This window comes from Quercus lobata, chromosome 5 (assembly GCF_001633185.2).
Source record: "Quercus lobata isolate SW786 chromosome 5, ValleyOak3.0 Primary Assembly, whole genome shotgun sequence".
Classification (NCBI taxonomy): domain Eukaryota; kingdom Viridiplantae; phylum Streptophyta; class Magnoliopsida; order Fagales; family Fagaceae; genus Quercus; species Quercus lobata.
The window spans coordinates 54346249-54407196 of record NC_044908.1 but is presented as its reverse complement, the minus strand read 5'-3'; the positions used below and the strand labels follow the sequence as shown (position 1 = coordinate 54407196).

The following is a 60948-nucleotide window of genomic DNA, read 5'->3' as shown; positions in this document are numbered from 1 at the left end:
AAATTAATACTTATAAAAAAAATGTAAATTGAATTTCACAAATGATGTGTGCCATTAGTCTAGTGGTTGGACACGCGTGCGACTATACTTGCCCAGGTTCGAACTCTGCTAAAAACATTTTAATATTTTATTTTTTTCTCTCCTACAAAACTACCTCGTTTTATCAACTTAGAACATAAAAATAAAATAAAAAAATAAAAAACCTACTCTCTTTTTCTTTTTCTTCCTTTCTAACCTTTTCCTCCACAACATCGACCTCCTCCTCGGCCTTGAAAACCGCGTCAAATACACCGTCGTCGAGGTCCTCAACGGCGATTGCCGCCACGACCAAGCTCTAGTCCGCGACAAGCGCTGGTCCAACTTCGAACTCCTCTGCATTTCGAAACCCAGATCCAAATTGCCAATTGGGTTCGACGGAAAAGCCTTGGTTTGGAAGAGAGAGGAGAGAAGGCGGCGGAGGAAAAGGAAAAGCAAGGTCTGGAAACGACGTCGGGCGCGGCAGATGAGGCGGACGGCGGAGCTGTCGCTGTCCAGAATGCCCAAGTTAAAGCCCAAGCACAAGCCCAAGCCCATGCCCATGCCCATGCCCAAGTCCAATCTCAATCCCGATTGAAATTCCATCGTGCCCATTTCTTCCTCATCGGTTTGCCTTTCTTTCCTTGTGTTTTTGTTTTGATTGTTTATGTTATTTTTATTTTTTAATTTTTTTTTTTTGTGTGATGGTTTTGGTGCATTGTTTTTGTTTTGTGGACAGCCCAAGCCAATATAGAAAAAATTCAAAAACAAGAAGGAGAATGCGGTTTCCAAATTTAATAACAGTGTAAGAAAAATAAACCAAATATTAATTTGCGTTATTTTGGTTTCTGCATTTCATACTACTTTTCTTGCATTGCATGGTAAAGATTTTTTTTATTTTTTTTTTTCAATGTGCCTGTGGTTTGAAACAGCTTTAAAATCTGTGTCTTATCGAATTATGCCTGCATGAGTGTCATCTTGGTTGAGTTGTAACTGTGAAATGACTTTACAAGATCAAGTTTTAAGAATCTACTCAAGAGAAGAGAAGGAAGTCTCTGGATTTTCAACTCCTTTCAATCGAGTCTCGATTGATTGAAACTTGAAAGTTTCTTTCAAAACAGGCCTCTCGATTGAGGGCTTTTGCTTGATCAAGATGCAGAAAGTCTGATTAAATTTTTTAGTTTAGGTTGTTTAAGTAGGCTAGTGTCTAGTAAACGTGCTCGATTCAGCTCTAATTCTACTTGTCAACACTGTGGCGTCCGCGTCACTGGTCACACTAGGTCCAATAAGTACCTCTTCCAAGGTATATCTCTCTACTCAATTTTAGTTTATTGTTTTATTGTTCGGTTTTTGTGAATTGGGTCACTTAGGAAACTGAGGAAAATGAAAGATTAATGAATAATTTAGAAAATTTTGACTTCTGTGCTTATCGTTGTTTTTGTTTATTGAAATGCTAAATAGGAAATCAAAAACCTCAATTCAATTTTTTAAGCAAAAAACTGTGGTGGGTTATTGTTCCAATTTTGATGTAGATATTTAGTTTTGATTTTTTATGTGAAAAATAGAGAGCCATTGAATTCAGTGATTATAAATTTTCATTTTTGTCATCATTTTTTTAAGGAAGCATCAGAGAGAATAAGAATTAATAATGTTACATATTTGGATTTGGTTTGTTGGGGGGGTTTGTTTAAGTTCTTTGCTTTATTGGTATCAAATTACAAAAAAATTGTATTTCTAGTGGGCTTGCTGGTTTTGATTTTTTTTTCCCTATTGATTGAGTTGTATTTCTATTTGCTTTCCTGGATTATGTTATGAAGCTCTTTTTGCTTTTGTTTGTAAGTTGATATGTTCATACATATAGCTGTTGTGTTTAATATTTTTTAATCGTTTGAATTTCTAGTGGCCCACCTCGCTTTGAAGGAGTTTCAAGGTTTGGAGATCGTGATGGGTACCGTGGAGGTCCTCGTGGTCCTCCAGGTGAATTTGGTGGTGAGAAGGGAGGAGCTCCACCGGATTTCCAGCCCTCTTACAGGGTAATTTTACTCTTACTTTTTTAATGGACTTTAATTTGTTTAAATTGTTATTGTGAATTATACTATGCTTGAATTACATATTTAGATAATAGCTCCCTTTAAAGTTGTAACTGCTCAAGTCAAGAATAAAAAACAGTTTTCACATTGTTTTATATGCTTTGTGATCTTTCTGTATCTGATTTTCCAAATGAACTTAATGTTTTGTGCATGTTAAATTTTTATAAACTTAATTTCAAGGCCTTGAATGGACAGTGTTTACTAAGCAATCTTCTCCACTTCATGGATTGTACTTTTTAGAAATTTGTGCAAATATTTATTCAGTTATTTCTTTTGACACTTCCTTCGAATACTTCCCGTGTACTAGGTTGGCAACCCTTTTTACTCTTTTTTATGAATTACTAATTTTTATCCAAAAAAATATAATAACTTACCAATGTTTTGAGTTAGTTTAACGAAACCACACTCCTTAGAATAAACTGTTTAGCATCAAGAACTTACAGTAAAGGGCATGATATTACACTCTTATTTAAAAATTATTGCTTCTGAATTCCAAAATTTTCAATGTTAGCAATGCGGGTCTTTTACATTTTAGATGATCAGAACTCTTTCCTTGTTAGATGCATCCATGTTATCATTAAAATTATATGCTGTTATGATAATTTATTTTTCAGATTCTTTTAGGTTTCTAGCTAGTTGGGATCTATTGAGTTGAGTTGAGCTGTAGTTGTGATGTGAAATTTTTTATGGATTGCATTTAATTTCATGCAGTCTCTTCTGTATTCTCAAAAATATTGCTAGTTATTGAGTGATATTGATTGTTGTGGATCCATTGTGAGTTTATAAATTTATATTTTTTTGAATTTTGGCTAATTGGGTTTTGTGTGGCACTAGGGGCTAATAATTGAAAGAATCCAAGCTGAGCCTGTGGAGGGTAAGAGAAAGTTTATCTATCTTGGGGATGGTAAACTTTTTCCCCTAGATTTGAGCTTGTGTCGTACAATAATGTGAACATCAATTATCACATTCAGTTTGTGAAATCAGTTATGGATTTAGTGTTTGTAATTGTACCTTCTTTCTTATTAGTTACTTTCCCTTTAATCTTGCTTGTCTCACAGGAGCACAGGTGTGAAAGAGAAGCTCTCAGATAAATACAAAGACAAAATAGTTGATTAGAAAATATTGGCGAATGAGGTAGGTCCTAGGTCTCTAGGGCCATAGGGAACACGTATGACCACTTCTCTTTCTCACACGCACTTATCTTCTACCTTTGAGTCTTTGACATAACCTACACATCTCTTTCTGTCTCTCAAAACTACTGTGCTAGCTGCGGTCTTCAATGACTTTATAATTATTTTCAATCTTGTGCATTTTGATTTTCAAAACAATATGGTTCATGTATCAAAATTTTACTGAAGTGAATGTGTAAATTTTTCTTTAATTTTTATGCTATTTTTAATATGTACAATTCCTTGACTCTTGAGTGAATAAATCAATATCTCAAGTATTTATTACTTGATATGGGATGGGTAATGGTAAATCCTTTATTGTCACGTTTCATGGTCGTTGAAAAGGGATTGTATGAAACTTTGAATGCTGTCTCTTAAAGAACTTCCTTTTGGGAAATTGCATCTTTTTGACATTTGCAAACATAAAGTCGAAAGCCATTGTTGCTTACTTTTTTACTCAATAGTCATAATCTTTTTGAGAGTCGCTTTACAATGATTTCCAAGGAGAGAGAGAGAAAATCTATTCAAGTTTTGTGAATTACTATAAAAGCCCTTACTGCCACTACTTTTAATGAATTATGTGTGAGTGTCTAGTGTCTACTACACTTGACCAAGACTTCAAAAAGTTTTGAAGACTTTGATCGAACAATTGGATTGGATGGGCAGCTAAGGACCTCATATTATTAGCTTCGACATAGGTTATACATATCTGTTGAATTGATTATTCCAATAGTATAAGTACAATTAATGAAGCCTGGTCACTTATAGTGGAATCCATGGTGGCATTGATCTCACTTTTTTCCTAAGCCTTGTGTTTGGCATTTCAAATTTTGAAATCCATTTTGATTGGTAACCTTAACCTGTTGCCCCTTTGTAGTGAAGGGTTCTATTTTTGTTTTGTAACTTTTGAGTGCATGTTAAGAGTCCCACTAATGACATGTTGACAGGTGCGGAAATTTTCTTTTTGGGGCTTGGATGTGCAAGTAGTGAACTTTTAATTTGCGATAAGCTCTCTCCCTTTGTCTCTCTATCACTTCTTTCTCTCTCTCTTACGTCTGCAAAGACGAAGAAGGTATGTTAGATTTCTAGTCATGGTCACACTTTCAAAGAAAAATAAACTTCAGACGTGGTGCCATTATAATGTTTTTCATTAAAAACAGAAGTACAATTATATTTTTATTAGTTAATTCATGGATGGATATATGAATGTTTACATGCATGCATGATGATCAAGCAGCACATTTGTTCTCACATCTTAATAAAGAGAGCATTTTCGCTGATTGTGGCTAACAAGGAAATTTAAAATTACAAAAAAGGAGTAATGCTTGATATTGATGCCAAAAATATTATATTCGTGAAGTAGAAAATAGTTGATTCCTACGAATTTGGAAAATAAAATATATTGGCAATTTGAATTGGAATAGTTAAGTAGATATTCCTGTAGCTATTTTACTTATGCAAGGACCCTTTTTAGTGCAATTGTTGAGATGCTTGTATTGGTTCAGGTATTTCTTATGTTATAGGCGTATGTAATGAAAAATGCTTCTTGCCATTTGACTTTTTGGGATGTACTTTACTCTTTAAGTTGTGTGCCTGAAATTCTTTTACCCCTTATCTTGTATATTTCCTGTGTCATTTGTTGGATGGTTATGCAATGGTTTTATTGATTTACATCAGCATGTGCTAGAGAGGGGAAAGCCTCATGAAAGAAGCTAGATTATAAGCAAGTTGTCAGGACATATTGTACAACTGAGCCAATATAAATTTGCATCAAACGTTATTAAGAAATGTTTGGAGTATGGTGGCCCCACTGAACAAGAACTATTAATTGGGGAGATTTTTGGGCATAATGAAGGAACTGATAATTTATTGGTAAGTTAAAGCATAGGTTTATGTTTGGTTATGATTAATTTGAATACTCATTTCCTCACCCAAAAAAAAAATGGAAGCAGTTCTCCTAGGTTTTTAATAGATGAAAATGTTCTAGAAGTGTTTGGAATAATTCTTAGTTTATTAGATTAAAATATGTACTTGTAGTTGCTATTGATTGTCATTTGAAGGTGCATGATTCTTATGCATTATATATATATTGGATATTGGGGGGTGGGGGTGGGGAGCATGTGCTGTGGCTATATTAGAAAATCTAGACTTGATGGCTGGGTGACATTCTACTCTGAGTTATATCACAATGATTCAAGACTAACTATATGGTAAAATGCCTTTTTTGTTTGTTTGTTTATTTGTTTTTGGTGTTTGTTTCAAAAAGGAAATAGGTATGGTACTATGGTTGTAAGACATACTTAGGGTGCTTCTACAACTATGTTTTGACCCTCAAAAACATCTGTAACTTACCATAGTTATTTATCTAGTTTTCCTTTGAATTTTTTAAGTATTTATAAAAGCCTATATAAATATATAGATTTTTGGTGTTAAATTTTGGGTATGGAGCTTTGGGATTTGTAAGGGTTTATATTGTGTTGTAACGTGTTTAATTTTGTTCGATATAGGCCGAAGGTTTCATCGACACTTTTCTTCAATTATAACACCTCGATGGGACTGCCATATCGGGTTTTGGTAGATACCAACTTCATCAATTTCTCTATCCAGAATAAAGTGAGTGATTAGTAGTTTTATTCCATTTTAATTTAAATGGGTTTGGTTCAAAAAAATGCATAGTTTGAGAGATTTTTATTGTTCATGACTTACTGAATGTGTGTAATTACCAATTGAGAAGGAAAAAAAAATCTAAGAATGAGATAGAAATCCTTATTCAATTCTAGAGCTTGTTCTCTTCCCATTAATGCATTGAAGGATATGTTCTGGAAGCATAAATAAAAATAATAACTTTATGTATTTTGACTTGGTAACTTTGCATTATAATCCTAACTTATGCAATTTCTTTCATTGTTGTGTAGCTAGACTTGGAGAAGGGAATGATGGACTGCCTATATGCAAAATGTGAGTTTAGAATCACTGGTTTCTTCAATTTAATGTGAATATTAATTTGCTGCAAGAATTGTTGAGCTGTGTTGATGAGGTATCCTAAGTTCAACATAGTTGTTAATGTGGTTTTATAACAAGCATTGAGTGCCATGTATCATTGGCAAACACTTAAATATGTGTTGGTTGCTTAATGATATTTATCAAAATATTACTCTTGATTGTGTGGATGTCCATGAAAATGCTTAAGGAATAAAATGAGGATCTTTTTTTAAATTATGATTTTATTGAATCCGCCTACCTTGTGGATTGAAGGCACTCCCTGCATCATGCAATGTGTGATGGCACTCTTTCTGTGTACAAATGACCACATCTTTTCTTTTGTTAATTTTATGATGATGGTTATAAACAATGTTATGTATTTAATAATATATTTTTATGTTAATATAATGTTAGTTTTGAGACAATTGTGGTGTTATTTGGTTAAATTTGTGATATTGTCCCAGTGGAGCTAAAATTATTACAGGATTATTTGTAATAGAAATGTGGTGTGGTTTTAAAACCCCCTATTAAAAAAAAAAAAAAAAAACCTATAGCAGTGGGTAAAAACCACCGCTAAAGGTGTACATGTTTTAAATAATTCCCTATAGCGGTATAGCGGCGTTTCTACCCTGCCGCTAAAAGTACAATTAGCTGCTTTGATTGATTGTCTATAGCGGCGCTGTTTGCCCGCCGCTAAAAGTCAATGCCACGAATTCTGAACACGTATGGCGGCGGTTTTATGCCCGCCGCAATAAACCTTCACCCATCACTAAAAGGTATATCTATAGTGGCACTTTTTGCGACCACCGCAATTGACCTATAATGGCATTGCAACACTGACGGACCGCCCGCCGCAATAGCACCCGCCGTTATAGGTCAAATGTACCTTTAGCGGCGGTTTTGGCCCACCGCAATAGCCCCTTTTTCTTGTAGTGAATTTGCGACAAAATGAGAGGTACAAAGCTTCCCACATAATTTATCCTAATGCTGATCAAGTTCTTTATTGTTGCTGTTTTCCTTTGATAATTTTACAATTGCTTTTCTCATTTTGTGTTATATAACAAATTGAATACCATTTCTAAATTATTAACTATTGGTGTGTCGACTTTTTTTTCTTACATTTTTTTGTTGAAAGAATTTATTTATTTAGTTTAACATATTCGTTACAATTTATTTAAACATCTACCAAATATCTATACTACTAATAATAGGATTCTCTATTTGGATTTCATAATTTAGCATTCTAAAACATCCTCACACAAATTCTTAAACTGTCTAAAATACCCCTATCTTTTACTTAAATAATTTTAAATTTAAAAACACAAAGAGGTTAAAAGAGTAACTTACAATTTTTAAAAAGGTTCCTAAGTTATAGACTTTTTCATTTCCCTTCTCCAATTTGAATTGCCACTTTTTATTTTAAATTCAAAATTTCTAACTTTTATCAACTTTCACGTAGGGAAATATCCTAAAAATTAGGACACTATCTCTATATCACTTTTAAACATTATTCCACGTTACTTTATCTCTTTCTTAAATAAATGAAAAAATAGTTATGGTTATTTTATATATTAATTGTTTTAGACAAGAGACTTCTCCTCTTTGAATTCCAATGCCTCTACACGATAGTTGGAGGGGGGGGGGGGGGGGTTCAAGAGTTTCATTTTCAAATAGTTTCTTCCATTCATATCAACCACTAACTCACGTAAAAATAACTGATTGGGAAAAAAACTCACATAGAGAAAGATCCTGAGAATTAAGACACTGTATCTATCTTACTTTTAAACATTATGACACTGAACCCAAAATAAAAAAAAAAAAAAGGGCCTCATCACACGCGCTTCCAAGGCTTGTGTGTGAGTGTGTGTAAACAAAACATTCTAATCAAATTCAAACACAAATTAATAGGGGACTATGTAAAATAACAACAAAATATAGAAGAAAAAAAATATAATAAGTTGAAGAAAAAAAATCGTGCGAGGGCCAATAACTAGTTTTATATATAAAATGAAGTTTTAAATAGAATTGAGTACACCCTAGTTTTCTAATCAATTTACTAAATTATCTTAATAACAAATTGGTGTATAAAGCACTAGAGGTAGGCATCTATGTTCATGTGATAAAACGTTTATCGGTCTCTAATGCTATTGTTAATTATAGGCCAACAACAATGGCTTTGGGGTGGCTACCAAAACAAACAAAAAAAATGAAATTTTGATCCCATGTAAGTTTGTTAAGTATCTTTTGATTGCTTGCAACCTTAATTTTGGCTGACTTAATTGGTTGTCAGAAGATTCTTGTTTATTCTCTATCAATCATGATTATTGTGTTGATAACAATATTCATGTAGGTTTATTTTTTATCATTTTTACCTTATGTATATTTATTTACAAATGCATTAGGCATTTCTACAATTCTCATCATCCTAAACTCTGAGGTTTATCCTCCAAAGTTTTAGGTGTTGGGTTGGCAGCAGTGAGCAGATCTCTCAATAACATTTACTATAGCAATTTTATTATTACATTAAGCTAATTATATTTCGTTTCTTTCATGCACTATAATTAAGTTAATTCTTTTGGGATTGCATTGTGGTATAACTTATTTATATTTGTTACAATTGATCTATATGTTTACAAAAAACCTACATCTATTTTTATTTTTTTTTAATCTATTAACCTTCATTTTTGTATATGGAAAATTTTGATTCATAAACTCACTTCTTTCTTACATGATAGATAAAAAATATAAGGACCAGAGTTTAGAAAAATAAATTTAGAGTTAATTATATGTTTAAACATATGTTTACACAAAAATACACCAATAAAATGTAAAACATAACTATAACAGCTACAAGGAAAGAAAATGAGTTAACACCTTAATTCCATTTTACTATCATTACATTTTTTTTTAAAAAAAGTCTATTGACATTTATTTATTATGAAGTATTAAATTGAGTAACACAGTATTGAAAAGAAAAAAAAAGTTGAGATTATAGATTTTTGTTCTAATATCTTACCTGCTTATAGAAAAAATGAAGCCTATATAGACCAATGTTGGAACTTAATTTTTGCTAACTTAGTTGGCCGTATGAAGATCCTTGTTTGTTCGCTATCAACCATAATTATTCCATTGATAATTATATTCATGTACGTTTATTTGTCAATTGTAGGTATGTTTCTATCATTTTTCACTTATGTATACATATTTTCATATGCATTAGGCTTTTCTATTGTAACAATCATTCTAAACTCTGAAATTTATCCTTCAAAATTTCAATGTTGAGTACTAGATCGGCAACAATAGTTCTTTATTCTAACTCCAAGTATTTGTTGCTAGAGTAGAAACAATCGCCAATGCTTCTAACTACTTTTACTGTAGCAATGCATAATATTACATTAAGCAAATTATTTTTCCATTATTTTATGCATTTTGATTAAGTTAATTCATGGTATAACTTATTTATATTATTACAAATGATCAAATTTTTTCAAAAATATTACTTCTATTTTTTTTTTTTACCTGTTAACCTTCATTTTTGTATACTATAATTTATCCTTTTTGTGCAATAATATTCTCTAGGAATCTACTTAGCACATTCAAATAATGAAAGTGTTTTTCATGTGAATGAACAATGTGCTAAATTTTGGTTCATAAACTAACATCTTTCTCATATGATAAATCAAAAATTATAAGGATCATAGTTTAGAAAATAAAGTTATTGATTATATGTTTAAACCTATGTTTACACAAAAATACAACAATAAAACGTCAAACATAGCTATAAGCTCTACAAGGAAATGAGTTAACACCTTAATTCTATTCTACTATCGTTACCAAAAAAAAATTATTAACATTTATTTATTATAAAGTATTAAATTGAGAAATGAAGTATTGAATAGAATAAAAAATAAAAAACAAAAATAAGTTGAGATTAAGGATTTTGTTCAAATATCTTACCCTACTTAGAGAAAAATGAAGTCCAATGGACCAACATCGCCACTTAATTTTGGCTAACTTAGTTTGCCATATGACAATACTTGTTTGTTCACTACCAACCATAATTATTGAATTGATAACTATATTCATGTAGGTTTATTTTTCAGTTAAGGGTTTGTTTCTATCATTTTTCGCTTATGTTTGCATTAGGGTTTTCAACTATACCAATCATCAATTACGAAATTTTCCCTTTAAAGTTTTGGTGCTGAATTGGCAACAATTGTCAATGCTCATAACTACATTTACTATAACAGTGTATAATATTACACTAAGATAATTATTTTTCCATTATTTTATGCATTTTGATTAAGTTAATTCGTTTGAGATTGCATTGTGGTATAACTTATACATATGGTTACAAATGATCTATTTTTTTTAGAAACTATTACTTCTATTTGTTTTTTATATTTACCTACTAACCTTCATTTTTGTATAATATTATTTATTCTTTATGTGCAAACATATTCTCTAGGCATTTACTTAGCACATTCACATAATGAAAGTTTTTTTCAAGTGAATAGAGGAAAGATATGGTAAATTTTGGTTCATAAACTTGCATCTTGCATATGATAGATCAAAAATTATAAAGATCATAGTTTAGAAAAATAAAGTTAGAGTTAATTATGTGTTTAAACATAAGTTTACACAAAAATGCAACAATAAAATGTCAAACATAACTATAAGCTATCCAAGGAAATGAGTTAAGAACTTAATTTCATTCTACTATCATTACAAAAAAATTATTAAAATTTATTTATTATAAAGTATTAAATTGGTTTCTCAAAAAAAAAATATATTAAATTGAGTAAGAAAGTATTGAATAGAATAATAATAAAATGAGTTCAACTACATCAGATACTTAAGTGTTTAATTATGACTAGGTCTCATATAGAATTAATTATGAGTAATTATATGTCAAAATCTCATTGCTTCTTAAGGGAATGATTGTACATAAATGTACAAGATAATTCTAATAAATAACTAGGGATTTTGGGAACCTAATTGATTATATTCAAAAATAAATAAATGATTACTAAATGTTTAAAAATATCTAAATAACTCTTAAAATAATCTAATTCTAAAGTGACTTAAAAACAGGTCTAGACTGGTCAGTATCCTAAAATCTTATCTAGAAAAATGAGCAAAATCAGAAAAATAAATAAATAAATAAGGGATGATGAATATTGGAAGTTATGATTAGTGTCGTTAGGGGTGTCAATATTTGATACAACCTGTAAACATGACATAGGCTTTTACGGGTTAGAGTTGGACTTTACTTGGTTTGGGTCATAAACATGTTGACTCGAAAGCGACACAATAAGAAACGTGTCATAAGCGAGTAAATCCACATAACCCATTATAGACACGTTTGACACATCAATTTATTTGGGTTAACCCGAAATGACTCATTTAACACAACCTGTTTAACTTGTATAACAAATAAATATTCATTATATTTTAGATTTTTCAAATACCTTTTATATCCCCCTATATTTTAAACTTAAAAAGAAAAGTGAGTACTTACAAAAACTTATAAGTAATATAATTGTAAATTGAAACTTTACAAACCCTAGATCTAAACCCTACAAACCCTAAATATCTAAAGCTTCTTATAAATATCTAATTTTATATTATTTCTGTTGAACTATATTATTTTGAATTTGGGTCGAAGACTTGAAGTGTATGCACTACTTTTAGAATATAAATAACTTATTTCTATATGAATTTTATATTTAATATTAGGCGAGTTGAAATGAGTTGAGTCGCATTCGTGTCAACCTAACACGCCATGTTTATTAAACATGTCAAATGGGTCGAGTTCGGGTTGAGTCATTTAATCGAATACCCCTACCTCAACACGAATATGACACGCTAATCCAAATTGATACCGCTAGGTCAACACACAGACAATGTCGGTTGATCAAGAGTTCGAGCTCGTGACTCGATTTTCTAGTTTCAACCTTTATTTTTTGTCATGCACTCTAAAGTCTTATCTTATCATCATGGCGGATAAATATGAATTGTGATAGCCTTGAAAATGAAGAGCTATAATAAAACTTCACCATTTTGAGTTCTTCAAATCCAAGCCAATCCCACCACCTCCGCGGAACCCCATCACTCTTCCTTGTCCCTCTAATGGATGCCCATTTTGTGTGAGAAGTCTCAAGTCTAGGATTTCTAAATTCCATTTTTGATTGTTGTTGTGTATTAAATAACAACAAGGGGTGAGCAAGCAAATCAAATATTTCTTAAAATATTTTTTCAAAAGAAGGTTTTTATGGACTTGGCAGTGGTGATTGGTCAAAACTGGCAAAATTGATGGTGTCAGCGACAAGTTGTAAGAGGTGCCGGTGAAGGTTGGTTGTGGCGGACCCTAGTGGTGCCTTAGTTTGTTGAGTTTTCCTGTTTTTTATTTATTTTAGGTAGTGAAATAAATGGCACAATTCTAAGATTTAATTTAATATGTCACGCCCTAAACCCAGAAGAGTCCAAAGCATGAAAGACTAAGCCTTCAAGAGGTATTGTAGTGATTTTTTTTTCTTTCCATTTGATAAAATAAATAAATATATTGATCTCTCCACAATATAAGTTAGAGCCCTATGACACACTTACAAACAATACAAACTACAAATCATGTGTCTCCAAATATACATGAAAATCCAAAGCTCCAAATAAATAAACACAAAATCACGATCCTCTCTAAAATACGTAATCTCAACAGAAAATCTTGTTAAGAACTGAATTACGAAAAGAAGGAATGGAAGAAACAGAGAAATGGGAAGAAGAAATATGGATCACTTCGAGGGAACCACCTCCAACAGAGTAAGAAGAAGAAAGGAAAAGTAAAGAGTCAAAACAGAAAGAATAGTATTGAGTAATTCCAAGCTGTCTTCATTATTCCCAAAATTGGCCTTATATACAATTACAACATTAACCAGCTCAGTAACTACCAATTGTAACTATCTGTAACTATCTAACAATTTCCTAACTAACTGACACTAACCACTCACTCAACTGCACGTGCCTCTATCTAGCACCACTGCACACACGCCTCATCATCACAGTATGCACAGCTCATCACACTATTAGGCACCTGCCACACACACCATCTATCGAGCCAACTGTTGGCACATCAGACACACTATTAGCACAACACTACACAGCCAGCACTACTAAGCCAACACAACACTACACAGCCAACACACCTAAGCCAGCATACCCAGCATCTTAACAATATAGGCCTATCATGCCCAAGGCTAACAAACCTCAAGAGCCCAACCTCCAGTAGAATTAGCTATGGCCTCAAATAATTTAGTAAACTAAGCACCAACAATTTATAGCACAAATCTCCCATTTAGCATAGTACTCAATCACCACCAATTAAACAAGCTCCATGCCCTAGGTATAGCAAATTTATCTGTAAAACCATTGGAGAGTGGAATGAGTTAAAGCCCAATAAGTAGCATAATTAATGGAAGTGTGGAAAATGCAAGTTTCATGATGATAAACAGTTTGCAAAACATGTTTTAGTTTGGGAAATTGCTAACTGAATACTACAAGATCATTTTCAATAATAATGTAACAAGAATGATTAAATGATGAAGCACAAAATTTCTCAAAATAATACCATGAAACTATATATTATAATCTGTGAGTACCAACAATATAATTTTCGAAGCCTTGATATCTAACATAAGGTAAATTAGGGATCCACCCATCCACAACTGGCATAATATTGTCATCTCTGGTATGCAGACTCTTGGCCCCATGGATGGCAGCCTCACACATACCCTAAAGATTTTTCTCTCCCCCATGGGCAGCAGAGAGAGCGTGTCAAATAGGACCTCTCTTGCATGTGGTCTCTTGACCCCATAGACAACAGCTTCACCCACACATAATTAAGGAACATCTTTCCCCCATGGGCAATAAGGAAGAACACGTTAAGGGTGTAAATTCGGGTTAGCATGTCGGGTTCGTGTCATGTCAAGGTAAGGGTATTCTACTAAATGGCTCAACCCTAACCCGACCCATTTAATAATCGTGTCATGATCTTTCAACCCTAACCCGACCTGTTAATAAGGCGGGTTGACCTGACCCAACCCATTTGACATACTTAATAAACAAGTCATATTAGGTTGACACGAATGTAATACAACCCATTTCAACCTGCATAATATTAAATATAACATCCATCTAAAAATAATTTTTTTTACATCCCAAAAAGCAGTGCATACACTTCAAGTCTTCAACCCACATTCAAAATAATATAGTTCAACAAAAATATAATATTCATCTAGAAATAAGTTCTTTACACTTCAAAAGAAGTGTATCCACTTTAACCCAAATTCAAAATAACAAAGTTTAACAAAAATAAAATAACATAATTCAACAAAAATATAATATCCTTAAAACTCGTCAAATGCTAAGTATCAATATTGAAAAAATTTGAGCAAACAGTAAACTAATCCTGACTTTGACCACGATCATCATCCATAAATTTTTTGTTGATGTCCAAATTCATAACATCTTTCACAAGCTCATCCAATTTCATTTGTGCAAGTTCTATGTCAAAAAAAAAAAAAAGTATTAGTAGTTCTAGAGTTTGTAAAGTTTTAATTTCCAATTATATCCATAGTAAATTTTTGTAATTACTCACTTTTCTTTTTAAATTTAAAATATATGTTGGATATAAAAAGTATTTGACAAATCTAAAATAAAATAAATATTTATTTGTTATACGAGTTAAAAAAGGTTGTATTAAGTGAGACATTTCGGGTTGACACAAATAAATTGGCGTGTCAAACATGTCTATTGCGGGTTACGCAGGTTGACTCGCTTATGACACATTTCTTATCGTGTCGCTTTCGAGTCGACCCATTTATGACCCAAACCCATTAAGACACAACTCTAACCCGAAAAAACCCGTGTCGTGTTCGCAGGTTGGGTCGAACATTGACACCCCTAGAAAGTGTCATCCAAAGTGAAAGAGCACTGACCTGGATTTGATTCCATTGTCACAAAGACTACGGAAACCAAATCAGGTAATCATCGAGAAATCACACATGACATAATGTTAAGACCACATAAAACTCACAGGTTACATTACTTTCAAATACATAGTTTATCTCTAGGTAATTTCAAAAAAACCTTAAATAATCTAACTTTCACAAAATTTGTAAGGTTTTCAACTTTATTCTTGTCAAAAGATGTTTTATCAATTTCTCTCATAACAAGACAAGATAAGCATCTTTAAATTTTATAATATACCATAAAATCCATGATTTCCTTATCAAAGATTAAATAAAAAATGCTCATTTTTCCATATCAACAATTCATGTATTTCCCCAAGTGCAATACCAAATATGATGCATGTTCATATATATATATATATATATATATATATTAAGGTTGCGACACAATAGTTTTTAGGAAAATACAGTTTCCATAGGTAATTTCCAAAAGCGTGTCTAACCCAAAGACAACATTTATGGAACATGGTTATTTTTCAAAAATCCCATTAAAGAGCTACTTATCTCAAAAAACCAACCAATTTTACCTCAATCGGGCATCACAAAATCAACCAATCTCATCACTAGGTCCATCACTGAGAATCTCAAAACCTAGTAACATAAGGAACAATCCTATTAATAACAAGACCTATCGCAAAGTTTATCATCACATTTGTCTCCAAAATCGAATAAGATCACCTAAAACAAATCAAATGCACTAAAGCCTAGTTTGCCCAACCTAAGACAAGTACCCATTCCCAAACGGGAACCAAACAAGCATACAAACTCATAGTGCCACAACACAAAACCAAAGTATTTTAATTCTCCACTACAAGCAATGTGCACATATAAACATAACATAAAACACATCAATTCATAATAGGGGTAGCATATCTCATGAGTTTCCCTTTAGAGCATTAAATGATTAAATCAAACTATTATTAGACTTAACAAAGTAAAATACATGTCGAAAAAAGCATATGAATTTACAAACCAATCTATTCAACAAATATTTGAAGTAAATTCCACAAAATCTCAGCGCTTTCATCGTACTCTCAAATTCAATATACAACAAGCCAGCCATTTTCTAAAAATTGTTTGGTCCACGAAAATTTATCCAATTAACTTGAAATTAAATAGGGATAAACTCTTATATGTGTTGTATGTACTATCAAAAATTCAGCTGAAAATAATTTTTCTATAATTTATTAAAAATCATTTAGAGTCCCAAAAGAAAATTACTATAATTTTAATATTATTGCAAAAGTTTTGAGACTTGATTAACCTTAAAACTACATGTGTTAGCACACATTAACAACTAGGAATGCAACCCATAACCTCATATAACAATCATCACAACGCAAGCAAGAAATTCAATCCCATAACTCAAATAGGCAATTCATCAAACACTTAGCATGCAACAAGCATTATGTACATATCAATCAAACAATTTCATAGTTAATACCATCAACTTTCACATATGTCAAAATCTTTTCCAAAATGCAAGGAGCTCACTTTCAAAAATCAATCTAATTCTTAACATAAATCAAAAACCCATATGATTTCTCAAGAAACCCAACTCACATGGTTGCCAAACATAACATCCAATTCACCTCATTAAATACATAGCCTCCAAATAAAGTCTTAAATGTCCTACACCTCAAATACCCACTAAGTAATTATCATAAACATCATGAAACAACAAGCCCAAAGGATTTCATAGAAGAAAATGACAGAAAACTTAGATTTTTTCCTCATCTATTGAATTAACCAAACTTAGAGGGATGGTCTTTCAAATGGGTTGGCCAAAATAGCCACTAGAACTCTTGGTGGTGGATTTTGATTGGAAAATAACCTTCCATGAGTCCGCCAAGATAGATATTTAAGAGGCAGAAGTGAATAAACTTCACATGAGGATGAGAGAGAGGATTTTCTGCCATGGGGAATGGCAACACCAGAGGAAAGAGGGAAAGGTGATGGGAGGTGGCACTTTAGAAAAATAGAGGAGGAAGCCAACGTGAGTTACATATAAGGCTAAGGCTAGGCTTGGGTCTTATTACAAAAATGCCCCCACTCAAATAATTTCCAAAACAACCTTTTTATTTGTTTATTTATTTATTTTGTAAAGGCTGGGGTGTCACATAATAGGTGAACATGTGAATATGTTTTTATTTGAGAAACATAGAGTAGAGTAGGAATGTGTTACAAAAGATTAATGTTAGAATTTGTGGTTGGGTACAGTGTTAAAAGCTGAGGATACCCATATCTTTTGTACATGAAAGCAATTATGATTTGGGCCTCTTTTGGTTTTCAGGAGAAAGGGTTGTTATTGTGAAAGAAGAAAGTAAAACGAGAAGCGAGAGACAGTATTGTAGCGGATGAGATAAAATGAAGGGAATGAAGAGTTTATATAGAGGTCATGAAGCTCCTAGGAATGAAATTGGGGTCATTATTTTCTTTGAATAGTTCATTTTTGTTTCAATATCCACAATCGTTTGGCCTTAACCCTATGTTCGTAACATCTTTTAGTTGGTGGCATCAATTGCCACAAGTTTTATCCTTTTTCATAAGGGCTAGTTTGCCAACCTTGTTTTGAATTACATCTTTTATTTTGTGCGCCAACATTACCTACCCGAATAATTAATTGCTTTTAACTTGAACTCTCAATATCTAAAGTTTAACTCAATAAAATATTAGAGAGAGAAAAAAAATATATATCCGTTTATGCAATCCACTTATTGAGCATTTATATAAAATAAATAAATAAATAGGTACATACCTTATGTAATACATCAGATTCCGCAATTAAATTCGGACACTTATTTATTTTAAATTTAATTGTATTTAAAAAAGATAATACTATTTATTTCTTATTGGTTAATGGAACCAAGCTTTTGAATTTTATTAGAAAACCTAATATTAAGTTTTACTAAAAAATAAAAAAAAGTCTTTCATCTACAAAATTGCAGTTTCAGATCCATCAGGTGTGTGAGTATTTTGTCTAGGAAGACCCTAGGGAATCACTTATTAATAAAACTGGAAGGAAATTAATTCCATATTTATTTGTCTTGTTTTGGTAAAAAATCCAAGTTGATTTAAAACCAGGAAAACACTTGTTTTGGGAAAACCAAGTTCTATGTTGATTTATATTAGGGAATAATTTTTCATTTCTAGAAAAAGTCAAATTCTATGCCAATTAATCCAAGTTTATTTTGTTAAAACCAAATTCAATATTGGTTTATACCAGAAAATTTTTGTTTTAGCAAAACCAAATTCAATGTTGGTTTTGATAAGAGTAAACATTTTTTTTGGTAAAATCAAATTCCAAGCAGGGGAAATATCAGTTTTGGCAAATCCATATCCCATGTAGTTTTATACCAGCAATTCTATGTTGGTTTATACCGAAAAGCTTGTTTTGGTATTTACCAAATTCCCTCTTTGGTTATACCATGAAAAATTTTGTCACCAAAACCGAATTACATGTAGGCTTATACTGGGAAAATTTTAAGATTTTTAAGAAAAATCAAATTCATGCTGCTTGATCAATTATATTTTGGTATAACAAAATTCTACGTTGCTTTGTAACAGAAAATTGTTTTCATATAACAGGATTAATTTTCTTTTGATACAACCAATTTCCATGTTGGTTTACACAGGGAAAGAACGGTTTTGGTAAAACTAAAATCCCATCTAGATTGATTCCAGAAAAATCTTGTTTTGGTATATCCAAATTTCATGTTGGCTTATACCAGGAAGAATAGTTCAAAACTCAATCCCGAGTGAGATGCACCGGTTAGGTGCTGCAAAGAGTTCATAACTAAATTATTGTAACACCTAGACATATAGAGTAGTTGCCAGTTCCAATTAATTGTTATCACATATAGTGTCAGGTTCACCCTGTCAAAAAAAATAAATAAACAAGAGACAATTGATAACCTCTATCAGCTCTGCACTTCTCTGCATCAAGAGAAGAAAACTGCAGTCAAGGAGTACAGAGATGAGCTTCAGCAAAAATCAGGGAACATATATCATGCATAAATAACAGGTAGATACTCTCATCCAGGCACAGTTTTTGGAAAGTGATATCATAGCTATTTAAACTCGTCAAAAAATAAAAATCATACAGCTTTTTCTGATCTCCCTATGATTGTTCTTATTTTTTTCAAATGTTAGGGCACCTCCAAGATGTAATCAATTTGTAAAATCTTCACAAATTTGAAAATGACAATGGAAGTCAATTAGAAACTGGTAAAGCACTGCCAACTGCAGTATAAAATATCAGGAGCAGAGATAAAATATTGAGGTCTCTTTGTGGTATCCAGAGTAAAGTCAAGTTAACCCAAAGAGAATTTGTTTTCCCAGGTTGTTTAGTAATTTAAAGAACGTACACATTATAGCCGTCAAAGAGGTTCTACTGTTCAATTTTTACTGATATATAGGAAGTTCACATGCCTTCTAGTTCTGGCTGCTTGAATGCAGGGATAAAGAAGTAAAAAAGTATGGATTTACATTTTAATTTTTTATTTTAAAAGAACTTTTTTTAAGTACATCAAAATTAATTATTTTATGTATTGGAAGAATTTGAAAACGATCCTAAAAGATCCAAAACACTTTGCATTAGATTTAACAGTGGCCTTAGGCTTTGGTTGGAAGGACAGAAAAGTGAAAGAAAAGAAATAAAAAAAGAATGAAAAATAAAAATAAAAAAGATAGGAAATAAGAGATTAATATTTTCTATCATAAATGTTTGGTAGGAGGGATAAAAAAGTACAAAGAAAACAAAGCAATCGTATATTATTTTATCCTAGTATTGAATTGTTTTTAACAAACTAGAATGATAAAGATATCAAATCACCCATGTAAGACATTTTCTACCCTATTTTCCTCCTATTTTGGGAAGATTAAAACTGACGGGCCCAGATAAAAAATAATCATCTCTATTTTTTTCCATTCTTCCACTCTTATATTCTAAACAAGAGAAGATATCAAACATCTCTTCATCCTTCCCTAACCTGTCACTCTTCCAACCCTACCAAACGCACTTGAAAGTCTAAACAAATGTCAAAGAGAATAATAAGCTTCTTAAGAAATAAAAGTTGTAGTACCTGGATAAGAATTTTTGTTGTATTCTACAGTAATTTAATTTTTTTATTATTTTGATCTTTCTTCTTGATTTTCAAGTGGGAGATACGTACCTGAAGATTTTTGAGAACATAAAGTAATATCCAACCAAGCCCAAGTGAATTGTTTTCAGACGACAACCTTTAGTTAGGCTGTTGCAATTATTTAATAGTTCTGAAGTGAAGGGAAATGTTATCAGAGTCAAAAATATAGCAAGTAGAACAGAAAGCAAAGAGCTTGACAAAGAAGTAAAGAAACATGGATTATGATGCGGAAGAACACAAGGAGCAGTTATATCAAACGACTAGATCATTCCAATTTCCCCTTTGTTACCTGGCTTTTTGATGCTTGCGACTATCAAAAAGATCTCCATTTCCTTCATGCCTCCTTTTCTGAATCAACAAATAAAAATAGCTATTTACAGTTATTTGAGTGCTTTCAAGAAACACATTAAAATTTAACTTCATGTTAAAGTTAGGCCACTCCTTAAGTTGAACCAGTTCTGGAAGTCCATAGAAGCACTAATGGTTTAATTTATAATAGCAAAATGGAGCCAACCACAATCAATGAAATTTGATGATGTTATTGGATCAACTTAAGATAATTTTGCATTTTTGGAAACTTTACTGAATAATTTTTAAGAAACAAAATATAGGGTCATTTTTTAATTATTAGAGAGTAAATGGATGAGGTGAGGATCAAGAATATCTTAGGTCCAAGACTTGTCATGCTAAAAATGAAAACACAAATAAATTTTTTTTTTTTTTTTTTAAGTAGTTTAAAGAGATTTTTTTACTTTTTAAAAATTTTGGTATATTCACATTTTTACTATAATAATTCATGATGCAGCCAAACAAGGAAGAAGACCAATCCCAGCTTAAGGGTGTGTTTGGATAGAACTTATTTTGCTAAAACTGAAAACTGAAAACTGAAAACTGAAAACACTGTAGCAAAATAATTTTTAAATGTGTGAATAGTACCGTGGGACCCATTTTTAATGAAAAAGTTGATAAAAAGTGTAATTTGTGGGTCCGTGAACAGTGCATATGTGCACTGTTCACTGCAGAAAGTCAACAATTGCGGTTACTGTTCATTGAACAGTAACCGCAATACTCCAAATGAAAATGCGTGAAAAAAAAAAAAAAAAAAAAAAAAAAAAAAACAGAAACGCAACGCAACGCAAAAAAAGTCCAACCCAAACACACACTAAGTTTATGTTACAAACTACAAATGCTACTAGGTAGTAATACAATCTAATGAGGATATGCAAAAGATGGTGACTGATAACCTATCCTTACATAATATGATCCCATTATTCATCACCTAAAATAAAATGTTATCATCCAAAATGAATAAAATATTGATTTAGGCCATGGCATTCATAATATGACAAGAAAAGGGATGTTATGGAAACCTTGTCTTGCTGTTTCAAATCAAGATGTCCATCTCTATTTTTATCCTTATCATCACTCTTGTCTTTGTGGCGGTGTTTGTGCTTCTTATGATCCTTATCCTTCTTCTTGTCTTTGTCCTTGTGCTTCTTATGCTTCCTCTTCTGGTCTCTGGAGTCATCATTTGACTTTGCCCCTGCACTAGGCATCCCCTTCTCAGCCTGTAAACACCATTCAATATGACAAGACCATATGTTACAGAATTCGCAACACAAGAACGGCACATTCATTCTCAAGTTCAGAAAGCTGTCATTGTCCAGCTTAAGGCAATTATAAAGGAAAGACAAAATTTTAACACACGTTATACATCAGAACAGGCCTTGAGCAACACCTCACCCCACTCTCCTTCCCCCAGGTAACACTTACAAAAAATAAGAAGACAAGGTTAGAAATAATAATAAGAACACAGTTCAATGTAACATAGATCTTACATCAGTCAGGTAGACAGGAGTTGTCTCTCTCATCTGAAAGGCTTCCCACAGTGCATCCAAGTCAAAAGGATGTATATGTGCATTCCTCTCTCTCAAATAGGAAATACTCTGCGAGAGTTGATCTAATTCCATCCCTTCTCCTCTCCTAATTTCCGTGTCTCCCACCACATTGCGTAGATAATGAGTCTGCGACACTGATAAAGGAAGTGGTCTCTTGCAAAAGAATTCATGATGAGGCCACAACTTATACTGATTTATGAGATCAACAGCACCACTAAGTTCCCTAGGCCCTGATTTCCAAAAAGAGCCTTGTTATACGAAATGTAACGAAAACTGAACTTCAAAGAGGAAGGAGGGGAACTGGAATGGCAAAAAATAAATAATATCTTCTTCTTCTTTTTTCCAGTAGCACAATCGCTTAAACTACTCTAAACATGATACCCTGATTTCTGCATTGTGTTCTTCCATCTTTGAGGTGGTTTCAATGTCAAAAATAATGTATAAGAGAACAAAGACTCTACAAATAATGCAATAACATCACTTTTCGTAAATCCCCATGCACAAGACCAATCAAATAAGGAGCTTGGAAAAGTTTATAACAACTTGTTCCCCATACTCTCCACATCCTCAAATGTATGCCTATTGCGCACTGTCCATATGATCCTTATCAAACATAAGGAAGCCATGCTCCAAATAACTGGCAAGTTCTTACTCAACCAAACATAAGATCCATCACATTCCCTGAGGGACTTAATTTGAACCCAAAGGATCATTAAAAAAAAAAACTCCAGTCTTTCAATTTAGGTTTGCCTTTATGTAACGCTATTTAGAATGGAATTGTTAAGAGGATAGAATGTCAGTTGGCAAGCTGGAAAATATATAAGGATGAACAGTGACATTGATAAAAAGCACCCTTCTGAGTTTACCCACATATTTCATGTTTTCTTTCGCTTGCCTACATCAATGGCAATTAAAACTTGTGACACAACACGAGACTTTTTGTGGGATGGTGTTGGAGATGAACTCAAATTTCATTGGGTGAAATGGAATCAAGTGTGTAGCCCAAGCCAATATGGTGGGTTAGGCGTCAAGGATTACGTGTTTTCAACCAAGCAGTATTAGGCAAAGGTCCGTGAAGACACGTGGCAAAGAGAGATCAACGATGGAGGAAGGTTGTAGTTCAAAGTTAGTTATGTGCTCCAACAATGTGGGAGTGCAGAGGTATATAAGTGACGGAGGGTGAGGTTTGGTCTCCAAATTCACTCGGTAGGACAGTTTTCAAATCCAGCTTTGGTATGACTTGTAGTGCAGCAATATGCCATTAAAAGATGCTTACTCAAGAGTTATTTCATACTGCAATTGAAAGGAGATTGTTCAAACGCAAAAAATTTTTTGGTCTCCAAACTTCATTAGGGAAATTCATGATTTATCAGTGTCTGTAATTTCTATTTTGTACTTATTGTTTCCAACTAAAGCCCACAGGGATTAATAAGAAAAGACAGTATGGTATTCTTCTAAAAGAAGGGAGGTCACCATCAATTCATAATAGTGTTTTTTTTTTTTTTTAATAGTTACAACAATGAGAGAGGGGGGTTTTGAACCTTGGTTCTCCTCAAACGATACCACTAAGCTACAAGACTCTTGATCAATTCATAATATAGTGTGTTAAAGAAAGGAGGAGAGAATTTACTCTATACTTGGAGTATCTTGCAAGTAAAAGTACCAGTTTCACTTGGATTGTAGCTTTCGAAAAATATTCTGATGGTGGACAATTTAAAGTAGCAGAACAAAATAATAGTAAGTTGCATGTGTAAAAAATTTATATATAAAAAATTTTTTTTTTTTTTAAACAGTACAGAAAAACCATTGTTAAAAAACTTTGGACGTTTTTTCTTTTCCTTTTTTCACTTTTTGGGATTGTGTGTCATGTCTCACTCTCATAGTAGTATGAGTAGTTGGTTTGTTGGAGAGACAGAGGAACAGCATGATTTGGAATGCTATACCTTGGCTCTCATATGGTATATTTGGCAGCAAAATACTCGTACATCTGAAGGGTGTGAAACTGCAATGTTAAATATGAAGGTTATACGGTGCTTCATGAGTGGATTGCAGAAACAGATATTTTTCTTCTTTATCGAATATGTTAGATTTCATAGGATTGAAATTCAGATATCAATAGTTTTGTGTTACTCTTGTATACCTCCCGTCACATGTACTAGGGTGGTGCACCCTCTTCAAATATATTTAATTATTTATTAAAATAGAAAGAAAAAAAAAATCATCAGAAAATAAATAAATTTTCAGAAACGTAACTGGAGCAACCAAAAAGGCCTGTCTTAAGCCTTTAAGGTAAACTCCACTACAACCACAGTGGTTACCTGCCCCCGCGCGGGCCGGGGGGTGGGTGGGGGTAAGTACCTTACTACTATGTCATTTTTTGTCATTTATATAAGCTAATATTACTGAATAAAAACCTCTCTACAACAGTAAATCATTTTGTTTTCCTTGTCTATAGAATGAATATATAATATAATATAATATATATTCAGTAAAAGCTTGAGTCAGGCATACAGAATGAATACTGAAGTCTAACTCAACTATCAATTAATAATTAAAAAACAAGGATTCACAAAATAATTTCTAGTATAGAAAAATTTGAAAATGTTTGAGTTATGCCTTCTCAAGGATTCCAAGTTCCAAGTGACCATTTCAAGATCAGAAGGGTTATGTGAAACTCGCATTGCTATATCACTGTGTTTAAACCTCACAAGATACTCTTCCCAGAGTGAAGCTCTGATGAACAGTGAATCAAATAAAAAATGAAGATTCCAACAAAATAAAACAAAAAAGATGTACCAACATATAAAGCAAAGGGCCTTGTTTCGTATCACAGAGAGACACAAGCCTTATACCATTTCTTAAGTACATCAATACCTAGATTAGCCCCCTGAGCAAGACAGTTTTTAGAGCAGCAAAATAGAATGGGTTCACCTGCCACCACCCTCCCCTCCCCAAAAAATAATGATAATAATAATACTCTATTCAACCATAGTCATTCCAGAGAAGACATCAATGAGTCAGAGAATGGGCTACTAGGTCATATTCCAAATGTGGGTCAGTACATCATACCATTAAGTTAAAAGTTTTTCGTATGCTAAATAACCAAAAATAATCAAAAGGACAAAGTTTAGCTTCAAACCGGTTTGGAGCTTTCTCCTCCAACCATTATGTGGTGATTCATAAAATATCCACATGTAGTATTTAAACAAGTCACATGACATTAAAAAAGTCACATGAAAAAAAACTACACATGTATAGTCTCTTTAATCACCAAATAGTGGGTTGAAGGAAGATAGCTCCAAGCCAATTTGGAGATAAACATTTTCCTAATCAAAATTGTTTAAGAAGGCAGCTTACTTGTTAGGATTACATTTGATTTAAACCACTTAACAAGTTGAGTTCAACATTTCCCAACAACAACTTACTTTTAAACTTGTCATCAGTTCAATCCAAGTTGGGTACCACCTTTTAGCTGAAACCCATGGCTGGACTGCACCGTGACCAGTTCTAGCTGAGTCAATTGCTTGTCCAGTCCATCATAAGAGGAAAACTAGCTTACTTGCCAGGTTATACAGGACAGCCTAGGAAATTCAGACATTAGGGTGTCTTGCAAAGGTAAAGTTGTGGCGTAAGAGTAGAAAAGCAATCAAGGGGCAATTTTGATGGGCAGATTTTGTTAAATCAGCAACAAAAAGAGCCATTGCAGAGAGGCTTAAACAGAGCCAGCAAACAATTAATGAGAAAGAATAAAATGAAGGAGAGAGGCAAGAAACTGGTCAACCTGCACCCACACTCAAATCCTCAAAATTCCATACTTCAATTTTGAAAAGTTTGAATAAAACTGACCAAATCTTAAAAACTAGTAGATGGCAAGTAACAATCTTCCACTGATTTTTTATTAGTGAAAAACTTCCACTAATTTAGAAACTAATAAGGCTAGAATCCTAACCAATTCAAAAAGGTAAAAGACTAGCTAATATCTAATAATTAAAGGCCAAGAAAACACACCTTTGAGTGCTAGAAAAACTGTTAATGAAAACATAAACTTGAATGCTATGCGGGACTTAAGCCCATCAAACATTCCATGAGGCCCAATGCATAAAACCCTAAATTGGCAAATCTAAAAGTCACATTTTTTTGGCAGATACATCACTGGGCCACCAGTTCCCCAATCCAATGGGCAAGGCCAACACAGGGTTAAAACCATGTATGGAAAAGGTCAATTGAACTTATCTATAAAAAAAAAGGTCAATCGAATAGGTAGAAAACCATTAAAAACTACTGATTTCTAAGGTAGACACACTATTCCCCCTCTATCTTGGTTCAATAAATTTTTCCATTAGCAGATTGCGGAGGATAATTGAAATATGAAGTGGCTTATGCGTTCAAAGGCTTGGAAAGGTCAGGGCTGGCTGTGAAATATTGTTTCCTACAACTTTTTATGATTGGATAACTCCTCTAAGTAGTCTTTCACTTACACTTATCAAAAAAAAAAAAAGTAGTCTTTCACTTACTAGTTTTATGGACTTTATTGATTGCTCTACTTTTTTTATATTTGTTTTACACCACCAGCACATATCCCATGTGCTGGGGGTTGTCTTTTTTTATATCTAATAAAGTCTGTCTTACTTATCAAATATATATATATATATATGAAGTGGCTTATGACTTTCATTAAAATCAATTATCTTTTAAGTCCATGTCACTTGAATTTTTAAGAGCCAACCACCAGGGAATCTAAAGAAAATGAACAACTTATATGTGCAGGAAGAATTGATAGGTCATTTAAAACCTTCAAAAGCCTTGTTCTCAAAGCAAAGAGAGAAGTACCCAAGCCTTTTTTTTTTTTTTTTTTTTTTGAGAAATAGAGAAGTACTCAAGCTGATATAAAAAATTTAGCCATTAATTACAGCCTATTTATACCTAGTAGGTATGATCACATATTCTGCCCAGACATAATTAAGAAAGGGAAATAAGATGAAGAATCAATAGAACCTCCACCAGTAAGTATGGCAGAGGCAGTATTCATCCCATTGTTGCTCTATTGTGGAGGGCATCTCAAAAATATCATTTTAAAATAAATTATTTCCACAGTCTCCTCATATTAGTTCTTTTTCAAAAGTTCGGAAAGAAAATACCATATTTATTTTCAAAAAAAAAATTATCATATCTAAAGTATTTAATATCGACAGGAATTTAACTATACAAGTAAAACAAAAAACCAGATAAGCAGCATAATAGCATCTTACCCCTTCCAAACTTTCTACCTTCACGATCCATTCCTGTAATGTCAGAACAACCGACAGCTTTAGTTCATCAGTCAATATCGCTGAAAAAATATTAAAAGGGAAAACACACATATATACACACACATACGCAGAAAAGAAAAGAAAAAAAAAATAGCATGCTTTCTGGTCCTTACACTATCCAGAGGTGGCTTAACCTCCAGTCCTCCACAAATTTGAAGATCAAAATATGAATGACCAATGTCCTTAGTAAAATAATTTCATCAATGTTGAACTACTTCCTAAGTAAAGTTTTTGATGAGTAAACAAATTAATTATGAGCACAAAGTGGCCGAACATGCGGAGTACATAACAGATACACCATGAATTCAAGAAAAACAAAAGGATCTAAAAATTATAACAAGTTAAAAAAAAATAATAATAAAAAATAATAAATAAAATAATAAAATTAAAAAAAAAAAAAAAAAAAAAAAAACAGCTACTAGCACCTATCCAATCATAAAGAGTCTTCAAAAGTAGAAGCTTCAACTCTTAAGTTGTTTTCTAACTGCCTGGGTAAAGTTACTATGAAATTATTAGACATATTCAAAACAATCATAATCTAATCCCTTCTTTTGGTGCCACAGAGAAAGAGAATTTGATACCCACATGAACTGACAGGGATAGATGACCATGTAATCAAGGTTTTTCATTAATAATGATTCATACAAAGCTTAACGATAAACAACCCAACACTATAATATAATATGAAGTACACAAAAATCTATTTTGTAACCTAGGAGAACACTTGAAACAACAACCCTAACAACAGAGAAAAAATTCAATATTTAGATAGGCTTGATTTCGACTAGTTGGATATCTAAATTACATTAGGCACAATATTGCTATGAGCTAGTAGAAATCATTCAAAGAACCTCTAACTTAAAACACTAGAAATCCTGAACCCCCTTAACTCGGTCATCATTTTGTTCAACCTTCATCATCATTCATCACCAACCTATACTAATTCTTCTTGCTTTTTTCTTTTAAAAAGTGTATTCAAATCAGTAAAAGACAACACACATTTCTATTTCTCTACCTACCATGCTTTTCAAAACTAACACAAAAAGTGTCTTGTTTTATTATTAAACCCCACATATACCAACGACCAAAGATACAAATGACACACCTATGAAGTATACAACCATCTCTAACAAAACACTGTTATGTTCCAACACAATTACACAACCAACCCACATAATAATAAAACCCAAAATCCACAAAAACATGAAAAACCAATTGAATTGCTGAGAATTAATGTTTCTCGTTAACAAACCATTGTAAAAACATATTCCACATACAAGGAAATCAGATAACACACTTATAACATAAACCACAACAATCTATGACTATGAGAATGGCCCAACAAAAATTATCGGATACCCATTAAAAAAAGACATGTATATGACCAAACTAAAGCTTCAAAACAAAAACCCAAGTCTCATAGTTCCTGTTATTGGCTTCGATTGATTCTTATAGACGTTGCAATTACCTGGGAAAGACACGGTGGAGTGAAAACTGAAACCAGGAATTGTACAGTGGAGATTGAAAATTGGGAGTGGGTTTGCAGCGATCGTTGATGGGGATTTTGATGAGAGGGAACGGAAGGTTTCGAATTTGTGAGAGCAGGAAAGTCCTACAGTTACGTTAAGAAGAGGAATTGAGGGAAAACCCTAGGCTAGGCGGTGCCTTTGAATAGTCTAGGAGTGGCTGCATCAGATTTTGTATATTGAGAGAGCTCTAAAATATTCTTACACAGTCAAAAATAAAACGTTAAAAAATATCTCTTAAAATAACCCGTCAACTTTTCTCGTATCGGTGTCATAATTTTGCATTCATGCTAAGTTGAGGTTTATGTGTTTGTCCAATAACAAAGTGTCAATAAACTATTTTTCTCAAAAAAAAAAAAAAATTTTTAAAGTGTCATAAAACTAGCTAGCTTCAAAAAATAAACAAATTCACACATAAAAATATGATTTAAGCGCTATTAGTATTCATTTTTTGGAAATGACCTCATGAAACTCCTAATTGTATCAATAGCTTGTAAAATAATATTAATGGACAAGCATTTTTTTTTTTTTTTTTTTTGGAGAAACTAGTGGACAAGCATGTTAACCTCAAATTGAGACAAATAAAAAATTATGATGACTAAACAAAAATAATAATACTTATTCTCATAATACGTTGGGGATCGAAGATAGATGCATTGAGAAGAATTCTTGACTAATTAATATAACATATAAAGACATACTTTAACTTAAAAGGCTTAAATTCAATGGATATGTACTCAATTATATTATATTAACTACTCATTGTTCTCATTATTATTTAATTATATTATATTATATATATATATATATATAAAACCGAAACTTCTGCTGGCACCACAATTTTCCACGTCAGCACAATATTTAAAAAAATAAAAATAAAAACATTATAACACCTCAAAACCCTAGCAACCTTACCTTCAAAACCCTAACAACCTTACCCCTCTCTCAAGTTAAGAAATATAAAGCCACAGTTTCTGCAAACTCTCTCTCTCCAAACGTAAATATCAAATTCAACCCCTTTAATTTCTCTTTATATTTTTTAGGCTTCTATAGAGTTATTGTGAGTTATGCTGATTTTGTTTTTTTTTTTTTTGTATGTATAGATGGTCATAATACTCCGGTATTCCAAGAAAAGTTTGTGTTTTCGTTAATTGAAGGCCTTAGAGAGATAAGTATTGCAATTTGGAACAGCAATACAAAAGACGATTTCGTTGGTAGCAGAAAGTAATTACTTTGTCTCATATTTTTGTTTTTTGAATTGATTTTGTGTGCTTTTTAGACCCTTTTGGATCAATTTTGTTAATTGGGTGTTTTTTTTTTTTTTATAGGGTCCAATTGGAGAAGGTTCTTTCAAAGGGTTACGATAACCGCACTTGGTATCTGTATACTAATAGTGGGGGGTAAGTGCTATAAATTACTAACCCTTTTAAGTGTATAATCTGTTTCTAAAATTATCTATAATATTTTGTCCTCCGAAAATTTTATCTCTTTAATTTTATTATATTGTGTTTCTTAAGCTTTAGACAGATTTTTTTTGTTTCTTATTTTCAATAATAAATCATTTTATTGCAATACCGGTAATTGTTTGAGAAATCCAATATATTCATATCTCTATAGAATAGAGAATAGTAGAAGTCAATTTTATTACAACTACTTAAATTGAGTTGACTTAATTCTATACAATTACAAAGTATAGCATGAAAGATAATGGAATTAATTGTTGTAATTTTTATTTTCTTTCCATGTTTTGAATTTCCATGTTTTTATTGTTGATGAGAAATTAAGGCTCAGTTGCACAATATGTGTAAATTCTTCAGAATGCTACTTTAAATAGTAAGTCAATGTGTCTCTTACATTTGGGTATTAGTTAGAATTATTTTCAAATGATTGTACCAATAAAAGTGAATGTGTATAAATTTTGTTTAACTATCTCGTGCATCGCACGGGTTAGCGACTAGTCTATATATATACAACCGAAGCCTTTGGAGCTCCCACAATTTTCCACGTCATCACTATTTTCTTTTTCTTTTTCTTTTTATTTTAGATTCTTTTTATTTTTGGTTTTATATCTTATCAAGTATTACAATAGTTTAGTTTAAATAAAACTCTATTAGATAAATGTTTCAAAAGCTTGAAAATTCTATTTCAACTAAAATTCTATAACAAAAATTTTCACAAATATAAACTTCTACCAAGGTCGAAACCCTTCATACTCCTCAAATTTTCACAAAGAAAACACACATATCAAATTGAAGCCATAGTAGGAAGCAAGTTTATTCTTCAACGAGAACAAATCCTGTAGTACGAAGGCCACCTAATCGCTTTTAGTTTTGAACTCGATTGTCTTATTAACAACAAAGTCTATGAATTGCAGTGATGAACAGCCGTCCACAAATAACATCCACGCAAGGGCTTGATGTTCTTCTTAATTATCTCATATAATTCTAGGAATTATTTTATTTAATATTTTTTGGAATTAATATATTTAGATGGTTGGCATAGCAAACAACGTAAAAACAATTTTCTGTCATTTATGTTGCCTTCTGCATAACCCTAAATCAATGTTGAAAGGTTGTGTTTTACAACCATCTGATCTTGGTAACCAAACCCTGCACCTATGATTGTTTATGATTATTTTCGTTCATTGTTTGTAGTTTAAACCCATTAAAACTTATTGCTTGATGGTATTTCATGGTTTTTTTTTTCCCTTTACTTTTTCTTTCAGGGTTGCTAGGAACACAACCTAACATGTGATTTTTTTTCATTGTTTAAAGTTTAGACCCATTAAAATTTAAAACTTATTACTTTATAGGTTCATGTACTTTTTTCTTCTTTTTATTTTTCTCTTTTGAATAGTCATATATTTTTGGCATTTTGGAAGTTTTCACATCTGAATTTTTGTGTTAGTTTTAACATCTGACTTTTTGAGTTATATTTTTGTAATATCTAAAACTATCTGGAAAATTTCAATGATTATAACCATGAATTATTATTTTGAGTGTAACAAATTTTTCTCTTATATTTCACACACACATATATATTTTTATAATTTTTAAGCTCTTAATCTTTTGATTCTTTTCAATAGTTATAGGTTTATAGTCATGAACTATTCTTTAATATTTTTCGTAAGTCATTGCACGTTCAAACAATGACTTCTTTATCAAATTGTAACACAAATTGAAGTTATACAAAAGCAATTCATGAAATAATTTAGTTTCTTAATCAATTTAAAATTTTATAAAATCATTTTAGTTTACCACACAAATAGGTAGGTTCCCGTGCATAGCACGAGTCAACGACTAGTATTAACTAATCACAATTTCCTCTCTTTCCGCCTCAACCAAGCATTACATAAACGCCAAGGTAACTTTAGGCTACGTATTCTATTTGTCTCAAGGTGGTCTTGAGATTGTAACCTAACTTCATGGTTGAGGGCACTTGGGTTCGAAATTGCCTTAACAAAGATTTTTTTTATGTTTAATCATTTAATGCAAATTTGAACCCCTCGGGTTTTGATGACATTTCAAAAGGAATTTCTCCCACAATCACAAAAGACATGAACGCTGGTCTAAACCATGAGTATATAGCAGATGAGGTGCTTCAAGCTTTCTACCAAATGGCGCCACTTACTACACCAGTCACTAATGGTATGTCCCCTATTTTTTACAAATCATTCTATCATATTGTTGGTGGTGACGTTAGAGCGGTTGTTTTGGTGGCGTTAAACTTGGGTATTATCCCTGAATCCATCAATACCACTTTCATATCCCTTATCCCAAAAATTCTAAACCATAAAAAAGTTTCAAATTTTAAGCCTATTAGTTTGTGCAATGTGTTTTACAAGCTTATAGCTAATGTCACGCCCCGAACCCAAAAGAGTCCAAAGCATGAGAAACATCTCAAAGGTACCTGTAGATTTTTCCCTTTTGAACAATTCAATTCAAATAAATCATATCAAGTATCAACATCAAGAATTATCATAATAATTCCATTAAATATACTCCAAAAATTAGTCAGAACTCTATGCAACAATTACAACAACCATTGGCTAAAAAGGAATAGAGGTCTGAATAAATACAATTACATATCAATAACTTGTCCCATTAGTGGAAATAAAGTCATAACTACCATAATATACAAAAGAATGAGTCAAGTCTACTCTATCATGTACATCATCTAATATCTTCATCACATAAGTTCAATCTCCATCAATAGTTAGTCTAACTACTATTAGCCACCAAAAAGCTGTCTCAAAATTATTGTTGCCTACTTTGAAAAGTTTGCAAAAATAATGAGATGAGACAGAGTCTAGTAAGTAGCATAATTAATGGGAGCGGGGGGAAATGCAAGTTTTATGATAGTGATCTTTTTACAAAACGTGTTATAATTTGGGAATTTTCATGAACATCCAGTAACTCCAATTTTTCTTAATAAAATGACAAGAATGATTAAAAAAATGTAGCACCAAGCTTTCTCTTTCTCAAAATATTCCAACATGAAACTACGTCCTATTTATTGTGAGCTATCAAAACACCCTTTTAAAACTTGAAAATCCAACCAAGGCCACATGACAAGCCACCATAAAGACGTGAAGGATGCCACAAAGACATCAAGTTATGCCACGAAGACATCAATCCGCCACAAGGACGGGGTGCCGAGATACCAATGTCACAAAGACTACGGCATCTGGCTAGGTAATCACCAGGTAATCACATGTCATGGCCCAAAAGTAAAAACATGAAGAACTCACAGTTTACATGAAATCAAAAGACTAATCAATTTCAAGTAGTTTCACAAAAACCTTTGAAATACCCAATATATTTTCAAGGTTCTCAAGTTTTCCAAAATCATTTCTTATTAATAACATTTTCTATCAATTTCTGAAATATCACAAGTTAAGATAAAACATCTTTAAAAATTTGCAAATAATGCAATAAATCCATAAAATCCATTCCCAAGAATTATATCAAATATGCTTCTCTCTTCCATACTAACAAATCATGCATTTCCCCATATGCAATATTAAACATGATGCACTTTTCATATATAATCATATATAATAGGGTCACAACACAATACCTTTTTAAGAAAACATAATTCCACAAATAATTTTCCAAAATGTGCTTGACCCAAAAAAAAAAGTTTATGCAACATGGTTATTTTCCAAAAATCCCATTAAAAGCTACTTACCTTGCAACCCGCAAAAGCCTAATTTTCCAAGTTCCAAATGAAATTAGCTAGAACCTAAACAATATCAAGCAAGCTTATCACAATAAGCATAAAACTTGAAATTGTATCTAGCTACAAATGAGGAATTGCCAAATAAGCACTTTGATTAGGCAAGCCTAATATTTAACCCCATGAATAATATATTCCACTTCAAAAGTTTCTCAACAAATTCACTCATAAGGCATAGGCTCCAATTTATAAAATTAACCCATTCAAGGTATTATCTCTAACATCAAAATCTCAACACGTTCTAAGTACTTCCCACAAGGTTTACATCACAACAACAAGAGACACATGATACCAAATATCATAATATCCTCCAAGACAAATGATTTGAATAATTAACTAGCTCCAAATAATCAATAAAAATTATATTCACCATTTATTTCACATTAAAAAGCCAAAACCCCCAAATCCTTACCACTTAGATAACCACCATTGGTACAAACCATAAACCCACTCATCAAATAATTCCACCAATACAAAACTTATACATATAAACACATAAATATCACTTCCAATGCTCATAAATCACATGAGTATCATCATTAAAGCTTAGATAAAAATAGCCTAAAGCTAAAGTGTAAAACCCACCAAAAAGATTAGAAACTTTTACCTTAAATAAAATAGATGAAGATGCTTAGAGATTGCTAAGGATTTTCTGGTGACCCTGCCGAAAAAAGATGGTGGAAATGGTGGTGTGGAGTGTATCAGTGGGAGAAGATGAGAGAGTGAAAGAAGAGTGTTGTGTGAAAAGAAAATAAAAGAGAGCAAAGTGAGAGGTAGAGAGATGGCTGGCCAAAGTGTGAGGGAGATATTTTGTAAGGATGTGTAGTGGGGAACAAATGGGTAGGTGGGGCACGTGTGACCATAAAATCTGATCCTTCTTTTCTTTTTTTTTAACTTTGACTGGGACATTACAGCTAAGGTTTAGGTTAATCGTCTGAGATTGGTTTTTCCTTATGTAGTTTCTGACTCTCAAAGTGCCTTCCTTTCGGGCCGCCTTATCACTAACAATGTCCTTGTGGCTTTTGAGACTCTCCACTATCATAAGCAAAAAACACAAGGGAAGCTAGGGTTCATGGCTCTCAAGCTGGATATGAGCAAGGCATATAATAGGGTGGAATGAGTTTTTCTAGAAAAAAGTCATGCGACATTTGGGTTTTGATGGTAGAATGGTGACAACCATTATGTCATGCATCAAGTCCATTTCCTATGCTGTGCTTCTCAATGGGGAACCTATTGGCAATGTTAAACCAACCAGAGGCCTCCGACAAAGTAACCCTTTATCTCCCTATTTGTTCTTGCTTTGTGTTATTGGGTTACAGGGTCTGCTTCACACAGCTAAATCTAAGGGTAGTATTAGAGGTGTTTCTATATGTCGAAATGGTCCACGAGTTTCCCATCTATTCTTTGCTATTGATAGTGTGCTCTTTTTTCGAGCTAAAAAAGTAGAATGCCAGGTAATCCTTGACATATTGGTTGTTTATGAAAGAGGCTTTGGTCAGAAGAATCTATTTTTTAGCTCAAATACTGATCCTGATCTCCAAACTTGTATAGAATAGATCTTAGGTGTCCCCTCTATCAGGAATTATGAGAAATAATTGGGTCTTCTAGTTCTTGTTGGCAGAGCTAAGAAACAGAGTTTCATATATATTAAGGAGCGAATTTGAAAGAAGCTCCAGGGTTGGAAGGAAAAGCTTCTATCATAGGCTGGTAGAGAAGTGCTTATCAAATCCATGATCTAGGCCATTCCTACCTATTCCATGAGCTGTTTTAAACTCCCAAAATGGTTGATCCAAGAAATTGAGACTCTGATTCATAAGTTTTGGTAGGGCTACAGTGGCGACAATAGGAAAATTCATTGGGTAAGGTGGGAGCGTCTATGTAAAGCAAAGGAGGTTGAAGGTATGTGTTTCAAGGAAATAGAAAAGATTAATGATGCTCTCTTGGCCAAGCAGGTTTAGCATATGATGAATAATCATGACTCACTCTGTTGTAGGGGTTTTAAAGCTCGATTTTTTCCCAACAGTTCAATTCTTGATGCTAAAGATTCTGCCCTTGGGTCCAATGCATGGAAAAGCATTTTAAGTGCTAGAGATGTTATCAAAAAAGGGGCGGTATGGCGCATTGGTGATGGTCAATCAGTTAGTAGTAGAAAGCACAAGTGTTTGCCAAACAAAGCTTACAGGAAGGGTAGCTCACCCATTCCTTCTATCCCCCCTGATGCCAAAGTTAGTAGCCTTATTGATGCTAACACAGGAAATTGGAAAGCTAATCAGATCAACCAAAGCTTCTTGCCCTATGAAGCTAGATTAATTTTGAGCATCCCCCTAAGCATCAAACTCCCAACGGACTGCCTAATCTGGTCCCATTCTTCTTCAGGCTGTTTCAATGCCCGCAGTGCATACAAGTTGTTGATTTCCAATGCTTTGGCTAGCAATGCTAGTAGTTTAGATCCTAACCCCCATAAAATATTTTGGAGAGGCATATGGAAGCTACGAGTACCTAGTAAGGTGAAGCACTTTGTTTGGAGGGCAAGTAACAATGCTCTCCCAACCATGGACAACCTCCTTTACTACAAGGTTCTCCTCTTCGCCACTTGCAACATTTGTAGAAACCATATTGAAGACACCGTACATGCAGTTTGGGAAAGTGAAGGAGTTAAGGAGGCATGGCAATTGCTAAGTTGGGCCAATCACACAGACATCCCTCCTCCCCTAGATTTTACTAACCTTATCTCCAAGTTTTTGCAGGTACATGACAGAGCTGAAATTTTTGCTGTCACACCATGGCTCTTGTGGAACAGACAAAATTTTTTGCGTCTGGGCAAACCAGTTCAACCATTACAAATGCTACCTTCTTTGGCTGGTGGCATGCTTTGGCTGGTGGCATGCTTCAAGACTTTATCAATGCACAAGACCTAGTCCCTATGCCTACTGTGACTTCCTCAACAAACTGATGGTGTCCTCTGGATCCCCAATACTACAAAGCAAACTTTGATGGTGTTGTTTTCAAGTTGAGTAACACTACTGGCCTAGGAGTGGTTATTAGAGACAATCGTGGTGATATCATAGGAGCTATGTCAGTTCGTGTCCCTCTCCCTCAATCTATAACAGAGGTGGAGTTCCTTGCTTGTTGTCATGCTATTTCTTTTGTCGTTGACCTTGGTCTTCACGAGGTGATCTTTGAAGGTGACTCGACAATATTGATCTAGGCAATCAATGGCGGACTGTTAAGCCCTTCATTATAAGGACACATTGTGGACGACATCCTCCATCTAGCTTCGCAATTGTGATATTATAAATTCTATCAAGTGTCACAAAATTGTAATAAGGTTGTGGATACTTTCGCCAAGAAATCTCAGGTTGGGTTAGAACTTAAGGTTTGGGTTAATGACTTACCTGGGGACATTATCTCCCTTGCTCTGTTTGATGGTCATTATTTTTTCATATGTTTTAATAAAAGCCCCAGTATGTACCACGGACTGGTTTCTCAAAAAAAAAAAAAAAAAAAGATGAAGAGCTCATAATAAAGATACAACATCATTCTACATTTCTTTTTTTGAGAAAAAACATCATTCTACCTTGATGAAGTGCAATATGTAAACTAATGATCTTTAAGACCAATCAAACATGTAATTTAAAACATTGATTTTATAACTGTGGGGGGTGAGGAACCGAAAAGAGAGGATCATAGAACAAAACCTGCCTGAGGGGTAGTACATCCCAACTATATGTCAGGACAAGCTCGGACCAATCTAGGTAAGGTTGTTAGAGAAACCGAGGAGAGCGACACACTTGAGGAGCCCAAGGGACAAGTGCTCCTCAGAGGACCAGAGATTGATCACCAAGGCCACAAGATTGAGAGCCGAGGAGGGAAGGAGAGATGTGCAAGTGAAGAAAGGAGGAAGCTTCCTATAAACACCTTATTTTGTACCCGGTTAATAGACTTTAGTCCCCGGCTCCAATGATGAGCTTGACATGTCTAAAAAAGATAATTAAAGTTATTTTGATAGTTTGGAAGTGATTGCATCTCAAAAGTGCTCAAATTGTTTTGAAAATGATGCTAAAAAATTACCTTTGCTCACTATTTTGACCATAAATTTTGATCCACAGAGCATTGTGTGAGTTTTGTTTCATTGGAAAGCAGACATTCTAGGTTTCAATTTGAACACAAATTTTGCCTAATTTTTTATTAATATTGAGTGAATTATGGCCGTTTGAAGTTAGACCACCAAAGCTATCAAAATTAGGGTTTTTGAGGACGCATGCATGCACTGCCCCAAACCTGTGTACACAGGCCGAATTCTAGAAGCCTAGAACTTCATTTTTTAGGGCCCAAAGCCTCCCTCTTTGATGGGCCCCGGCCCCTAGACCCTTTGGAACGTCCAAAACCCTTTAAATGATTCTGAAAACCCTAATTTAAACATATAAATACAACCTTATGCCTCCAAACTCAAACCCTAGTAAGAGAGAGTTGATTTTTCACCTAAACTCTTCCAAAACTTTGATTTTTTGCACACACAGCCACCAAGTACGTTTTTGGTTCTTCAAAACCTCTCTTTATTAATCATTAAGGCCATTAAGGCAAAAACTATTTTCTAATCTTTTTCAAACAATCTTTTCAAGAACATCTTTATATTTTGAGTTGTGATTACCTATGAACTGTTGAATGCTTTGATTCTCTTGGTTTTCATTCAATCTTGTTGTGTAAGCACTGAGGGGCCGGTTAAAATATCAACCAAGTTATGTTCCATGAGTAAGGTGAGTCTCCCTCCATGACTCTTCCTTAATTTAGGGTTTTATAACTTATGTTCTTTTTGTCTTAATTTGATTTATAAGTTATGAATGCATAGAAATATGTTTGGCTTTGTTTATTTATTTAAATTTATTTTTTTATTTTTTATTTTTTTGTTTCTTATCATGTTTTGATTGAAGAGTTGAATAATTGGATATATTGATGAACATGTTTTAATGTGTTAAGTGTTGTTCTTGTTTGTTGTTAGATCCAATGCATGTTTGTTGTTTTAAAACTGTGTTTTTAGGCAGTACACATGCGCATACTCATGCCCAGAAACGTAGATTTAGGGTTCTTGATTTTTTATTTGTTTTGTTTTAAGTATGCTTATGCATACTCGTGCCCAGAAACGCAAATTTAGGGTTCTTGATTTTTTATTTGTTTTGTTTTAATCATATGTTTAGGTCTTGTTGAATTTAGTTTTCACATGTTTAGCATTAGGGTTAGTAGAATAATATGTTTCACATGCTTTGATTGTTGAATTGATAATTAGAGTTTATAACCTTGATGAACCACATGAACATGCATTGATTCATAGGTGCTGAGGTGTTATGGTGCAGCGAGGTAAGTAAAGGTAAGTCATGCATATGAATATAAACATGCATCTTTGAATATGATGATTGGTCTTCTTGATTGATGAATACCATGATGCTAGGTTTGAATGATTGAATATACTTGATTAAATGCCTTGTTACCTTGTGATGTGCTTGCTGCCCTTGGATATATATATATATATATATATATTGCTAGATGAATGGTAGGGTTTTATGTTATGGATGAGTGTGGGATAGATGCCATGTTGATTGCTAGATGTATGTTAATGTGTGTGAGAGTTTAAAAGAACATATTAAAGGATCCTTTGATTGGATTAGGGTTTGGAACACAATGAGTGGAGGCCGACCCATGGGTCAAGTGGGGTTGGGTGTCAACACTTGCCTATCCTTATGCCTAAACTCTAAACACATACTCTAGTAGTAGATTAGTCCTTCCATGAAGGGCGCTATATTTATGGTTCCTAGACCTAATCTAGGTGGCAACTCCATTTTTCTCTGCCAAGATCCACTCGGCCGAGGTGTACTCCCTGCTACGCCCACACTTCTAGATAAAGTACCCATCACCTTCACATTCAATGCACTGCACCAACTCAACTGACTGTATTAATGGTAGAATGACCTCTGAACAGTACCCTCACAGCTTCCAACATATCCTACCACCTCCAGTAAGGCCCTAATGGGACAAGCATTCAAGTGAAGATTAATGGCTGTCCAAGTGAAGGGCTAAGATGCAATCTAGGTAGCTATATATGGGAAATGGACTTCTCCAGAAAGGGGGGATAGAAAAATTATAGAGAAAAATATAAAGTGTAATCAAGAACTTTGTAATCGAGAAGTTGATATCATATGAACTAGAGCTCCTCGGACCAGCCCGAGGAAGAATTTATATAGAATCTTTGTTTTTTCTATTGTTACTCCATCCTAAAGCTACTTCCTTAATTGCATATTCTTCTCTAAATCATCTAATGAAACCAACTAGGCTTGAAAGGTTGGCCTAGATAACCTACCTTTTCAAATTAATTGTACTAAGCCTCCATACAGCCTCATTCTCAGTGAAGTTGGGCTGGATTGTTAGTTCTGCCCCTTACAATTACCATAAAATCTAAATATAAATCTAGTAAAAACATGGATCAAACATTCTACTTGACACTCTAACTTGCCAACATAGTACTAATCCATGAGACATGAGTGTTAATCGCCACTCTACAATAAACTTTTTTTTTATGGGAACACTCTACACTAAACTTGTACAAGATTTTGTTTGCTCTATTATTTTTATCATCTAACTTTTCAAGGGTTTTCGGGATTAAAGATGGAAATCAATCCTCTAAATACACTACCCATATGGCTACAAATTATCTTGTATAAATAGGGACATCCATTCATAAAGGGGGTTCTCTTTCTAACCCTTTGATCTACATCATTCTAAAAAAACATATATCCTATTCACTTCCTTAGAAAATCCTCAACCAAAGAGACTCACTATTTCATTCAAAATATCAATATTTCATTATATCATACGTGAGCACCCTAAGCATGACCAATGAATGCCACCGCATTTTCCATACTAATGGCTCTCTTAATAGTAGTCCAATATGGATTTGTCCTAGACAAGGATTTGGAATTACGTAACTATCTTGTGGTTTAGACAAAGATGGGAGTTGCCATTTATACTTTAGGTCCCCTAGAGTTAGGGTATAGGCTTAGGAAGGTGTACACCTTGCTAAGCCTATACCCTAACTCCATGAGGGCTTGTTTCTCAAAAAAAAAAAAACTCTATGCGGAGTCTGATGGATTAGTCTCCATTTGTACTATCTAGTCAGTTCACTGGGCTTCTACTAAGTTGGTTCCCTAACTTCCCTCTTAAGCATAGAAGATCATAATGAAATAATTAAGTTCAAACAAACCTCAAGAATTAATCATCAAAATAGTTTATTACCTAATTATAGGAAATAGAGCATATGAGCATATTTATGGAAAGAAAGTAGGGAAAACTAGGGTTTTGGTTTATGGGTAGCCAATTGTGTACATAGAGCCTTAAGCTGCATACGTATTGTTTCAAGATGCATATGTATCCTAACAAAAAAACAAAATCCTAATTTTACATCTATATTACTTAAATAAAAAGCAATCTAAAGTTAAAAACAAAAAAGTAGAAAGGGAACAAAAGGAAAATAAATGCAAGGAAGAAAAAAAAAAACTAAAATACAATATGGAATTAAAAAAAAAATATATATATATATATACACATATATTATAATTAGATAGCTAGGGGATGTGCGTTTGAAACTTAAATGTTTTTGTTAAAAACACAAGAAGATATTAATCAATTAAGTTATAAGGCTCTTAGCAAAAAGAGAGAGAAAAAAAAAACTTATTTTATTAAAAAGTCAACAAAATAAAAAAAAAAAAAAAATTGAGAAACAAACACACACACACATGCACACACAAGGGAGTGAGAAAGGGATTCTAACACAAAGACACATCACAACTCCACTAAAAAATCATGATAACTTTTAAGAGAGGATGTGACAAGTTATACTATATACAACATACGTTCTTAAGCAATGTGGAACAATTACCCTTTTTTTATTTAGGAACAAACATATACACACACACAAGGGAGAGGAAAAGATGTTCTAATACAAAGACACACCACAATTCCACTCAAAAGTCATCGTAACTTTTAAAGGAGGGAAAGTCAACAAAATCTTAATCACATCAAACTTACCATAATTCCTAACACTCATTAAATATGTCTCTTTACCAATTAAAAGAAAAACCATTGGCTACCATTTTTAGAAATTAATACAAATATCATGATAACAAATAATGTTCAAATTCTACTTAAAATAATTTAAAATGGGTAACATCAAATTTATATAAGCATCAACTTTTATAATACCAAAAATATGTACAGATGGGATAAATGTAAATAATTATTTTTAATTTAGTTTACTTTTCTAAAAAATAAGTTAATGTTTATATAAATGTTTATTTAAAAAAATTATTTACAAATGCTCTACACATGAAGTGCTCTCCAACTTTATACTCTCAATAATTTAAACTATTACAAATAACATTAAACTATAAAAATATGAAGTTCCACTTAAGTATCTGTCATTAAAAATGATTTAACAAACCTTTTCTTTTAATATAAACATGTAGTTAAACATAAACTTGTTTTTTTAAATATATAAAAAAAATTAAATGATTTTTTTTTATATTTTATCCCACATATGCATATTTTTTTGTACAATGTTAAAGCCATCAAATATAAAAATTGGGACCTTTATTATAGAACCAACAATTAAGCTACGAAATATTTTTAAATTTTAGCATGTAAAGAAAAAAAGTTATAAAAAAAATAAACATAAACTTATATTCAAACCATATTGAATAATATTTTTACATTCATTCCATATTTACATGTTTTGTGTCTTATGCTATACACATAAAAGAGAAAACTATTTGATCTCTTTATGCTAAAACTAAAAGTAGGGCTATAAAATATTTTAAAAAAAATCTAACAAGTAAAGAAATTTTTTTTTTAGAAAAGGACAAATAAAATAATATGAGATAAGACATAAGAGTAAAGATATATTTCTAAATCCATGGCGCTTACCACATATCTTGTTTGCAATAATTCATTGCCCTTTTGAGTGAAATTATTGCAAACACGTAAACTAGGATTGACTCAAACATATGAAGATGAACTTGTCAAAGACCATTTGTATGTGAGTTTGGTTCACATGGTGCAAATAAATAACAGTGATAGCAGCTGGAATAATAGCAACAAACAATTATAAACATAGGTAAATCTTGAGGTACGACATTTTCGCCATTCTTTCATTATCAAAACTAAGACTACTAGCATTATTTTAATCGGTGCACTTACAATTCCTACATTTCAATGGTCGTTCCTTCAATTATACTTGCAAGCTGGTGCAATTACCATTTCTAGATAAATCTATATGTTTTTAAATGAGCTGGCAAATTAGCAAAGGTAGCTATTGGATACTATTGTGAAAACCGCAAATGTAGGGGCTGTTTTTGTTATAGCTGTCAACACATGTCTAACAGATCGATTTGAAAGATGAAAAAAAAATTATTTCCAAATTTCCTTTTTATTACACTATTCTCTACGCATACATTAGAGCCCTTAAACCTTAAGGTTCACCAAATATGTTCGTTTATTAGAAAAAGAAAAAAAAAAAACTTGATTAAAAGAAAATTATTGACTAACACTTTTAGAAATTGTCGTAAATATTACAACAAATGATGTCCAACTAATATACCAAAGAATTCAATCTTCTAATAGTAACATCAAACTATAAAAACATCAACTGGAATTTAATTACTTGTTAATGAATTTTAAAAAATATGTTTAACATTAACATGTGCTTAAACATAAACTTGTTCCTATATTTAAAAAAAAAAACCATAAACTTGTATTTTAAATATACGTCAAAAATTAAAAAAAAATTAAATTCATTCCATATGTGCATCTGTTTTTGTATTATGCTATAGGCATAAAAGAGGATATGGAGAGCTTTTACATTGGAACCAAAATTTTAGCTACAAAATATTGTTTGAAATCTAACAAGTAAAGATAAAGGGTCTAAGAATATTAAAAAATAAATAAAAAGGGATAAAAGTATACATTTTTTTAATATAACTTGTAAATAATAATTAAAAAAGAAAAGAAATGGAAAAGGAAATTGAAAGGGATAAGGTTAGTAGATGAAAAAGCCTACATTGCCTGTATCAAAAGATTCAAAACTCCAGAACTCTAAAAAATTTATCGATTCAAGCTCTAAACTTTTGAATAGTGTCCAGCATTAGATTTCAAATATGAAAACATTCGAATAACACACAAAGAATGTAAGGAATGAAGTGTTAGTGTATGGTCATTATGGGTGATCACACCATAATTTTGTGCGCTTTCATGAATGCAAATACTCTACCTGGTGGATGCTGTTACTTCACACAATACTATATTTATTCAACAAAGAGTTAATCTTTTGGATAGAGTTATTACTCTTGGTAGAGATATATTTGTTCGCTAATTGATACTCAATCCCCTCGTTTTAAATTGTTGGTCCTCTATTCCATTTGAGATGTACAAAACTATAGTCCTCTTTGAAAAGTCAATGAATAAATTTCCTAACTTACTCTTTTACTTTATTTAAAATTTCAATGCCATTCTTTTACTAAAGTTTAAATTATTGAGGGAAATTTTTGAAACTTTTTTTTTTTAACAAAAAGATACTCCAATAAATAATATTCCCCTAAAATTTTGGATATTTTAAACATAACCAACAATTTAGGAGGTGGGGGGAGTATATCCTTTGCCAAATGGTGGTGTCTAGTAATATAAATACCAAAAAGTCGCATTGTCTTTTGTGTAGGACATAATACTTTTCATCTATGACCACCACTGTCATGAGACTCTCATCCTTAGTCACCATCAATGTTATCAGAGCCAATGGTTGGTTTTGAATAAGAAACACAATTCCGCACCACCCTCCTATTCCATCCACCTACCCATTCCAAAAATTTGTTAAAACTTATTTTTGAGACCACTAAGTGTCTATTTGGGAACAGGTTATTTAGTTGAAACTGAAATTTTTTTGTTGAAATCACTGTAAATAAAGTTAAAAGGTAACTGAAATAACACAGTGGGACTCATGAATAGTATCAAAAAGTGTCATATGACTCATGAATAGTAGCAAAAATAAACTGAATAGTAAAAAAAGTTAGTTTTTTAAGCTATGCCGAACTCACGCTAAGAGACAACTTCTTGGATCGTGATGTCAAGTTCATACTATAATTATCATCTTGCTATTGCAACAGCGAATGGAAAAAAACATCATAAGTCACCATTAGAGGTGTTCCTTTTATCAGTGATATACGCCAAGTACATGAAGATACGTTTTAGAGGATAAATATTGGCAAGGTTTCAAGAACATGCAAGACTGGAAGAAAATAATCCGCAAGTATCATCAATAATGATTTAAGGAAGTAAGAATGAAGAAGATAACAATTAATTTTCCAATTTTTTTGATTGAATCGGATCTTGAAAAAGGATCTGAGATTTTTTTTTTTCCTTCTGCTGCATCGAAGAGTGAAGTAACTAGAGCACTAGCATTGAGGTGTAAAGCCTTTGAAATTACCATTTTAGCAACTGAGAACCCAAAAAAGTGCTCCAACCTGGCATGTATATCTAAAAAAATTTAGCATCCATGAATAGTAGATACTTATATTTACAAACTACTGTTCACGAGTTTGTAAACACAAAATAATATAATTTATTCTCTCTCTCTTAGGGGTAATTGAATTGTTTATATTATTTAATGTAGTAGTTTATATTATTTTAATAAGTTGTATGTAAAAGTAAAAATTGGGATCTTGGGTGAGTTGTAAAATGAGATAGTAAGTACTAGAATCCGAGGATGCCAAAAAAAAAAATTGCTTTTACATCCTCAAACACTACTTATCTATTTTACCAACCCATTTTATAATTCATTCTACATCTCAGTTTTTATTTTTATATACAACCAAATAAAATAATATAAATTACCTAATAAAATAATAAAAGATATTATATATGCAAGAAGAGAGAGACTGTGAGAGATTAACATATTATATTTTTGTTTACAACCCCATGAATAGTAAGGTTGCATATGTAACCTTCCTGTAGCAAGGATGGAAAAAGTTTTGGGTTTGCACACTCGAATGGTGCATGGTTTTAAGGTTTTAGGGGGGGAAAATTGCAATTGGAGGGTTTTTACACCCCCAATATTAGTACTAAAATAGATAAAGTAGATTTTTAAGGTGTAAAATAGAGACTAGCATGCATCCCCGGATGCTAGTGCTAACGCAAGAACCATGAAAAAAAAAAAAAAAAAATCTTATTTTAAGATTTAGAGGAAAAACTTGAATATGGAATGACAATGTGTGATTAGAATAAATGAGGAAAACTAGTCATAAAGCATACCCAGACGTTGTCTTCCGGATCAATTAATAACCTAACTTATGCCCGCATAGAACAATGTTAGTTCTCGTTTCAATTTCTTTGATGACTTGATCGACACCTATGTCAGATGACATCGTTTCGTGTTTTGTAGAGACCCAACCTAAGGATACATAAATATAAAAAGTAGTAAAATTATCACATTAGAATTCAAAATGTATTGAGACAACCTTGGCTCACAAGGAAGAAAATTGCTCTTAAAAGGAGTCATAGTTCACTTGATGCCATACAATACCAAACCCTTAGAGCCTATTTGGTTGGGGTGATTTAAGGGAGGATGCCAAGAGGGGGAGGAGAAAATATAAGAGAAAATTACTTTTTCTGTTATTTGGTTGGGAGAAAAAGATGAACGATTTTGGTGGGACCAATGCATTTTCTCCTTTAACTTACCAAAAACCAATTTCCTCAATTTAGGGAGAAAATATTGGAAAAAAAAAAAAAAGGGCTTAAAGGCTGTTGAGGTCTAAAAAGGGTCATAATGAAATAAGCCCAAAACAGAAGAACAAGTCAAGCCCAAAAGGAAAAATCTCAGGCTAAGCCCAAAGTAATAGGCACGAATGACCCATGGGGGATAAAAGGAAGGCCCAGAGGATCCTGAAGCCCAGAAAAGGAAGAAGCATCCCAAAAAGAGACCACGGCAAAATATAAAGAAGCAAGGATCCTCAAATCCCTTCAAGCACAAATAAAAAGGAAGACTGGGACAGATCGGTAGAAAGAAGACAGGAAAAGAAAAAAACAAAAAACGCGAGCGACCTCTCATGGCACAGACAGCAAAAGGGCCTCGGGGAACCAGGACAGGGAAGAAGAATGGCAACGAATGACTTTCAAAAATGGCAGAACAGGATTCTGCCAAAATAGGAAAGAAAGGAATACGCCAGAAATGGGGATGCCGAGAAGGGCATACCTCAGCACGTCCCAAAGAGGATGGCCAACCAGAAGCTTTCGAAGGAATCAGAACCAAGAGAAGGAAAGAGTGAGAGAAAACGGCAAAGGGACTTACCGAGGCGACAGAGACAGAACATGCTCTGTTTGCAAAAGAACAAAACAGGGGAACCCGGGACACCCAAAAAAACTCCATTATAAAAGGAGGGGACGGGTTGTGAAGAAAGTGGCGAGAAAAAAAGAAAGAAACACAAGAAAGAAGAAATTCTCTAGGAAGAACCATCAGAAAAATCTATGCAGAAAGAAAATACTAAGGGAAGAACAAATACTGTTTCCCGATATCCTGTAAAGGCCACTATTGCACATACTCGGATTCAACGAGAATCAAACTTTGCAAGTTTTGAAGGCTGAAATAGCCATTCAAGACTGCAATTTTTGAGCTTGATTGGACCTTGTATCACGTCCTAGTGAGCTTTCTGTAATCAAACAGATAATTTGTTAATGAAACACTGCTTCATAATTCCCAGGATCCCCACAGCACCTTTTCTTTATCTTCTTGCTAATCCTGTCTTTTCTTCTGAACTTACGTTGTTAACATTTTTGGCACTCTACGATATCCTTGTTTGTTGTCTTTCTGTATGTTGTCAGGAGTATTCTCTGCACCTACTTGATTCTTAAACAGCTCGTTAGCTGCGGTGAGTCAAGGCCCAGTCCACCAAATCCTTCTTTTTTCATTTAGGCCCGGGATCCTTGGGCCTGAGTATCCTGAAAAAAAGCACTCTCACATTTTGGCGACTTCACTGGGGATCGAACCCAGAATCTCTGGTTTATGGAACAGAAGCCATCAGCCCTGTGGAGTTAGTCATTCCTACACCAAGGGTAGTTCTGGAGGAAAACCAGGGAGAAAGTGAGGACGCAAGCAATGAAAAGAGGCTAGCAGATCTGGAAGGAGTAGAAGAAGAAAGAGAACTTGCTAAGAAAAGGAGCCAGAGATACCAGCAAAGAATGACCAGAGCATATGCACAAGCAGTACGCCCAAGAGTGTTCAGTAAAGGGCAATTAGTGCTGAGGATGGCGGAGCACGTGAGGAGGAACTTGCCAGGGCCTTCCAAGTTCACCCCAAAATGGGAAGGACCCTACATCATCAATGCAGCTCATGAAAGTGGGTATTATTACATTACCAAAGAAGATGGAACAGTCCTGACAGAGCCCATAAACGGGAAATGGCTGAAGCAATATTATGCATAAGGACAAGGGGATCCCGGTACCTCAGGGTCCTTTCACCAGCTTCACTATCTGCTAAGTTCTTTTTATTTTTTGTCTTTTTATTTTTCAGCCTTTATCATGAATTCTGGTCTAAGATAATTTTGTTCAGGAGCATGTGATAGATTGACACTTTGTGGTCAATACTGCACCAAAAGACTTTTCTTTGTTCCTTGAAAATGACCATGTTTTAATGAAATTCCTGTTTCTTCAACATTTAAGTTTTTCTTTAAATACTGCAGAAAAAACCAAATTTGGATAAATTTAAGGAAGGATACCTGAGTAAAAAAAAAAGGGGAGAGTATGTAATACCCTTTTACATATGGCCCAGGATTCACCTCACAAATAATTTCAGATATCCCACAAACAGTCCCAAGTGCATAGGTCTAGGATCACAGAATAAAAGTAAAATATCTAGGATACCTAGCCTAGCACTTGGCAAAAGGAGAACCTGTCAAAGTTCATGAACTGGGACCGTGTCTCAAAAAGAAAAATATGTACATAGGGAAGGATACCAGTGTACCCAGTTCAGTACTTGCACAATGGATTACCGGGTACCTGGACCAGAATTTACAGTGAAGCCTGTAAAGAGCATGGTCCAGGACTCAGGAAAGAAAAGAGCCATAGGAAAGAAAAGGCAATATACCAAAGAAAAATGTAGATTCACATACTAAGAAAAAAAAGAAGCAGTTTTGAAACACAAAAGAGAAAGCAAAGAGCAGAACAATGTTCAAAAAGAAAAACTTATACAATCCCAAATTGTTTATGTAAAAAAAAAAAGCTAAGGAATGAGGCCGGCCAACAGGGAGGCATCTGGAGAAATAACAGGCACAGCCAAAGTAGCAAGGATCCTCTGCCGCTTGACCTTCAAGTCTTACAAAACCTTGTGAGCACGAGCCAAAGCTTCCTCAGCAGCAGCTATCTCAATGTCTATACTCTCGAATGATTGCCTCTGAAACAGCATATGAGCCAGCAGACGCAAGTGATCCAGCAGAAAAGACAAATTAAACTTAGCCTCTAGAAGGTCTTGCACCACCCCTCTCCACTCCAAAAGCTTTTCTTCAGACAAGGAATCTATGGAGGAATTCCTTAAGGAAATCAGCACAGCACACAGCAACTCCATTAAAATATTGCCTAGAAAAACGCCTCCCCTGAAGCCGCTGGTAAAATCCCCGTGACTCTTGAGCAGACTCTCTAGCAGCGGCAGGCCTTCCACAGGAACAGAGAAACGCAGGAAGCTGCCATAAGAAGACCCAAAAACATGGAAGTGGCTGGCAGGAAGACTGTTGAATTCCAAGAGATCAAAGCGAGCCAGAAAAGAGGAAAGCCTTGAATCAAGATCTGGGGCAGTCATCTTCGAGGCATCCCCTATCACTGTGTCACCACTTGCAGAAACATGAGGACTTGCAGCCTTTTGCTCTGGACGAAGGTCAGCAACTTGAATAGGTCTCACAATTCCTTCAGGAATAACAGGCTCAGAACCTGCAAAGCCTGTATCAATATTCAAAAAAAAAGAAGAAAAGAAAAGAAAAGGAAGAACGGATTTAGTCTAAAAAAAAAGGGAGAAAAAGAAGAACAAACCGGTTCCACCTTCTTGGGGCAGAGCCTCTTCTTCCTGATCTCCTGACTTCCCCGAAAATTCTGGGTAGGAACATAAGGCAAGTTGAAGAAAAGGTGAAGGACCAATGGCAAAGTGGCTAAAAGAAGGGATAGATGCAGGGGGCTTCGCCATATATAAAAAAAAAAAGGAGGGGGAAGAAAAGGAAACACGATGTGAGTAGCTTGCACTCACCTTCTGAGCTTTCTGATTCTAAAGAAGAGGCAACACTGGAAGCGGATTTCTCACTGGCTTGACCTAAAAGGAAAAGGAAAAGGAGGAACTCAAGAAAAACTGGAAAAGAAAGTAGAATATAACGCTATTCCAAAGAAACAAGGTTTTCCTGTTTGTTTGGATAAAGGAGTGTCTCCCAAAGCACCTTTATCTGACAAGGACTGAGGAAATACAGTCCTGATAGGACTAGGAGTACGCTCAAGATGGGGACTTTGAGATGACGGGATCCTAGAAGTTTTGGGATCCTGAGAATCCTGGGAACCTTGCATTGGTTGCCCAGTTTCCTCGGCTGGGTCATCAGTAGGGGGCTCCTCCCCCATAACAGGAAAAACAACAGAAAGAGCTGTGATAGTTTCCTCCCCCAGAGCCTTATCAGTCATAGGAGGGGATACCTCCACCTAAAGGAAGAAGAAGAGGAGAAGGCAGTGTCAAAAAGAAAGGGAGAGAAAAACACAACAGCAGGAAATGCAGACAACATAATGTCAGAACAAAAGAAAAAGGGGAACACATACCACGTCGTCTCCAGAAGATTGGCTCTTACCCGTCTTGTGATCAAACTTGTGCTTGGACTGTAAAGGAAATCACCACTCGTCAGCAAAATAGAAACAAGTGCAACAAGGTGAATAAAAAAAAAAAAGAGAAGAAGGAAAGAAGTCTTGCCCTTCTCTCTCTCTCTACAGATTCTCTGGAAGTCTTTTGCTTACTACGAGTACGCCCAGAGGGTCCTAAAGGAGGCTGGGATACCAAACCAGAGGATCCTAAAGAACCATGGACTGAAGTAGTCACAGGAACCTGGGGAAAAGAAGACTCTACCTTGGTCTTCTTCCGGGTCCTTGAAACCAAAGGTTCCCTGACATCCTTGCCTTCCTGAGATGCCAAGTGTGCTTGAGATTTCCCCGCTTTCCTTCTTTTCGCTTCAGAGCCTATCTCCACACCCCCTGTACTTTCGCTAACATCAGCAGCTTTCATTCTCTTCGACTTGACATCCTTACCTTTACTCGGAGCAGTGGCAGCACTTATTGTCTCTGTTGCACCCCTTTTGATGGGCACCCCAGAGGAAGCACCAATGATGAGACTATCACCCAGCCAGGTCTCAGGAAAATCCTGTCCATAAGCCACCCAACCTCCCCTGGAGGCATGCCACTCTGCAAACCCAGTCTTGCTGCTTGCAGCAGCAGAAACAATCCCAGCAGTAGGAAGGGATAAACGTCTATTGGATGTCGGAGCAGAAACAATGCTAGGATTCGGGGCATCCCGAACTGTACCAGTGCCAACATAATCAACAAAGAACTTTTGTACTCTTCTCCAATAACTGGTATAGCCACTAGAAGTAAAGACTCCTCTCTGGGAGTTAGGCACTGCAAATTGGGGGCTCCTCTGTGACCAATAAGAAAAGGCCTGCAGCCTCAAGAAAGGATCCAAGGAAGGAAGGGATGGCACCACATCCTTAAAAACTGGAGGAATATCCTGATCAAAACCAAATTGCCGGAGCACCCGGTGTGCTGAATAATGAGTATATTTTGGGCCACTTGAAGAAGGCACAGGAAGCCAGGAGGGGCTAATGCAGGCAAGATAAGCCAGACTGCCCTCATCACCACGGCGCAAGTCAAAGGTATTACCTGTAGAAGATAAAAAAGAAGACAACACAGAATCACACGCAAAGCCAGGACCAAACTCACGAGGGGATCTCCAATATAAGCTCCCTGTTTGGTCAAACAACTCCACAAGATTGAGGCCACCACCTTTCAAGCTAATCCAACGAAAAATAATGGGAAAGGCATCAGTAGAATTGCCACAAAGACCCTTCACTATGTCGGGGGATCCTTGGAACTTGTCCTTCACAAATTTCAAATTCCTGCACTTAGCCAAAGTAGCTGCAGAACGGTCCCACATGAAAATCTGAAGAATAGCGCAATGAAGAGATGAAGTGATCACATAACAAGAATCACCCTCAGCCTCATCTCCATGAAGCTGGTCCAATTGAGAATAAACGTGACCCAAAAACAGAGGGGCCAAAGGATACTGGGTACCTCGAGCCAACTTGATTGCCAACGGAAAAAACGAAGACTTAACTCCGTACCCAGGGAACTCACTAAACAAAAACTTACTAAGCCAAAAAGCCAGGAAACCGGCCCACCTCACTTCCTTATCTTTTTCACGAGAGAGGGTCATCACCCATCTCCCCATCCTAGCCGGCTTACCACCAGAAGAGGCGGCGCGACCACCGAAGTGACCAAATAATTTTTCTTCTACCACGAGATCCTCACCAGAAAGGTTAATATCAAAGGGATTCTCTTCACCAAACACTGGGAGGAGGAAGTTATTAACCACATCCTCTAAGGTGATTGTTAATTCACCAGTAGAAAAGAAAAAAGTATGAAGGGAAGGGCACCAACGACGTACCAGATGCCTGAGCCCTTTGGCGTCTCTGAAGCCCTCAAGGTTTCTGGAAATAGCCACTGCCTTTAGGATACCGGCGCGCTCCAAACGACCCACAAATTCAGCATCAGACAGTTCCTTGTCTACCCATATAGGCCAGCCCTGAATCTTTCCTGGAACAAAATCAAAGAAAATAGGAACCGCCTCTCGGATTCCTTGTCTGATATGGAGATCAAAAATCTCTCTAGGGTCAGGAACTTGGGTGGAACCAGCGAAACCCGCTTGACCAGAAAACATCCAAACGTGAGGGGATGGAGGAGCCTCACCATGAGATATATGAGGGAAAAATAAACTGAGAGAATACCAAGGATCCCGTAAAGGGAAGGCCGGACGTTCAGTAACCTCGTGAGAATCACTCGGAGCAGAACCAGAAGAACCTTCACCCTCAGAAGGACTGGGAGTACGCTCTCTCCTCTTTCGAGAAGAAGAAGAAGCCATCGAAACAACACGCGCTCTGAGAAGAAAAAAGATTGAAAGTGCGAAAGGGAGGAAGACCAGAGTAACAGAGAAGAAGAGAAAAAAGAAAGAGAAACACAAAGAATGAAAAACTTAGAGAAGCAAAGTGATAAGGTGAAACGGCTACAATAAAGGCGCAAATAGCAGTTGGGGAAAACAGTTTATGGAAAGACGCGCCAGTTGCCAATAAATTTAATTTGAAGTGATCAGCAGTTATTAATGAGGAATAACGGGAAACGAGAAAAGTGGGTAGAGGAGTTTTACCTCAAATACCCAACTGCCACGTTCCGCATAAAGAGGAAGCTGCAAAAGGTAATAATTATAAGGGAATACAACATGCAAAAAGGAGGTGACTAAAAGCAGCAGAAAAGGGTCGGGATCCCAAGTAAAAAAGGAAGGGAACCCAGTAGAAGACGAAAAAATGGGGATACCACGAAAATCTTAGGAAACATAAATCACTCACGCGTGGGTTTCAGGCAACCCACGAGCTCGGGAGGCTAAATGTTGAGGTCTAAAAAGGGTCATAATGAAATAAGCCCAAAACAGAAGAACAAGTCAAGCCCAAAAGGAAAAATCTCAGGCTAAGCCCAAAGTAATAGGCACGAATGACCCATGGGGGATAAAAGGAAGGCCCAGAGGATCCTGAAACCCAGAAAAGGAAGAAGCATCCCAAAAAGAGACCACGGCAAAATATAAAGAAGCAAGGATCCTCAAATCCCTTCAAGCACAAATAAAAAGGAAGACTGGGACAGATCGGTAGAAAGAAGACAGGAAAAGAAAAAAACAAGAAACGCGAGCGACCTCTCATGGCACAGACAGCAAAAGGGCCTCGGGGAACCAGGACATGGAAGAAGAATGGTAACGAATGACTTTCAAAAATGGCAGAACAGGATTCCGCCCAAATAGGAAAGAAAGGAATACGCCAGAAATGGGGATGCCGAGAAGGGCATACCTCAGCACGTCCCAAAGAGGATGGCCAACCAGAAGCTTTCGAAGGAATCAGAACCAAGAGAAGGAAAGAGTGAGAGAAAACGGCAAAGGGACTTACCGAGGCGACAGAGACAGAACATGCTCTGTTTGCAAAAGAACAAAACAGGGGAACCCGGGACACCCAGAAAAACTCCATTATAAAAGGAGGGGACGGGTTGTGAAGAAAGTGGCGAGAAAAAAAGAAAGAAACACAAGAAAGAAGAAATTCTCTAGGAAGAACCATCAGAAAAATCTATGCAGAAAGAAAAAACTAAGGGAAGAACAAATACTGTTTCCCGATATCCTGTAAAAGCCACTATTGCACATACTCGGATTCAACGAGAATCAAACTTTGCAAGTTTTGAAGGTTGAAATAGCCATTCAAGACTGCAATTTTTGAGCTTGATTGGACCTTGTATCACGTCCTAGTGAGCTTTTTGTAATCAAACAGATAATTTGTTAATGAAACACTGCTTCATAATTCCCAGGATCCCCACAGCACCTTTTCTTTATCTTCTTGCTAATCCTGTCTTTTCTTCTGAACTTACGTTGTTAATATTTTTGGCACTCTACGATATCCTTGTTTGTTGTCTTTCTGTATGTTGTCAGGAGTATTCTCTGCACCTACTTGATTCTTAAACAGCTCGTTAGCTGCGGTGAGTCAAGGCCCGGTCCACCAAATCCTTCTTTTTTCATTTAGGCCCGGCATCCTTGGGCCTGAGTATCCTGAAAAAAAGCACTCTCACAAAGGCAAAGGGCAATTTTGCCCCCATTTTAATGTTAAGTTCTAGCGCATACATACATACATACATATATATATATATATATATTTGAAGTCCATCCATTTTGTCCTATTGAACTTACTCTTATTAGCTTTACCTTCTTATCTTTTCATTTATTTTCATCTTTATCGAAATTTATGCGAGCAAATACTAATTTTCTTTTTCCTTGTTGAGATACAATACCAACGTTAAGGTTCCACAATTCATTAGAATTTTTATTATTTTATTTTAACCAATTTAATTAATCTCATTTTTAATATATAAAAGATCAATAGATAGAGAAAGAAGTCAAAATAAATTAATAATTATATTGTTTCACTTGTACAATGTGTCTAATTATTTATTATACATTATGTAATATGGATATAATAATAAATTCATACAAATTGCTTTATCCATCCTCTCACTTTTCTCATCAACCAAGTTTTCTATCATTTCGTGAATTCTATTTTTTATTCTCCCGTTTTTCCACTTCTCTATTCAAACAAAGTCTTAGTCAACTATGGGTTAATTACTTTTGCTTTTGATTTTTTGATTTTCTTTTTTGTGGTAAAATTACTTTTGATTTCACCCCACTAACTTCAGGCTGTTAAAACCTTGCTAACATCGGCATTTTTAAAGTCAACAATCCCATTAATGTCAAAGGGTTCATCACTTTCTGATTTCACAGTGCTAACTGCAGGCTGTTAAACCTTAATTATCCATTCCTAACAAAATCACAACTCTAAGCAACATTATGCTTTTAGTGATGTTATCAACACTCCCTACACCCTACGATCAAATGACACCCATTTCACCCAACGGGGCTGTGATGATCCTACCTATCATGCCCAAACCCTCATCTGAAAATCACATATTACTCTGTATAGTATGACCCACAAATAACTTAACTTATAAACCTTTTTTTTCATTTTCAATTCCTCCCCATATGAAAATGAAACCTATTAATTAACTTAAAGTCTTAAACCAACAACCACTAAACACAAAAAAAATCCCCATCTCACCAAAGACCGAAACGATCACACCCAATTGAAACACGCCACGTGTACAAGTAACACTTCTCTTGGATCCTTCCTTAGACTGTCGGCAACTTCTCTCTGCTTAGCTGTCACTGCAAACAATCTCACACGCACAAACACGTGGCGCTCTTCCCATTGGTCAATCATTTTCCAAGTCATTTTCCCATGTGTTTCTAAGCAAAAAAAATACCTTCTTTCTTCGTCCTTTCCCTCCTTAAAGAAAGAACATTTATAAAACCCCACAGCCCACGTTAAAACTCTAGTTTGTGTCGGCAGAGAACACCACCACACTCATTCATTCATGCCTTAGATATTTTTTCCCTTCATACTTCCTAGAACAACTAAAAAAAATTAGAAACACAGTTTGGGAAAATATTTTCTGGGAAATTAAAATCTCTGGGGTTTCTTATTGGACCTGAAAATGATGAAGAAAAAGTCAAATGGGTACGGTAAAATGAGTGAGAGCTCAACCACAACCACGACCTCTATGCCTACAATTGAAGAAGAAGAAGTTGAGTGGGAGATGAGGCCAGGTGGAATGTTGGTCCAGAAAAGAAGCGACAATGTTAAGGACCTTCCAGCAGCTCCAAATGTACGGCTTCGTGTTGCTTATGGTGCCCTCCGCTACGAGATCTCGGTCAATTCTAGTGCCACTTTCGGTAAGATCAGCTCCACCGATCTATATTTGTTAATTTATTTTTTTCTCTTAAAGTCGTTATTGTTTTGTGTTTGGCTGCTGAGAAAATAAAGGAAAGGAAATGACAAGAGTGTAAACATAATTCAACAGTTAAAAAAGTGATATCAATTATATTCAATATCATGATCAGTTTATAATTTTTTAAAATTAATTTTGTAATAGGCTCGACATTTTCCATATGATGATGTGTGATATTACTGTTTTTGATTAATCATGTTATGGAAAAGATAAGTTAGGTTTGGAACGAAAAAGTAAGCTCGATATTCATAATTACGACTACGTGGGGTTTGTTGCATGGTTATTGCAAAGATCTATTATTTCTTTTCTCTTCTTGAATTTAGTTTTTTATATTATTATTATTATTTTTTCTGATTTTAGCAAACGAAGCAAAATTGGTACAACGGTACAAGTACAATTACCATTCTCAAGTCTCAACCTGGAGAATAATGATTACTAAAATAACATTAATTAGTTAATTTCTTTCCTTTTTTTTTTTTTTTTTTTTTGAAAAGGATCTTTCCATTTTTCTTGGTTACCAAACAACCTTTTTTACCATCGATGATAATGATTGTTTACTTTTGACTATTTTGGAGGGAAAATAATGATGTACTTACTTTATGTTTAAATGACCATAGTACCCACGTTAGAGATTGAAGGTGATTTATATGTTTCAAATTTCAATAAAGCTAGGGATAGTGGGATACAACATCATTTCAAAATTAAAATACCCTTGACACATGAGCCAACCACAGCACGTAATTAATTTTTTTTTTTTTTAATGTTAATTTCGAAATACTATAAAATTGTTGTGAAATTTTTATTTGTCATGACTCATTGTGTTTATGAGAATAAATAATAAAGTTTTGGAGATATTGTGTGTGTTGACTTGACAGGAGAGGTGAAGAAGATTCTTACTGCTGAGACAGGATTACAGCCAGATGAACAGAGAGTAATGTTTAGAGGGAAAGAGCGAGAGAATGGGCATTACTTGGACATGTGTGGGGTCAAAGACCGTTCCAAACTCATACTAATCCAAGACCCTTCAAGCATCGAGCGGAGATTCATCGAGATGCGTAGGAATGCCAAAATCCAAAATGCTTATCGTGCCATCTCGGACGTGTCCATGGAGGTCGATAAGCTGGTGGATCAAGTAAGCAAACTCTCATTTCCTTTTTGCATTATATATATATATATATATATATTTTTTTTTTTTAAGTTTGCACTATATGTATTTATTTATTTATAGTGTGGTATATTCTATAGTTTAGGAGTGTAACTCATTAAGTGATTAAATGGTATAATTTTAAAATTAATAAATTAAACTTTGAGATATCAAAAAATAATGAATAAAACTATAAGATCATATTGAACCTCAAACACAAAATCATTTTACTTAAATGAGTTAATATTTTGATTTAAAAGAAATATTAAGATTTAATTTGTTACTTTTTAAAATTTAATTTGCTATATCCCATAAACTATATAATTTAAAATGTATTTTCCTAAAAAAAAAAATTTATCTTTATCTCAGGCCTAAGGAAATTATGCTTAATTATGAACTATGATACTTGACACAAAAAAAAACTAGTTAATCATTCATTGTTTCACATTTCATACTTGTAAATTCAAGAGACGATTGTATGTCTTCTTTAATGTTTATATAAAATTTAACTTTAATTTTTCAACCTAGCTAGTTTAAAATAATTTGTTATACCAAGTAAATAAATCATTTATGTAATATTAAATATTTTTTAAATTATGTTTTTAAGACACTCCTTAAAGACTTTTTTTTTAAAGCCAAATTAAACAGAAATATTTAAAAAAAATGAAAAAGCAAGTGCAGTTTTACCTTTTAAAGAACATCAACATGTTAGTAATACAAAATTTTTTACAAATTTTTTTTATATGAATAGTATCAATAATAGGTCTATAAAATTTAAAAATGATGTTATTTTAATTATAAATTGAAACATTAATAAATTTTTGAAAAAAAGTTAAAAATAAGAAAAACATAAGTTACAACTCATAATTAATCCTTTCAATATTCCAACAACAAGTGGATCCAATACTCAGTTACTCACCCTATTTTTCAATAGAGTGTACTACTGTATGTAGTGTATGATTGGTGATTGACTGATTGGCTTTGTTTGTGGCGGGTGAATATGGGCCGTTAGATGGGTGGACCGTGGAATTGTGGGATTTAGCTGGAGCGTGATGTGGGGTCTTACATGATAATTGGGCATAGAATCTTAACCGGCAAGTTGCGTTTAGGCTGGGGCCCATTCATTTATTTGGTGTAGCAATTAGGCTCTGGCCTGTGGGGAAGTGTCCCCTAGCCACTGGTTGCATCGTTGGACCATAATTATTAAAAAACAAAGAGTGAAAAATCGGGTATAGTCCCATGGACCACACGGCACCAGTCTCCAATCTCAATCCTAAGTTCGGATGGTACTGGACTGGACCACCATGTCTGCTTTTAATTTGAGACCTTTTTTCAGATTGTCATTGTCATTTGCCAGGTATCAGCTGATTTTCTAATGAGTTGTGTGGCTAACCTTATTGTTTCTGTACACTGGATTTGACAACGACAATTCACGTGTCGGTTTGGTGTCATGTTCAATGTATAGGAGCATTGGAAGTTTCGCCCTTTTCTAATTTCATTAGTTTTTAAGGCACTAATTTTGGTTGCACCTTGCATATTTAGCTGTGTGTTCCCAAGCTAACTTTTTGATTATTGATATACATCACTAATAAGTGTAAGAGTCACGTCATATATCATATCTCTCAAAGCAAATTGTATTATAAAGAGGTGTTAGATCCATATAATAATCAATAATAACTTATTAACTTAACAATGGTGACAAATATTAGGTTGGTATAAAGCTTTAATATTCATTTAAATTATTGTTATATAATACGATATATTCATAATGTCTCGTTTCAAAATTAGATATTACACTTTTTTAATATTATTGTTAAGAGTTTGGGTAAGATTTTCTTCTAAAAAAGAACCCTTAATATAAAAGATATAAAAATTAGTGTAATGAACTCGTTCCAAGAACCTTCGATTATATGTTGTAACAAAAGAAACAAGTTGAAATAGTTTGTTTTGTAGACAACATTATCCATATTTACATGCATACATTTTTTTTTTCTTTTTTGGCTGAATACATGCATATGTACTTAACAAACCATCCCTTCCCCTCAAAAAAAAAAAAAAAAAACCAAACAAACCATCCCAAATCAACTCATTACTGGGGGAAAAAAAACAAACTCCCAATGGTAATTTCTTTCCATTCACCACCTCTATCTCTCTCTCCACAAACCGACTTTTGTTGACCTCTCTTACTTTTTTTACTCCTTCCAAACGGCTTTTATGCTCAAACCAGGCATATTTTCACTTAATTTTTCAAGTGGATTCTGAATTTGGGCTTTCAAATGACATAAAAATAGAAAATTTTTCTTATTTGGGGTATGTTTTTTGAATGAATATTTTGTTCATAACTATTTATGATTGAAACCAAGCAAGAAATATTTCGGTTGCTTCATTCATAAAGGAACAGAAATTGTAACTATGGTGCCATTAGGATTTAGGACCACCATTCTCTTACCCATGTTTTTTTTCAAGAACAAAGAAATAGAAAAAAAAAAGGAAAAGGATAATCAGGTACGAGTACTTGTTAATAACACTTGCTTACAGAAAGAGTGGCTGAATGAATCTGACTTGTTGTACATGACTAGTTAATACCGGTAACTTATGGTCGGAGTAGCTCAGTGGGATCTCATTTACTGTAAATATTTAATCGATTTGATGTTTGCTCTGAATGCGACC

The 60948-nt window shown here is 34.0% G+C and overlaps 3 protein-coding genes across 26 annotated transcripts in view; 2 read left to right on the top strand and 1 right to left on the bottom strand.

Moving 5' to 3' along the window:
* Positions 1-202: 202 nt before the first annotated feature.
* Positions 203-6506, top strand: LOC115989117. Of its 20 annotated transcripts, none has more exons than XR_004091791.1 (8): positions 203-643; positions 755-820; positions 1916-2048; positions 2940-2979; positions 3164-3239; positions 4222-5146; positions 5782-5887; positions 6190-6506. XR_004091791.1 is itself a non-coding variant. In XM_031112784.1 (7 exons), exons 2-6 carry the CDS (start codon positions 795-797, stop codon positions 5815-5817), a joined length of 390 nt encoding a protein of 129 aa, XP_030968644.1. In that variant the 5' UTR covers positions 203-643; positions 755-794; the 3' UTR covers positions 5818-5887; positions 6194-6506. The 20 variants fall into 20 exon arrangements, 3 of the variants coding, with proteins under 3 accessions (XP_030968644.1, XP_030968642.1, XP_030968641.1); XR_004091796.1 differs by having other exon boundaries at positions 2940-3009; positions 4952-5146; XR_004091790.1 differs by having other exon boundaries at positions 2940-3009.
* A 12446-nt stretch (positions 6507-18952) lies between these two features.
* LOC115991460 (mediator of RNA polymerase II transcription subunit 19a-like) lies at positions 18953-29385 on the bottom strand. Of its 5 annotated transcripts, none has more exons than XR_004092191.1 (7): positions 29102-29385; positions 27574-27606; positions 22265-22554; positions 21797-21994; positions 20716-20774; positions 20457-20556; positions 18953-20311 (listed from the first exon to the last, which is right to left on the bottom strand). XR_004092191.1 is itself a non-coding variant. In XM_031115159.1 (6 exons), the coding sequence occupies exons 2-6, from the start codon at positions 27602-27604 to the stop codon at positions 20544-20546; spliced, it is 591 nt and encodes a 196-aa protein (XP_030971019.1). In that variant the 5' UTR covers positions 27605-27606; positions 29102-29385; the 3' UTR covers positions 18953-20543. The 5 variants fall into 5 exon arrangements, 1 of the variants encoding a protein (XP_030971019.1); XR_004092190.1 differs by having other exon boundaries at positions 18953-19237; XR_004092192.1 differs by having other exon boundaries at positions 18953-19218.
* Positions 29386-56670: 27285 nt separating this feature from the next.
* Positions 56671-60948, top strand: part of LOC115991733 (BAG family molecular chaperone regulator 3-like) — a 5462-nt gene continuing 1184 nt past the window's right edge. Inside the window, exons 1-2 of the mRNA XM_031115609.1 lie at positions 56671-57078; positions 58010-58266. Coding sequence (XP_030971469.1) covers positions 56841-57078; positions 58010-58266 — 495 coding nt within the window. The 5' untranslated portion in view covers positions 56671-56840. The remainder of the gene's footprint in view (positions 57079-58009; positions 58267-60948) is intronic.

Coding starts and splice junctions, on each gene's coding strand:
- LOC115989117 (XM_031112781.1), top strand. CDS start 795: ATGCGGTTTCCAAATTTAATAACAGT. Junction 821..1,915: donor TTTCCAAATTTAATAACAGT/GTAAGAAAAATA, acceptor TTGAATTTCTAG/TGGCCCACCTCGCTTTGAAG. Junction 4,347..4,951: donor CGTCTGCAAAGACGAAGAAG/GTATGTTAGATT, acceptor GATTTACATCAG/CATGTGCTAGAGAGGGGAAA.
- LOC115991460 (XM_031115159.1), bottom strand. CDS start 27,604: ATGGATCGTGAAGGTAGAAAGTTTGGAAGGG. Junction 22,555..27,573: donor AGGTAGAAAGTTTGGAAGGG/GTAAGATGCTAT, acceptor TTTGGAAATCAG/GGCCTAGGGAACTTAGTGGT. Junction 21,995..22,264: donor CTCCTGTCTACCTGACTGAT/GTAAGATCTATG, acceptor TGGTGTTTACAG/GCTGAGAAGGGGATGCCTAG.